Source organism: Rhipicephalus microplus, chromosome 3 (assembly GCF_043290135.1).
Source record: "Rhipicephalus microplus isolate Deutch F79 chromosome 3, USDA_Rmic, whole genome shotgun sequence".
NCBI lineage: Eukaryota > Metazoa > Arthropoda > Arachnida > Ixodida > Ixodidae > Rhipicephalus > Rhipicephalus microplus.
Genome location: NC_134702.1, coordinates 127645113 through 127717201, shown reverse-complemented (window position 1 = coordinate 127717201; position 72089 = coordinate 127645113). Strand labels below are relative to the sequence as shown.

At 44.9% G+C, this 72089-nt stretch overlaps 1 protein-coding gene across 1 annotated transcript; it reads left to right on the top strand.

Annotated features, from left to right (window-relative positions):
* The first annotated feature begins 13471 nt into the window (after positions 1 to 13471).
* Positions 13472 to 55401, top strand: LOC142802952 (membrane metallo-endopeptidase-like 1). Its single transcript, XM_075888035.1, has 5 exons — positions 13472 to 13746; positions 25255 to 25452; positions 29458 to 29690; positions 54155 to 54339; positions 55353 to 55401. The coding sequence occupies exons 1-5, from the start codon at positions 13524 to 13526 to the stop codon at positions 55399 to 55401; spliced, it is 888 nt and encodes a 295-aa protein (XP_075744150.1). The 5' UTR covers positions 13472 to 13523.
* The last annotated feature ends 16688 nt before the right edge of the window (positions 55402 to 72089 follow it).

Sequence of the window (72089 nt, the reverse complement as noted above, 5' to 3'; positions counted from 1 at the left end):
TAGGAGATTATGGCATCGGTACTAGAAACGCCAGAGGAGAGCTACTAGTAGAATTCGCAGAACGCAATAATTTACGGATTTTGAATACCTTCTACCGAAAACGAGAAAACCGCAAGTGGACACGGAGGAGCCCTAATGGCGAAAATAAGAACGAAATAGACTTTATAATGAGTGCACACTCTGGAATCGTGCAGGATGTGGAAGTTATTGGCAAGGTACGATGCAGTGACCATAGAATGGTACGGTCTCGAATTCGCCTAGACTTGAAGAAGGAACGACAGAAATTGATACGCAAGAAGCCAATCAATCAGCTAGCACTGAGAGGGAAAGTACAGGAATTCAGAGTGTCACTGCAGAACAGGTACTCGGCTCTCAGTGAGGAAACCAACCTTAGCGTAGATACAATGAATGATAATCTGACGAGTATCATTATGGAGTGTGCAGTGGAAGTTGGAGGCAGGGTAGTTAGACAGGACACTGGCAAGCTTTCACAGGAAACGAAGAACCTAATTAAGAAGCGTCAAATCATGAAAGTGTCAAGTACAACAGACAAAATAGATCTGGCAGAGCTTTCGAAGTTGATTAATAGACGTAAAGTATGCGATGTAAGAAGGTATAACATGGAGAGAATTGAACACGCTCTGAAAAACGGAGGAAGTGTCAAAGCATTGAAGAGGAAACTTGGGATAGGCAAAAGTCGGATGTATGCACTAAGGGACAAAGAAGGCAAAATACCTACCAATATGGATAGGATAGTTAAGATAGCGGAGGAGTTTTACAGGGATCTGTACAGTAGCCGAGACAACCACGACCTTAATACTATAAGAACTAGCAGTAACCCAGATTACACCCCACCAGTAATGATAGAAGAAGTCAGAAAAGCTTTGGAGAGCATGCAAAGAGGCAAAGCTGCTGGTGAGGATCAGGTAACATCAGATCTGCTGAAAGATGGAGGACATATTGTGTTAGAAAAACTAGCCACCCTGTTTACGAGGTGTCTCCTGACGGGAAGAGTACCAGAGTCTTGGAAGAACGCTAACATCATTTTAATGCATAAGAAAGGAGATGACAAGGACTTGAAGAATTACAGGCCGATCAGCTTGCTCTCTGTAGTATACAAGCTATTTACAAAGGTAATTGCTAACAGAGTAAAGAAAACATTAGAATTCAATCAACCAAAGGAACAAGCAGGATTTCGAACAGGCTACTCAACAATTGACCACATTCATACTATCAATCAGGTAATAGAGAAATGCTCAGAGTATAACCAACCACTATACATAGCCTTCATAGATTACGAGAAGGCGTTTGATTCAGTAGAAATATCAGTCGTCATGCAAACACTGCGGAATTAGGGCGTAGATGAAGTATATATAAACATTCTGGAAGAAATCTACAGGGGATCAACTGCTACCATAGTGCCTCATAGAGAAAGCAACAGAATACCAATCAAGAAGGGTGTAAGGCAGGGGGACACAATTTCCCCAATGCTGTTTACCGCGTGCTTACAGGAGGTTTTCAGAAGCCTAGAATGGGAACAGTTAGGGATAAGAGTCAATGGAGAATACCTTAGTAACCTGCGCTTCGCCGATGACATTGCATTGCTGAGTAACTCGGGGGACGAATTGCAACTCATGATTACGGAGTTAGACAAGGAGAGCAGAAAAGTGGGTCTTAAAATTAATCTGCAGAAAACGAAAGTAATGTACAACAACCTCGGCAAAGAACAGCGCTTCGAGATATGTAATAGTGCACTTGAAGTGGTAAAAGACTATGTCTACTTAGGGCAGGTAATAACCGCAGAGCCGAACCACGAGATTGAAGTAACTAGAAGAATAAGAATGGGGTGGAGCACATTCGGCAAGCACTCTCAAATTATGACAGGTAGATTGCCACTATCCCTCAAGAGGAAGGTATATAACAGCTGTATCTTGCCGGTACTTAGCTACGGAGCAGAAACCTGGAGACTTACAAAGAGGGTTCAGCTTAAATTGAGGACGACGCAGCGAGCAATGGAAAGAAAAATGGTAGGTGTAACCTTAAGAGACAAGAAGAGAGCAGAGTGGATTAGGGAACAAACGGGGGTTAAGGATATCATAGCTGAAATCAAGAAGAAGAAATGGACATGGGCAGGGCATGTAGCGCGTAGACAGGATAACCGCTGGTCATTAAGGGTAACTGACTGGATTCCCAGAGAAGGCAAGCGGGTTAGGGGGAGACAGAAGGTTAGGTGGGCAGATGAGATTAAGAAGTTAGCGGGTATAAATTGGAAGCAGCAAGCACAGGACCGGGTTAACTGGCGGAACATGGGAGAGGCCTTTGTCCTGCAGTGGACGTAGTCAGGCTGCTGATGATGATTTTATTCACATTTTTTTTACTTTAAGTCAAGCATAAGACAATTTTTTTCTTATGACCAACGACTCAGACACCAGAATTTCCGCGAAATGAGGTATTTAACTCTACCTCTATAATATTCGAGTGAAAGGCAGATTTTCTAGGTAGTTAAGTGAATAGAGTGAAGTCGATTGTCCACGGCAGCCCCCAGCTCATCATACTCACTCACGCAACTACAGCCCTGTCCACCACGGTGGTCAAGTGACTGAGGTACTCGGCTACGGACCTACCGGCCACGGGATCGAGTCTCGGATGCGGCAGCCGCATTTTCAATAGAGGCTAAAATGCTTGAGGCTCAAGTGCTTAGATTGAGGCGCAAGGCAAAGAGCTCAGAATATTGAAATTTCTGCCGACCTTTACTAAGGCGTCTCTCATAACTATGTGGTGGGTTTAGCAAGTTAAACCCCACCTCTTAATGATATTACCTACAACCTCCTTCCCACTCTCACCATGAAACAGACACCTTCCCTCTTTGTTTCCCACTGCATGGAGTATCAATGAAGTTGAAATTTACACCTCGACCCCAGCGCTGTCAGTCTCTCTCAATAAGAAATTGAGTTAAATACGAAACAGTTGAAAATAAACGCATTCTTGAGGGAGCCCTGTAAAAGTCTTCAAATACTGAGAATCTATTACTCTAAAAATAGAATTTCCTCACAACGCCCTCAGTTTTATTACTTCTGACCTACAGTATAAAATGTACAAATGTGGAATGCGGAGAACGCGACTTCTTGTATTAAGTATTATCCCAGAGCGTACATTTTCAAGTCATGTAGAAAGTGACGAAATGTTTTTTTTTGTGCTCTGGTGTGTTTCTGGTACTGTCAACCTTGCATAGCTGCAGGACACTTCCCAGTAAATTACAAAGTCTCTTATGGGCGCCCTATTTTTTTTCTGTTCAATAATAGGTGGACCACAGCAATAAACTAAAGCAGTGGCGATCTCATAACCGAGACGTAGAGGAATACTACCCATTCGTGACGATGTATGGTGCGAAGCCTCCTTTCGACAAGCAACTCGCCCTGAAGATTCAGCGATACGAGAACCGACGTAAGACGAGTTCATTATTATTATTTATTTATTATCAATCAGCTTTCGCATTATACCATGAATTATGTGTGGGTTTCTTCGAGGAAGCTATTACAAAATATAATTCTATACGGTGGCAGCAAATGACATATCTAATCAAGAAGAACCTTGTGCTACCCACCATTCTACGGCATCATACTTCTGGCGCCTACATTATACACTAAATCAAATAGGAAGACAAAAAAATTTCGCGCTACGAAGAGTATATATCACATATTTTTATTCAATGAAAAAAGAGCTTATTTCTACTCAACCTAGTAGTGCACGCATTGGGTAATCTCTGGGCTACGAATGTCCAATGAACAAATATGAATAGAATGAAAATGTCCAGACAGTATCTGTCCGTGCGATAGGTCGTAGACACTGTAATGAAATTATTCTTTATCAGGGCTAATGTTCGTCAGAGCTTGTTTTGCGTGTCTTGCGAGGAGAAACGGACTTTGAGATGACGCGGTAACAATACACACCACGTTTATGACAGAGCACGAAAGAAAAACATAGGCAGAAAGGTCCATAGAATGCATCAGCGAGAACTAAGTTTGATTAAAAAATGACCAATTAGGGTCCAAGTAAGAGCGTTCGAAAACCTGAGGGCCAGATCGGCGGTACGACAGATGCCGATGAGGTGCAGGGCAGGAGGCGGTGGAAAGGCGCTATGGAATGCGCACACTTGCCGATGTGCGACGCTCTGGTGACGCCGGCGCTTGATGACGCGGGTGCGACTACAGAGCAATCAACCCGCATCGAAGACGAGATGCTCCATGCGGGGAATGGCCAGCTCGCCCAGCGAACTGCGTGCGTGAAGAAGCGATGCTTGGCGCAACTGTGACCATTAGCCAGGCCACGTCCGTTGCTGTGTCGAACGTCTGACTACGGAGAGGCCTCAACGAGATACGCGATGCCCTCGGCAAGGAAGAGAACAGCAGGCCAGGCCGCGGCCCGAGATGAAGTACTCGTGTTGGCCACGCTACCCCAGCTGGTGGTTGGACGGCAGTAGCGTGGACAGCCGCGTTCCCTGGCCGGAACATGGATCGCATGCGTCCGACGCTTCGGCCCGCTGTCTTCCGTCTGCCGCTGCTTCGGCTCGTCCCCAGCAACGAAGCTTACCGCCACGTAATGGTCACACGTGGCCCAATTGTGGCACACCACTTCTATGGGCTCCCACAGGTCGTCAGCTGATTGGCTGACCTCACGCTCACAGTTGGCTCGAAATCACACGCGCCTTGCCCCGCACTTCCGTCGTTGTCGTCGTTTCCTTCACTCATCACAGATCACAGACACTCAACTCTTGCGTTCCGACACCACGGCATATTTAGTGATATTTTATTTTTCTATGTATTCGCCTCATACTAGATTGTCTTGATCTTTCTGGCCCTGCATATCCTGCACTCCGCATTTGTTTACGATTTGGATATATCTGTATAAATGCGGCGATATGCAACGCATTCATACTTTATGGCATGTCAACTAAATTATTGTTTGTAACGTGTTGCCCTACTAATCCTATTTTCATTTTTTTAAATAAAGAAAGAGGCCTTCGTGAAAATTAGAAAGGAGCAATTGTTTATAAAGCGCGTTTGAAAGGATGCGTCCACCACGATTGAAAAATTACTGAAGGGAGGTAACTGCATGCTACCTGCAGCGTTTCTTCTGATGTCGATGAGGTTGTTCGACAATATTCGGAACAGTATTTATAGAAATAAACAAAACTAATTCAACTATGCGAAATGAGTGGTGGAAATGGGCGAATGCAAGTCAGTTCTTCGAATAGTAAAGTGCCATTGTGAAATTCCTCAATTAGTGGCAGAGCCTTCCTCCCGCATGACCTCTTATCCTCCTACTCTGATGAGAGAGAACCAGTGTCGTCATTGACGGCCTTTTCGAAGCAAATGATACAGTAGCATTTAACTGGTGGTTTGTAGAAAAGAGAGCCGGCTATGCAGGTGTGGCACTTATGAAACTATTTTTATCCGACCAAGAATTTTCCCTATTGTAGAAAATGACGGGCAGTATTATATCAACTTGAACTGCTTTATCATATAACAACTTCATCATATGATAAGCAAGAGGTGCACATTATTTGCGAGTAGTTTTTTAGAATGAAAGCTGCCATGTGTCCGAGGGGTTCACGGGCACACGTTTGCCTAAGCCGCTGAACTAGATGTTTTTTTTAAATGCAACATATCCACGGGGTGAATGTTGGAAAGTGGGGTGAAGCATCTGTCGTCCATTCGTTCTGCTTCCGTCCATCCATGCCTCCGTCCGAGTGACAGTCCGTGCGTTCATCCGCCCGTCCGTGCACGCAACTGTTCGTGCATCTGCACGTCCATCCGTGCGTCCATCCATGCATCGATCCGTCCGTGCAGCCATCCGTGCGTCCATCCATGCTTCTGTCTGTTTGTCCGTTCGTATATCTAGTCAACACTCAAAATACCACTATCTTGCACCTGTTTATCACATATTTCGCATATAGAAGCACCGCTATCCAGCGGAAATTCCAAGGACTAAACGAAAAGTGGCTCACGCACACTTTCTTACGGTTTGCGCGTCGTGTCTACTTCTCACATTTAACCACCTCGAGTTCATGATATATACTTGTTCACTGTATACATGGCACTGCGGCTCAAAGCTCGCTAAACCTTTCTAAAACCAAGGAGGTTACGCCCAGCGAGTATAACGTAGCAACAATTTTTTGACAGATAGTGTTCAATGTACATGCCAATTGCTGCTAATGGGAAATGAGAGACAGGAGAATTCGGCTTTTAGTTATTGCGCACGCTGTGAATTTTTTATTGTTCATCAACGCACAGGAGAAATCTCCCATCGCCACCACCTTGCAAGTCAAAGCGTAAGACATGTTACGTACTATGACGAGGGATGAGTAGGTAGCGCTTTAAGGAGCTTCGCCCCTAAAATTTGCACGTAATAGGTAACTGATTCGAAGATGCCTCCGTCAACTTATTTGTGCTACAGACATAACTCATGCTATGGATAAAATAGCGGATCACTCGAAGCTCAGCTCTGTGGAGTGCGGTGTATCCGGTGTAGCTTCTATTTGCGTTGGTTGCTGTGCTAAAGTGGTTTCGGAAGTTATCGCTCACTACGGTACCGTCGATTGGCTTTAAATTTTCTTCGTCGTTTCATTTGCCTAACCAAGATTTTTAGTTTTTCTTCTTGCCTATGTCGTATTAAAGTTAAGGTGTTTGAGGAAGATGAATTGTTTCTGGGGTTTTAATTGCGAAAGAAGAATTCGTTAGGAGGCCTGCCGAAGTGTGAATGGCAGAATTATTTTGACTGCTTCAAGTTCTTTAATGTGCACCCGAGTATACGTTCACGGGTCTTTTTGTGTTTCGCCGCCATCGAAATACGATCGCTGTGGCTGGGAATCTATGGACAGTTTTCCGCCTTGGCAAGCGGTCGCTGCCATGTTTGAACACGTGATCTGAGAGGCTTCTTCTTTTCACTTCCTCACCGTCACCAATAGAGGACCGATCAGCCGTCGCCGCCACTTCCACATCGAAGGCCAGCAATGCGGGCCGAGCGGTTATTGGGTTGTGTGTTGACACGGCCGGCAGTGTGGTGAGAGCCGGTGTTTCACATAGTCTCACATCGTCGCCCGGCAGCAGACCGGGCTGAACAAACTGCTAACGAATAGGCGCTTAGCCGTGTCCCCGATACGAAAGACAGAAATAAGTATCTTCTCGTTCCTCTTGATCTTATAATAAAGAGCCACTTATATAACCAGACATATATTCTTGCTACACTCGCCCGCGCCCGCACATTATGCGCCTTAAGTTTCTCAACGAAAGCGGCAGGATAATGTCTGCCACACGCCAAATCGCGGCCCTGCCACCGAGGAGAACCCCATGGTGCTTCTATGCGGTGGCGCCATCTAGCTTTGCTTAAAAACTAGCGGCGGAAAAGCGTCTATATCGCGCCTTCGAAAACAGCAGCACAACACCGTACGTATGATGGTGCAGTGGTGGTTTGTTTCATCATCTTCCACATGCATGCATACTATGCATAAACCATTGATAACACGCCACAAAGAAATTCACGTAGCTGCCCCATGCCGCCAGGTGCCTTACTACACAAAGGAGTGGAGTGGTTGTAACGCAGCACATAGTTATCAATGAAGGCGTAACAGCCTGCTCGACCAAAATTCCAAAAAGCGACCACAAAATGAGACAGCACTGTCTCTTCGACGCCAGCTGACCCGAAAGTCGTGTGTTTGATGCCAGCCGTTCCGGTCGCATTTCGATAAATGCAAAAATGGTAGAGGCCCGTGTACGGTGCGATCTAAGAGCACGTCAAAGAACACCAGATTGTTGAACTTGGCGGCGTCATTCATTACAGTGTCTGGCAATTATATTAAGGTGTCAGGAAGTGAAACCACATATATTGCAATCGACGCCAGCAGCATATATTAGCGCAGTCCACTATTCAAAGTCTTCTCTCCGCTTTGAAGTGATTATTGAGGGAGTACCCTTCAAACTATGGAAAGTTTTTCTGAACCCCAGTCAAGAATTACTGGTGCAATGACTGCTCGACTATTTGCGCTGAAATTAAAAACAGAAAGAGTTCTCGTGCGTGCTTTTACTGCGATACACTGTGGCCAGTTCCCTCTGCATGGGAAGCTCAGTTGTGTCTCAACGCGCCGCCAGGTTCTGGCTTGCCACCTATTCAGCGCTGGTCTCTTACAGCAGGTGATGTGACAGGCCCGACTGGGTGTGAATGAAATAGGGTGGGTGTTGGAAATGTGCCATCGGCACACAAGGATAGGTCTCATTTATGTGGGGGGACGCGAAGAATGGTATGGTTGTTGTTATGTCTGAATGGTGGGCTGACGTCAAGGTGTATGGGTGACGTTAGCATGAGCAGCTGGTACGCCAATGTCGAAGGACTGCAGCCTTGCAACGACTTCAATGTATACGGGCGTCTGAATGGTCTAGGAAATATGCTGCGTTAACAACAGCGTGAGCAATCGAATGTCGAGCCCGCATTCAGTTCAATTCAGAGCGACACACGCGAGCGAGAAGGGTAACTGCTTCACGCGGCCCCACTGCGGTGGTCTAGTGGTAAGGCACTCGGATGATGACCCGCAGGTCGCGGGTTTGAATCCCGGCTGTGGCGGCTGCATTTCTGATAGAGGTGGAAATGTTGTAGGCCCGTGTGCTCAGATTTGGGTGCGCATTAAAGATCCCCATGTGGTCGAAATTGGCGGACCCCTCCCCTACGGGGTCTCTCATACTCATATGGTGGTTTTGGAACGTAAAACCCCACATATCAATCAATCAATCAATCAATCAATCAACTGCTTCACGCGCTCAAAGATCAAGCTGCCCCCTTTGATCCTGAACCACTGTGTGGTATTGTAATATAAGCTTAGGTCACAGTGAGATCAGAACTTAGGACACGCAATTATGTACAATGCACCCTGGTTTCCTCATATTTACCGAGGACGCATTGAAAGGGTCCATTTTGACTACCACAGTTTTTTATGTAATTTGCTTCTTTATGCAAACATTTCATTGGGGTTTACTGTATGCTGTATCAAGGTGTATTTCGGCGACATGCTTCCGGGAATAATATGGGCTACCCAGGGAAAAATGGGTGCATCAACGTGAAAAAGTGATAAACTGGCCATACGCTACTACACATTCTGCGATGTGTGATATATCAACGTAAAATTAAAAGAGAAGCACTTCAGCGAAGACAAGCTGATTAACAGTTATACTGATATCTACGACGCTGGCATCGACCAGTGTCTTCGTAATGGCACAGAACCTCTCTCATATAGCGTTTGGCTCACTCCAAAGAAATAAAAAAAAAACTAGCGAGAAGGTCCAATCATCCTCCGACTTTCTTTGCTTTACTTTTTTTGAACACCAGGTGCTGGTGACTTACCTATCAAGAATGTCTATCACATGGATAACAGGCTTGTCGGTCGGGACCGGAAACCGCTGGGCGTGCGGCGAGAGTGCAAGGGAGTCACCGCGAAACAGACGACTATATATTGTTGATGTGGGTGAAAAAGACGCCCTTTGGCACAATGATTTTTTAGAGGGTTGTGTAGGGCTCTCGAGTCTAAAGCTGGTGGCATAAATGTGTCCAAGGGCCCACGGATGTGGCAAGTCTTACGTGAAACGAGTGAGCACCCACGTAAGCTGAAGAAGGCCAAGCATAGCTGCAACCAGTCAGCCATTCGAGAGAATCGGTATAAGAACATTTCGAGCAACTTACTTGGAATAAACTTAAAAACCACTTTAGAGGACACCCAACATGTGGGTAAACGACTTAATTACACGGCCACTTATGGTGTTAAAGTCACAGTTTTTGAACAGAAAACATTGTATCATCTCTCTGAAAGCCACATGAGAAAAAACACTTGCACATATTTCCTTGTTCTTTATCTCGTGTTTCTTTTCTAGTACAAGCCATCGAGGCAACTACCGCCACACCATTTGATGACTTGATGTATACTCCTTTTGAAAAACTCGGCGAATCCACAGAACCATACGTTACTGCAAGTAGGTGAATGTTTTTATTTCAGTTTCAAAAACTGTCAAGTGTTGTTAGTTCAAGAGTTTTTCGTTGACAATTCAAAATTAAAATAACTGCTTATATCCTATATTTTGTTGTTATTTTTATTATCATCTTCTCTGATGAGTTATGTTTTATCTGTATTCTTTGTATATTTTTCACAGTATAGGGTCTTCCAAATTTTTAGCCCATTAAGCTTTCTCTTTTCCTAAACAAATTGTGTTGTGCTACTAGCATTTTCATATGGTACCCAACTTCCTACACACTTTTGAGAATCAGCCGTCACATGTTTAGCATATAAGGGTTCTATGCAGAATCACCTGTCCTTAGCGAAACTGGGGGTGTGTCCGAGCTCTGACAATACGCGTTTTGGGATGAGCCCCCAGTGTGAAAAAATCCAATCCACTCCTCAGCGCGCTGCGTTTCATTGTTTAGAATGGAACGCGCCATCACTTCAAGGACGGTTGACAAAGTTGGGCGGTGTTTCCAAGCGAGTGGCACCTTCTTACGCTTGTTTAATGTGCCAGTGAGTGAAAAAGTGAACCCATGTAAGGAAATGGTCAGAAGCCTTTTTAGGTAATATTTTAAAGAGAGGAGCTGCGTAAATTCACTTTAAAGCTTTAATTGCTGCTCTAAGTCTGCTTTAGAATATTAAGTAGCGTGGCTTCTGAGATTCGTTCTGGTCGAGCTCCTGACAACATCGTGACCCCAGCTAAACCTGAGGTTACGTGCTAATCATCGATAAGCTTGTACATTCTAGCGTGCTGTTCAGCTGGTGTGCGTCTTCTTTGCCATCATCGTTCGCTAGCACCCAAGCCGGTGTGGCTGGTAATTAGCTATTTGCTGGATGGTATACTCGGCAAGTTAGGCCATTACATGCTATGAACAAGGTTATTAGGCCAAGTCATGGTAAGGCAGGTTATTATGCCACAACTTGATAAGACCAGGGTAGTGAAATCATGAAAACCTCTAACTACGCTAACTCAAGCATGCTAGTTGACGCGCAAACTAATGCAATGTAATTAACGTGACATTATTCATTCACACGTTAAATAAAACAGCGCTTATTAGATGTTTTTAATTTGATGACAATTGTCGTGCTAATAAGAATTACGTGAATCAGACCTAAGCCAGTGCTCACTTTGCCTATTACACCTGATATGTTAACTGCCGTTTAATTGAAACTTTATCAAATAAAACAAGACTGGTCAGTGTTATGCTCATTCAGCCCTAGGTAAGTATTGTAAACAAAATGAGCACAGAGATGATCTGGCTTTTACTTCAAAGCAGACCAAGCAGATGAGTAGATGAGTTAATTAAAAAGCTGGATGGTCCAAGATTATCCCAAGCTTCGTCTATGACAGTGCGCGATGACTAAATTATTTTATAAGCAAAGATCTGCTGCTTAGCCTCCACCGCATAAAACGCGCGACAGTCACACATGCACCATGACAGTCACAAGTTCAACTGCGGCCTTCTCAGAATCAACTAGTTTGTAGCCGAGTTCACGCGTCAATCAGTATGATTGACAGACGCCAGCAGCGACGATCATGTCCACCCACCACTTAGGATCTTGTCGCTAAGCAGTGCTTATGCCGCCATGCTAGCAGGCATCACGATTCGTCTATCATATTCATTGCGCAGACTATGCGCCCACTCTCGCAGATGTAAAAGTTACATCATCATGTGGCTACTTAGTATTAAATACAATTTCACCGCGCTCACAGCGTATCTACGCACACACGCATTCCTGTCATAATCCAAGTGCCCCTGTGGAAAACCGGCCCCTATATTATTTGCAGTATTTAACAGATGAGAGACCAGCAGAAAAAGATTGCTCATGTGCGCACCTACTACTTTCGAGATGGGAATTATTCATGCTGCAGGTGATATGAAATAACCTGTCCCAAATCGGACAAACGCCAACATACACGCCTGCAGGAGGCACGTGCTCAGTTTGCAAAAAGAAAAAAAAATGCCGCCCATATTTTTTCACAGGAGGAACTAGATTGAAGGTGTCGCATATTAATGGTGGTATTCACAACTTTCACGACTATTCATCCAACATCATTGAGATGATCGCCCCGACAGAGACAATACCGGAAAGTACACTTTTGGAGAAATCTGCAATACTTCGCGCTGTGGTGCCCCGTGAATTTATGTTTAAATGCGAAGCATTTCTTAGCGAACTTCGGCGACTATGAGCTATCTATCTATCTATCTAACCGCCTACGACTTTTAGCTCTCTCGGCCGTTTCAATAATGATATCAATACCAAACTTCGTATGGTAAAACATGACTGTATGAAGAACATATTTCACTAGTCATAACATGAAAATCAAGACATATATTATGTCATGAATGTCATGATTTACATTTTATGGTCCTGCAGCTCTTGCGGTGGTTTAATTCACATGACATGCTGCAAAACTGGTATGGTATGACATGATTGCATGGCGAACATAAGCGACAGACCCTAACACAACAATCGTGACATGCGTGTAATGTAACATGACTAAATGCCACGCTCATGACGCGCTCGCGGCCGTTTCGCTAGCGTCACATGTACCAAATTTCGTAGTAATGTACGTGAATGGATGACCAAGGTATGTAAATAATGCAATCATTACAATCATCAGGTGCGTATCATATAACAAGACTACATGCCGCGCTCATAATGCGCTGGCGGCCGTTTCACCCGCTTCACTTACACCAAATTTGGTATTACGGGATGTAAATGGATAACGAAGGTATGATACTGGTGCAAACATGATAAACATGAGATGCGTGTCATGTAATACCATGACTACATGCCACGCTAATGATGCGCTGACGGCTGTTTCGCTAGCTTCGAATGTGCCAAACTTGCTATTACGTGACGCGAGCTTCAATGCAGCACAAACGCGTTAAGAATGAGCAGTCTTCGGGTGGTACCAAGGCAGTACAAGCGCGCAGAAGCGTTTCAAACACGTCGCATTGAAGGCGGTTTTAAGTCTGATTCAAGTCAAGGAGCGTTTATGAATACGAAGGTTAGGGGTGGCACAGAAGTAAACGCTCATGGTATTTTTTTGATAACCACCGCAAATGCCCAACAAATAGAGGAGGCGCTGACCCGACATGCGTTTCCGTTGACGTGCGTGTTCTTGTAGTAATTTTTGTCAGCGCTGCTATCGCACGCTCTGCACTTTCTTGCATACCACTTCCTCTCCTTTACTCTCCCTTCAGTGACTTTAGGTCCTCCTTTTCCCTAATAAAAGAATTTCTGATCCTCGTCTTGTTACCATAGCCGCCATAGAGCGAGTTCGGAGTGAACTCATCTGCCTGAGAAGCTGGGGCCATCCTGCATAGCGCTCTAGTACTCTAAATTCAATATATTCATGTGTTATGTCTGCAGTGACGCTAACAGCTCGAAATCGACGTTTCTTGTTTCACCAGATGAGTGGATTACCTTTTTTTACGAGTACACCAACGGCACCTATACGAAATTTGATTCTGTTATGAGCCGTCCATACGCAATCACCATCATCGTGAAGCTCTTCAAATCGATGAGTGTAGGCCTGACAGGGCTGCGATACCTTGTCGCCTGGACCTTCTACAGGCAGCTAGTGGAAGTCACTGATCAGTACTATTTCCTACGTGGCAAGGCAGCCAGTGACGTTTGCTACCAGCATGTAAAAGAAGTCATGAATCTGGCAATTCTAACCCACTACTTTCGAACTGGTATGTATATGTACATCACTGCGCATAACTTATCCTGCTCAGATTGCCCTTGTATTGCTGCCGCACGTGCGCTGGCTGACAGAATGACTGCGAGGAGAGGGCCGAGCCAAAAGATCAATACTAACAATTTAATACTTACAAACATGATGCATTTCAAAAAGACCGGGGTCAGCCCACAAAAATATATGGATTTACTTTTTTGTGGATAATAGCATCCCTTGGTTTCCTTAAAGATTTCCTTCTTACCCTTTGTTATGAGATTTGGGGATTTCACCCGGAGAATGCTTCTTTCACAAAAGGCTCCTTGCGCAGGATTAGAAAGCGTCGACAATAGTTCCGGTGAGAAGGAGCTTCAGTACCCTAGTTGCTGTAGATCCGCGGCCGATATTGCAATGGGGCCACTAGACAGAGAAAATCTACAAGAACCACTGTTATGAGTGGTCCGCGAACTTCCTCAAACACAGGTGAAAAAAATATGGTTGCTAGTGATTGTTGCGCACCCTTCAAAACTAAGGTAAATATTCAAGGACAGAGGTAGAAGGAAACAGTCGTAGCTATGCCTAACCTGTACAATACAGACATGTTGAGCGTTTACGTGCGGATTTTTGTTGACCATACGGTGCCTGTTGTACTAGGTACAACAACACTTAATTTTTTTTGATTGATTTGTGTGGTTTAACTGTGGGGTTTAACCAACTCAACATTACTTTACTGTGGTGGTCATTGCTGAAGGCATTCAACCAAGCTTATAATGCAATCCCAGCGACAATAAAATTGGTCCTGTAAATACGGATAGTCGAAGGAGTGCTCTGATTACTTGTTTTTTGTGTCTTCATCACCTTACAAAGTTAGCATCGCCTTGCCCACGAGTACTATGTTACAACCCGTACTGGGTGTGACCGTCGATGATTAAAAACAAGTTGTAAAGCTGTGCAAAATTTGATTCGGGCCAGTTTGTTAAAATGGAGTCGACGTGGACACTGTTAATCTTCTGTAGTTTTGCGAAGGCTGCCTTTTTTATGCACTTTATTTGTGTCTGAATCCGTGGGTGTGCAATTCAGACGCCTACATGATATAGTGAGAATAGTAGAAATTGTGAAGAAATATTGCTTAAACGAGCGTAGGCAATATCTTGAGAGGTGACATATTGTGTAGAATAAGTGTCTATGCCTAAATGAAAGCAGTCGACAACAGCTAATTTGCATTGAATTTTTTCCTTAACAGCATACACATCATTGTGTTCCTGTAGTATGCCTCTTTTTTTAATTTCTACACCAAGTGTTATAAATGTCCTTGCTATTCAATGATGCTTCTTCGTGAGCACCCTATTGAAAATCCTGGGTTGGTGGATGCTGGAATCGCAGGTGGATATGGTGGAAAGAATAGTAGATATGGTGGAAATATTAGTGGATATGGTGGAAACTGTAGTGGGTATAAAAGCTGATGGTGGTGAGAGTGGAAACAAAGGTGGCAGATGGTGGTGGTGGTGGCGAGCCAATGGTGGTGACAATGGAAAATGCCGGCTCAGGGTAGCGAGGCAAAACGTGTTTAGTGGAAGACTTGGTGAGCAAGGTAGATGACGGTGGCATGATGAAAAGCACATGGCAGTATGTGAAATCACTTATTTGTAGTGTTTCATTCTTGTATGCGCAGAAGTATCAGTTTATGGTCAAAAGAAACCAACGTTGCTCATCACGCTTTCTAGCACGTTTATTTTTTTAATTTAGTGATGTCAACAACGTTTCAATTTTTGTGTAGCGTAGAATATGCGGATGTGAATATATGTTTACATATCGCGCACGTACTTACATCAGTTTGACATCCACGATGTATTTTTTGTTGTGATGTTTAGAAGACTAGAGTTGTCACTGTGAGCATGACAATCAATAATTTACATCGGCGAGCAGTTGTCGACTAATAAATGGGCTCCAGTTCGCAGTTGCCGCTTTCAATGTTAGAGCAGAACACAGCGGTCACTTTATGTCACCACGCAAAAAACGCAACTCCGGTAATTCTTCCACACTCTATTGTTTGAGCCATACCTTCAAGTTAACGAAGTGCGTGCGAACATGCATAAACTTTCACTTTCGACATGCGTCGCGATGAGCCCAGCGAACTTGACTTTCACCCTTCTGTTCTAACACCGTGATTTCCACCAAAGGTTAGTCATACCGACCGAGCCCGTACAAGTGTTATCGGCGCTTTTGAGTTTTAGAATACACAATTTGGACGAGTAAAATTGATAATACAGCACAGCGGCGGCATCATTTACCCTAAATGAAGCCTTTTTAGTGTGCACGGTGTCCGCGCAAGAAGCGACAAGCATCGATGCGACGCGCTTGCAGCACTTCCACCAAAGGTACGCCTCTCCTCACCGACAGCCGCCGGTCGCACTCGCGGCGCTTCGCTGGCTCTTATGCGATAACATAGACACGTCAATTTGTATGCTTACTGAACCAATATGATAGCATAATGTTTCTGGTGCACTGCAGTCGTTTTCGACTGGCCTTTATGTAGCTGTTCCTAGCGACAGAGCAACAGCGGTGCGCTGGCGCGACTGCGGTGTGCGTTGCGCGAAAAAACATCGAAATCAATTGTGTGTGCGTATCTATTGATTGAGCATAGAAGCGTCATAAAGTCTGAACTGATATAGCCCTTTGGAAGTAGCGAGAAACAAATAATACACTTGGCAGTAACCGCCGATAAACTCTACCTGCTCCTCAGTCCACGGAGTTGTTTTTTTCTCTTGCGATTGTAAATTGTAACAAAAACATTGCGCTGTTGCTATTATCGCAGTGGCAATCGTTACAGGCAGCCGTTCTTCGTGTTTATCAAGCGTGCAATTTTTAGTAGCAGGTGCTGATCCCGTCTCTCCCAAGTAAACGACAAACAGAACTGAAGGTAAACAGTGATTCTGTGAGTTGGCTACTTCTTTAACACTCACACCGGCATCTGGTGGCGTGGCAGAGTGGTTAGTGTACTCAGTTCATAATTCGGAGGTGCTTGGTTCGATCCCACGCTGGCGCACTTTTTTTTACGGGTGCTTGATACAGTTTTCTATACAATTACTGTTAATATTTCTTCAGCGGCAGCTCGTCACGGTGGTTCTGACACTGCTTCGTGCTCCAGCATTGCCGGCTGGAGCGCGCCATCCACCATCTGCTCCGCCATACGCCACCATACATCACGTGCCACCATTTCCACCGCCATAATCCACCAAAATAGCGGATGGTGGAATCCAGCATTCCTATGATGGACGTTTTTGAAATAGGTCAGGGCCACCTTTAAAAAGAAAACTTGTGAGTAACCACTGGTATACATAATCAAAGATAATTAGTCAAGTTTGTTGCCTCGAACATTCAATATTTCAATCATATATTTTAATTTCGACTGCATTAGTGTAAAGTGTATCTTGGCGTAACCGCTTGCATATTGTGTACCACAATTTCTTGAATTTTTAGCCAATTTCACTTAATTGCACTTCTGCGAAAGTGACCTCCCCATTCTCAGATATGTTATATAAAGTTTTAATTTTGTTTGTGTGTGAAGGTTATAAGTACACTTGTAAGCTGCTTCTTCTGAATTTCTTTGAATTCAGTGCTGTTTCCCTTTTTTTTGCTCTGCTCATGTCAAAGCTTAATGCGAAGAACGTAGGGACACTGGTCTTTACTTGAACTTTTGCCTTGAGCCCTTGACCCTGCAGTGAGCTCTGTAATGTGCCTATTGTAAATCATCATCATCAGCCTGACTACGCCCACTGCAGGAGAAAACCTTCTTCCATGATCCTCCAATCAACCCGATCTCGTGCTTTCTGCGGCCCCGTTATACCTGGAAACTGTTTATTTCATCTGCTTACCTAACTCTTCTTCTCCCCTTCATGCGTTTGCCTTCTCTGAGAATCCAGTATGTTTTTTTAATGTCCAGCGGTTATCCTGCCTATGTGCTAAGTGCCCGGTCCATGTTCTATTCTCCTCTTGATTTCATGAATGATATCCTAAACCTACAGCCTTCAGAGACTACCCTCTTCTTGTCTCTGAAGGCTACACCTAAAATTATCTTTAATATCGCTCACTGCACCATCCTCAATTTAAGATGAACCTTCTTTGTAAGGCTCCACGTTTCTACCCCGTAGGTAAGCACCGGCAAGATGGAGCTGTTATATACTTTTCTCTTGATGTATGGGTCAGAGCGCCATTCATGATTATATGATGCTCGCCAAGTTTTACTCACCCTATCTTTATCTTTCAAGTTATTTCGCTCTCATGGTTAGGTTCCGCGTCTGCTACCGATCTTAAGTAGGCATATTCCTTTACAACTTCCAGTGTCTTTCCACCTATCGCAAAGTGCTGTTTTCTGCCGATACTGTTGCACATTACTAACATTAACATTATTCTTATGCAATATTACTGTTGCACAATAATTTTCTCACCTACTCTTCTCTTTTCTGTGTTCTGTTCAGTAATTGTGAGCGGAAATTCCTCATCTGAAGAACTTATCAAGGCCATGTCGACAGTGCGTCGCAGGTTACAAAGATACTCTTCATTAACAATTATCCCTAACTGCCCGCAACCTAGGGTTCTGAAAACCTGCTTTAAACACGTGGTGAATAGCAATGAAGAGATTAGAGATTGTGTCTCCCTGTCTTACATTTTTTATTGGGATTTTGTCACTTTCCTTAAGGAGAACTATCGTTGCTGGGTATGCACTGTAGATTTCTTCCAGTATGTTTATGTAGGGTTCGTCGATGCCCTGATTATGTAGTGCCCACATTACTGCTGATTCCTCGAGTAATTCAAGCGCCTTTTTGTAAACTATGAAAGCTCAGTGATGGGGCTGGGTGTATTCTGCGCAATAATGTATTATCTGATTCATGCTGAATATCGTCTGTTGTGGAATTGCCTGTGCGAAATGCTGTTTGGTATTTTCCTTGATTTAACTCTAATATCTTCCTAATTGTATTAGCTAATATTTTTATAAATATTTTGTAGAGAGCGGAGTGTAAGCTAATCGACTTGTAATTTTTCAAGTCCTTGGCGTCTCCTTCCACGTGGATTAAAATAACGTTGGCATTTTTCTGAGATTCTGATACCCTTCTCGTCAAGAGACACTTCGTGTATAAGTCGACCAGTTTTTGTAACACCTTTCTCCGCCATCTTTTAGCAGGTTCGTTGTTAACTTATCGTCCCTAACGGCGTTGCCTATTTCATTGCTTATTTACCCTGTTGTTACTGGTAGAATGTCGAATTCATCTGGGCTATTACTGCTTCTTACGATAATATTCTGGTTGTTTCGGCATTTGTAAAGCTCTGTATAGAACTCCTCTACCACCTCAACTATCCTACTCATTTTGATTATGATATCACTTTCCTTGTTTATTATTGCATACGACCAATTTTTTCATATGCACAAACTTTGTTTCACAGCTTTTACGCTTCTACCACTTTTTACACCTCTCGCGATTCTCTCCGTGTTATACCTTCTGGTGCCTGCTGCTTTGCACCTATTGATTAACTTAGAAAGTTGCACTAGCCTCATAGGTTTGATTGCTTTGAGGCTCTCTTGGTTTGTCGTTCATAATAAAAGTTTTTGTCTCCTGGGAATGTTTTCCAGTGTCCTGTCTAGTGACAGTACCTCGGACTTCCATTGCACACGCTTTGATGATACCAGTAAGAATATTGTTCGTTGTGTCAACGCTAACATCGGTTACCTCGTTAAGAGCCTCGAATCTAATATGAAGCAAAACTCAGAATTCCTGTAGTTTTCCACTAAGCACTATTTCATTATTTGGCTTCTAGCGTATGACTTTATGTCTTTGCTTTTTTAAATTTTGGTGAACATGTGCGATTATCAATCTACAGTCACTGCATCGGATCTTGCCAACTACTTCTGCATGCTTTACAATGCCTTGGTGTACACACACTATGTAGTCTGTTTCATTTCTACTTTCGCCATCAGGACTTTGCCACGTTCACTTACTGTTAGCCCTTTTTGTGAAGAAGGTATTGAATATCCGTAAATATTACGTTCTCCGAACACTGCTATTAACTAACCTCTGGCATTTCCAGAGCCGATGCCATATTCTCCCGCTTCATTGTCTGCGACCTCTTTTTTCCTACCTTGGCATTAAAGTTGCTCATCAGAATAGTATGCTGCGTCTATGCTTTAAGAATGCCTCACTCCACGTCTTCATAGAAGCGATCAACCGAATGATCATCACGGCTCGATGTAGACGTTGTCTGTATTACTTTGAACTTGTACCTTCTGTTAAACTCAAATGTGATAATTGCCACCCTCTCACTGATTCTATAGCATTTCTCTGTGTGGTCTGCGATTATCTTGTGTATAAAAAACCCAGCCCCTACTTATTCTCTATAAACTCATCTATAGACGGTAGCTTATGACTTGTCTGGTATTCAGCCCTGTATAAGCCTCAGTTGTCTTTCCAAGTTCCCTGAGATTAATAAATCCTATTTAATACTCCGTAATTCTTGGAATAGCACAGCGAGACTAGCCTCAATAGAGAGCGCTCTTGTGCTGACAAAGCCAATTTCAGATTTCAATGGTCGCCTGTTTGTACCCAGACTCTTAGCACCCTCTGGTGCGTCACAGGTCTGACCACTGTATTTGACAGTTGCTTCGCAGCTTCTGCGGACTGAGGGCCAAGAGTTACTGCTGTAGTCATGTAGGTAGTGGCCAAGTACTTCACCAGGGTGCAATACCTTGCTCTGGTGAGGAAGTGAATTAACAGCAGGTGGTCGCCAGTGAGGACAAACCACAGACATCTTTTTATTCTTTTTAACGATTCCTTTATCACGCGTTTTAAGTAAAGATGCGATTGGGAATACTTCAGCATCTGCATTCAAATCGAAAATTGTCATTGTATGCTAAGCTGCAGCGCTATCTCTAAGTAGAGAGATTTGTTGCACTTCTTAGCACTGTACAATACCACTTGACCGCTTATCAGCTCTCAATTTCCCATGGCTCATAGCTCGCCTGGCCTATCCTTAACTGTTTGAAAGTCCATAATTTCATTATGCTGGCTGAATCCCCCAGATGACCATCTTTTTGAGGCGTTTATTGTCTCCTAACTTCTTCCTGTCGCACTAAATTTCGACATTGTTGGCTTCAAACTGTCCACAGTGTCGGAAGTTTGCTAATTTCGAGTGGACGCACTCAAAACTGGCGAGTTGCGCCCTTTGTCTTGAGAACTTATTGGCTATTTCTATGCGATTGTTGCGTTGAGCGTAACGTCGCGGGAGGTCGGCGTGAATGAAAAGTAAACGCAAATAGTATTTAATTGCTAGAAAATGGACTGGCGCTGCCTTTGAGGCTGTATCTTATTACGTTGGACTTTTGAAGTACAATTGAAAACTCTGGTGAATAAATATGGTGGTGGGCCTTAGTCGGGAGTCAGATATACTGAGTAGTATTTACGTATACGGCCAGCCTAATGACGTAAAGTAGTGTATAAGGCGAAAAAGTTTGCAAAGTAATGACGTGTTTGCGTCACTCACCGCACAGCATCAGCTTGAGTTAATAAACCCCGACGACTTTCGGTACCACACGTATACACAACAACAAGCCCCGCGACACGTTCAGCTTCTGCAGCTCTTCTTCTAAATTTAGTATTAATACTATTCCTTCTTTTGTCGACCACCTCTCCATACACCGGGGGCATGTTAACTTGGAAATGGTACGCGGTAATCAAACTTTTTCGGAGAATATTTCTTCAAAGAAAGTTTTTCTAATGTTTTGGCGATAACAGCAAAGTCAGTGCTTCTTGCACAGGAATGCTCGGCCTTCAGTTTAGGGAAGTGTTGTGTGGGCAACGAATGCTTGACACTTCAGTAGATATTCGCAAACGGCGGCTGCAGCATTTTGCATTTACACGACATTTTGAAGCAATTTAGGAGACAAGGGCCGGCTGTGCGTCTGCTTTTTCTGCCAACGCATTTTTGCCGTAGAGATCACGCGGTCGCAGTGGTGCTCAATTAAGGGGCGATTCCTTACAATGAATACCACCCACCTGTCATCACCGCGCTATCAGACCAATACTAACCATAATGAAATTATTCGTCACTCGTTTCTGTAAGGCAGGATAAGTGCGAATTGTGTTCAGTCACATTCATGATTTTAGTGGTGAGCAAATGGTGGACGCATGCTGGGTAACCTCATTTCTTCCCCGACATAAAAAGAGATCTTCCTGTATACCAGGCCACTTCACTCCCCGAACCAGAACTCCTCAAGATGATGTCATTCTCCTTCGTGTAGCCCTCAAGCGGTAAAACGGAAAAACTACGATGCAGCTGATGACTCAAACATCATACTTCATTTAGAACACACCCTTCTTTCTTTCTGCGATGACAAAGTCAGCACATTATGAACGAAATTTAAAGGATGCTGTCAGCACCGCATTGAAACCCTTGTCCTAGATAAAATGAAAATGATCGGTCGAGATAAATCATGAATACCCACAGCAATTATTACATTAAAACGCAAAATCAATTGTTATAGAAAATAAAAAATATGGTAGGCATGCTATACCTAATTTGGTTCTTGATCTGAAGCTTAAGCTACAAGAATCGAGAGAGCGCTATTTTACTGTTAAGCTCGGTCGTTTTTTTTACTGAAAATTTCGCAAAATTTGGCAGTTTTTGTCCCAGAAGGATTCTCGCAAAATAAACGAAGTTTCTTTGATTGGAAGTGTTCTTACCAATAAAACTAAAATAGCCAAGTCATTCAACGTATTTTTAAAGCGTTTTTACGAAGTCATGCTCTTCGATGATACAGTGGCTTTCCGAAAAATTTCAAGGATAACGAATATAACGCCGATAGTAGGTCTACTGAAGGCGTAACTGAGACTAAAGGCGTAGCAGAAATGTGGGTATTCGCAAAGTATTCTCCTGCGCTAGAAATCTACAGGACCAGATAACATTACAAACGCGTTCTCTAAAACATATGCAGTACAAGTCGCTCCTCCTTTAGCAATCTTTTTTAAGAAGTCTTTCAATACGGCCACGTTACCTGATGACTGGCGTGTTGCTAACGTGATTCCAGTTTCGAAAAAAAGGTTCTCCACTAGAAATAGGTAACTACCGTCCTATCTCCCTGACTTTGTGTTCGTGTAAGATGCTTGAACATATATTAGCAAAATACATAAATGATTTTTAGCACAAAATCAGGCAATAAGTGATGTACAGAATGGTTTCAGGCGTGGATATTCCAAAGTAATTCAAATATTCACAACAGTTCAAGAATTGACTAAGGTCGTTGACAAAGACGGTCAGATGAATTTAATACTTCTATACTTTTCCAAGGCGTGTGGCAAAGTGGTGAATTCAATGTTAATATTGAAAATATGGCCCCGTATATGCATGGTGCACTGCAAATCTCGTCGAAAGACGATTGTCTTGCGTCTGTAGAGATTGAACAAAACTTTCATTTGAGGTTCTGCGCAAAAAAATTGGTGAATAGTATTCCGGAGGGGCTGCGTTAGAGTCTCTCGAGCGTGCAGCAGAGGCGAACGAGCGCGTCGCGACACGTCACACGTGAGACATGAGCGCTATCTGGCAGCTATCTCGCAAAAGAAAGCGCGCGAGCCCTGCGCGCCCATCTCCGAGGTAATAAGGTGTAGAACACAAGGCCACGGATAGGTGCCACCGCTGTGTCGTCTTAGCAAAGCGTTGGAAACACTTGCCTTTTCGTGCATTCGTTGCCTCGTCAGTGCAACGTCATACACGCTACAGTCCTTATAATTATGTGTGCTTTTTCTAGTTAGAGACCCACATACAGAATATTGATGTGTTCTTATGGTGCCTCAGATATGCGCAATAATTGCTTTTTATTTGACAATCACACAAGTATGAGCGCTGAAGCTTGAGCAATATTGGTGGGCGCTGCGGATGAGCCGGCCATCTGGAGTACCGTAAGGGTACCGGTTTGGCCGGACATACAGACAAATGTAAAGACAGACAGACAGACAAACCAAAATTTTTATTTTTGCGTCGAATGTCCCCAAGAAAGCCTATCATCTTAAAATGAGAGTAATCGGATTACCCTCGCGCATTATTCACAGGGTCATTACATACAATATCAATAGAAAAGAGTACTAAACATAGACGGATCTCGTTCGAAATTTCCAGATGTGCACTCAGGAGTTCTGCAGGGTGTTTTCCTGGGCCCACTCTTTTTTTAACATCTATAATAATGACATTCAACACGTAGTGGGCCAATCTGTTCGTCTGAAATTGTTCGCAGAGGACGGCGTCATATTCACACCTGTAAATTCTGTACATAATCAAATAATCATGAACAGCACTTTAAATAAATTGGCATAATGGTGCAACAAATGGGAAATGGTAATTAACCTTCAGAAAACTGTGCACATGAGCATCACTAACAAATTGAACAAACTTTCTTATACCTACTGTATACAAGATAACCCCCTCGAAGAAGTTCAGGCGTGCAAATACTTGTGAATCCCGTTAAGTTCCAGTGTTAGCTGGTCAACCCATATAAATTACATATGTTCCATAGCCCACCAAAAAAATAAGCTTGCTGAAACTCAAGTTGAGCGAATCCTCCCTTTCTCTTAGGTTGATGACATACAAAACAATTATTAGACCCTCTTTAAAATACGGCAGTGCTGTTTGGGTTCCTTATACTCAAATCAACATAGAAAGACTGTGAAAAAGAACAAAGGTTAGCAGTGTAGTACATTTACAAACATTTCAGACGCCTTATTCACCATGAAATATGCTACAGATGGCCGAGTCAGAGCCGCTATCTGAAAGAAAAAAACAGACACGCTTGAATTTCTTATCTCTGGTTTAATTTATTAGGCTCAAAATAACCTCAGCCGATTGCTTGCCAATACACATCGGTCGAGCCTCACGTCAAAAACACAGCCATTGCATCAAACCTGAATTCGCAAAAAATAATTTATGTCAATATTCATTCTTCTCTCGAACAATCAAAGAGGCGAATTCATTACCATCTTTATTATCTTTGCTACGCAGAAAGTCTTGATATTTTTTTGTGTCTGCTACTGTGCACCCTCTCCTGCTTGGACTACTGTATGCAGTATTGTACAAAATAATAATGATATGAACAGATACAAACGCTGGGCGTTTTCTAAAAGTCCAAGGAAGACGCCTGCATGCGTTGCTCTTGAATGCTGCTGGCTTTAGACTCAGTTCAAGGTAGCAACTGTTAGCTGACAGATTCGGTACTCAATTTCTCATCATAGAGTAGCAGATGGCTTAGACCTCATAAATTGCGTGTTCGGCGAGGCATAAACTAGCAGACACTCCATCTCCTCCGAAGTCACTATAATATGCTTAATTAGAACGAAAACATAACATTCTATGGTGGATTGTTGTAAGAGTGGTGAACAATCCTTTGTTTGACTACTATTTATTTCGTGATTATTATTCCAAAATATGCAATGCACTATTGGTCGTCAAGGCTTGAGTAAGCATGTGCCCTGACATGTTTCTTTTTTAACAGTGGTTTCACCTCGCATGGTGTACCAGACGAAGCGCATGGTGTCCAGAATTCGCAACGCCTTCGTGAATGAGATGAACTCGTCAAGCTGGGTTAGCCGTGAGATTGCGGCCGACGCAATCAACTCGTTGAACGGTATCACGGCATACGTCGGAAGTGCAGGACGCCGATTGGAGGCAGAGTTCGTCGAAGCGATCTACAGTCAGTGTTCATCTTTATTTGTCCACTTGATCTGGAATGCACGGAACGTGTGTGGCGTTCATTAGCATTTTTATATACAAATGATTTTCGGCGTTGTGGAAATGTTAACTACGATGTATTGGCGTAGGAACAGCATCGCAGCAATTTTGAGCATATGGCTCAGAATATAAGTGTCTGTGTTCTGCCGAGCCATTTATACACGAACTCTTGAAGAATTATTTTATTATAGACGTGTTTCGCTGCATAGGGTTCATGATCTGCTCCGGCAGAGCCGCAGCGCTGTCATCAAAGAGGACCCGTTCACAGAAAACGTCTATGATATGCACTGCTAAATGCTGATTTCGCAATCGACTAACATTTCAATCTTGAATCATTGTCGGTACTCAACAAGGAGGGGGCGCGAAGCGTGCTGTCACAGTTCGGGGAAATAAGGCATTGGCCAGGGGCCTTTATTTCCGTTCTCCCCGTCTACAACAGCTCTCTTGCTCACTAAAACGCATGCTCACTTTTCCACGTCCTCTGCAGCGCTGCACAGCGCTCAAGTTTTCCGGCTGCCGGCGGGTAGTGCCCCTCTGGCCATCAGCTCTCCGTGACACTTAGTGCCAAAATTCGCGACTGCCTGAGTAAAGATAGACATTTGCTCACGAGCACACCATACACTGCACGAATAACGAAGAACAGCTGTTGATTTCACGCACAGTACAGCAACACAAGCCTAGATGCATGCAACTAAAATACACGACCAGGGGCTAAAATTAAATTTCACTGTGTTCCGGCGGCAAAGATGTGGTATGTGAAATGATTTAATACTTCGGCTTTCCTGCTCACCACCGCAGCATTTATAGACAAGAACTTACGGTAAAAGCAGAATTGCCGCGTAGTCCACGAACTGGGCCACGCAAAATTTATTTTACAGCATCCAAAGAACTGGAAGAACGTGTGTATCACGTGTACATGCTACCTGCTGTTGGTGAAACTGTTGTTTTACTGATTATTTGAAAAGCCTAAGAGGATTACTAATTAGGGTGGAAACGTACAAATACGAGTGCCAGAAGACATGTAGACCCTTCGCAAAATCCCGATGAAGAAGTTGCTCGCACATACCACAGGGTGACCAAAAAATACCACCGAAGCTCACGCCTGAGGCTTTTTATATAAACTTTTATTGTGACTCGAGCGAAAACGCACAAATATGTAGGTAAAAATTTTGCGAGGTGTATATACTCCACTTCCCAAAAATAAATCTCTTAAATCAAGAGCATTCCTTCGGAGAAACACAATGCTGCTTAAAACACGCTTGCAGTTCTTAAGCCTTCACCTAGCTAGAAAAGCTCTCTAATTAAACCATACAAGCAAACTCTTGCTTTTGTTTCTTCATGGCCAGTTATATCAGCGGGCAAGAAGAACCACACGTTAAAAATCCAGACCAAAACAAAAAGTGACTGCAAACACTGTTATTTATTGAAAATTTTTTCGTTACACATAGTTCAATAAGTGTGCAGACGCGTCAAAGTAGAGTGGCTATTGAGGAAGAACCTCACCGTACATCGCTTCCAAAGGAATGATACTTGGAGCGAAGCATGGTTTTAGCTTCGACTGAAAAGAGCGTTTAGCCGACGCGTTCCGCGGGAAACACTGCCCGCCAAAGAAGCAGGCGTCACGCAAGAACAGCGGTGCATGTGAAACCAACGACTCTATTTAGATGCCTGCCACGCGAGAACGAAAACAGCTGCCACACCGTTTCCCTCCTTCATTTTCGATTACTCTTAGTCTAAACTTAGCGTCACCTATGGCGCACGGTGCAACAACTTGACAATTTCCATGGCCTCTGAAATAGTAATGCATAATTTCAGATATCGAATAACTCTCGAATGACGCGGCCCTAGAAGCCACAAGTAAAAAACGCCGTATAACAGTGCCTGTCGAGAGCGCCACTGCGCGGCGCTTACTCAAAACTGAAAGCAGGACGACTCCGCTGGCAACACTTGCCATTCGTCAGGCATTTTAATAAAGGAGGCATTGGTGAAATGAACCCCCTCTTCCCGCCGCTCATCGCCGCGACCGCCGCCGTTCGCATGTGAAACAGGCTTAAACTTTGGCATCCGAACCACGTGCATCACTAAGCCTACATTCCTAAATTTCCATCCATAATCACTGCACACAGATTTATGCGCATATGGAGTATCTAACGTTTGCAAGCTCAGACCCTCCGGATTTTTCCTGAATATGAGCCTTTCAGAAGTTTCCCGCTTCGGCATGCATCATAGTGGCAGAATGATTTAGACAATGAAAACGTCACTAAGTAACCTTTTAAAGATTTTTCCCAGGAACATTGCCCCGCCACGGTGGTTTAGTGGCTAAGGTACTCGGCTGTCAACCCACAGGTTGTGGGATCGAATCCCGACGCAGGCGGCTGCATTTCCGATGGAGGCGGAAATGTTGTAGGCCTGTGAGCTCAGATTTGGGTGCACGTTAAAGAAACCCAGGTGGTCGATATTTTCGGAGCCCTCCATTACGGCGTCTCTCGCAGTCATGTGGTGGTTTAGGGACGTTAAACGCCACATATCATCATTTCGCAGGAACATTGGTGTGATATGTTGCATGAATTGAGCGTGGTGTGCCGCGTTATCATAAACATAGGGTCGTGAGTAAGATGACTACATGTTCTGAATTGATTGCACTTACAGCGAATGCCTGGAGGAAACAATTTTGTTTCAAACCAAAGCAGTAATATTACCTTTCAGAAGTGTTTGTTAAAAGAAATTTTGTTCAAAGTCTTATTTGTCATTTCAGGTTAATGACCCAAAAGATACTGAAGCCTCACGCGTGCCGCCACGGTGGTCCGGTGGCTAAGGTACCCGGTTGCTGACCCCCAGGTCGCGCGATCAAATCCCGGCTGTGGCGGCTGCATTTCCGGTAGAGGCGGAAGTGTTGTAGGCCCGTGTACTCAGATTTGGGTGCACGTTAAAGAACCCCAGGTGGTCGAAATTTCCGGAGCCCTCCACTACGGCGTCTCTCATAATCATATGGTGGTTTTGGGACGTTAAACCGCACAAATCAATCAATCAATCAAGTCTGACGCGTCAAACCACTTTATGACTCTGCGGTACGCTTTGATGTAGGGTTCCGAAAATTGCAACCATGCGGTTTTATTTAGCGTGCATTGACTTCACCCGGCACGCGAGCCTCTCACATTTCTGCTTCGTTGTGATGTCAGCGCTGCTTACGGGATCAAAACCGCAACATTAGGCTCTGCAGCCAAATACTTTGAGCACTAAATCCCCTTGTCGGATGTTTAGTTCACGTTGACTAATCATTGAACACTACAGTGAAGTGCTTATTAGGAAGAATTAGTTCAATAGACCCAAAAATTCTTGAATTTGGTATTCGCGCCGTGTGAAGTGTAAAAAATACACAAATAAGCGCTTTCAGAGCTACCGGTTTCTATTGCCAAGGCGCGAAAAGTATATTTTAGGCGTTTGGTGGATGAAAAACGTGTGTGTACTTCACTTCCGGATCTCTTACATACCTTTGTAGTGACCTCTCGTTACTCGATCTCGTCCGTGCCGTCTAATGGTAAATGAACCTTCAGCTTTCTGGTAGGTGACCTACGTTCTGCATGAATGTAAAAGCGTAAACTACCGTTAGGTTATATTGGTCCTCAACTACCATTCATATTTCGTGGCAGCGAGGAAACTTACCCAACGATGACATATTAGCGCCGCCACGCACTGAACCACTTCGAATACAGGCAAAATAATCGCTGTTCTCCAATAAGCAGCTGGTATATTCATCACCTAATGCTAGATCATGTCCCCAATAGCTCGACTGGCTAGATAGAGTCTACTACATATAATAGTTCCCTCTTATGCTGCGATACCTTTGATATCATGTTTCCCATTGTTATATTCTCTCTTGCGATACACTAATCCTCGATTTTATGCAATATGTGTGCCGTGGCTGGACGTGTCTTTTACTAAAATAATCGTTCATCGTTCGCCGCAGAACCGTACCCCGATGTTCCACTGGACAGATATTTCCCAACGTGGATAAGGGCCCTCTCTCACTCAGCTCACTATTTTTGGATCGACAAGGCAACTCCATTGTACAGAGAAGACGAGGCCAACGCTTATTACACACCGGGCGAAGAAACGCTTAGAATACCAACAGGCATTATGCGTAGTCCTGTTGTGTATCTTCATGGGCCACTATCCCTCAATTATGGTGGCCTTGGAATGGTAAGCACGCATATTTTTTGTGACACTAGTTTGAGGAAGCAGTATGTTTTACTCGGTCAATTTTGTTTCGCTGTATACCGAGTTCCAAGAGCAGCGTAGTGCGCAGAAGGCTGGAAAGCACAATAGCGCATACGGAATAATAATATTTGGCACTAAAATGCAGCTTTGAAAACTAAAGGGTAGGTTATTCGAATATTAATATTGGCAGTAGTTGTAATGTATTGGGAAGAACAAAAAGCAGACGAGAAGATAACCTCCCGTGGGTAGGGACAGAACCTGCAACCATGGAAAAAGTTGACAGTTCCCACGTACAGTGGGACTCAGTGATATGCAAAGCACAAGTGAGAAACGTTGATATTTCACGCTAAGATCAGCACAACTTTACGAGGTCGAGGTAAATGATGCCGTACGTGACTTACGTGTCATGGTTATTATGCTTCCATGTGTCGTTTAAAATTGTCAACTATTCACGCCACGTGATTCCAAATTTAGTATATGTGGAGCTAACGAAGCGGCTGCCAGCACACTATGAGCCTGGTATGTTGCCATGCTCTTACATGACACGCTTGTCAGGATTATCATGTTTGTACCAGCCATATCTTTCGTCATCCAACGAAGTTACGTAACACAAAATTTCGTATATGTTGAGCTAGCAAAATGGCCGCGAGCACATCACGAAGGGTCCATTATACTTCAATGTAGCGGTCACGTGCGCGCACCCTGCGCACAGAAATGCAACGTTAGCAAAACGCGAGCATTCTATATTCTGACGCCAAACGCGACCAGCGTCCGTCGAAGCAGCCCGACGGCAACCGGCGCAAAATGCGACATGCTGCATTTCGCGACGATGCGTTACCCAGTCAACACTGTGTCTCCCTCTTTTCGTGACAGAGGAACGCCGGATGCGCTGAACCGCGCATGCGTCAAAGCAACTTAACGCCATGCGTCAAAGCAACTTAACGTCAAAGTAACTGCGAATATATGGCAGGAGTGGTGCGTGGCGTGGCAACGCCGGCGTGACGCGACGAAATGAACACCGGCGAGCAAGCGCGCCGCGTCACGTTGGAATGTATTGGTGCTTAGACTGCGGCATGTAGTCATGTTGTTACATGACAGACATCTTAAATTATCATTTTTGCACCAGTTACATACCTTCGTCATCGATTGGCATCACGTAATATCAAATTTGGCATATGTGAAGCTAGCAAAATGCCCGGAAGCGCATAATGTGCGTAGCACATAGCGATGTTGTTACATGACACGCATGTCATGTTTATCATGTTTGCACCAATAGTCTACCTTCGCCCTCCATTCACGTCTCGTAAAACCAAATTTGGTATAAGTGAAGCTAGCGAAATGGCCGCCAGCGCATCATGACCGTGGCATGTAGTCATGTTGTTACATGACACGCATCTCATGATTATCATGTTTGCACCAGTCACATACCTTTGTCATCCATTCACGTACTGTAATACCGAATTCGGTATATGTGACGCTAGCGAAACAACCGCGAGCGCGTGGAGAGCATGGCATGTAGTCATGTTGTTACATGACAGACATGTCATGATTTTCAAGTTAAGGTGTGTCGCTTGTGTTCGCTATGCAATCATCTCATACTGTACCAATTTTGCAACACATTATGTGAACGAAACCAGCGCAAGAGTTCCGGGGCCATGAAATTAAAATCATGACATTCACGATACACGTGTCATGATTTTCATGTTATGACTTGTCAAATATATTCTTCATACAGTCATAGTGTGCCATACTAAGTTTGGTATCGATACTATTGTCGAAACAGCCAGGAGTAAAAGTCGTAGGCGGCTAGATGATAGATAGATAGATAGATAGATAGATAGATAGATAGATAGATAGATAGATAGATAGATAGATAGATACGATCAATGTCGCCGAAGTTCGCTGAGAAATGCTTCGCATTTAATAGTGCGTCGAATAATCCACCAACTGAGCTACCGCGGCGGCTATCCCCCCGTCCACATTGTATGGTATACATGAGCATTTAAAGGTGGAAGAACCAGTCAGCACCAACTATTGCCATTATGGCAAGTGTGAGAGACTCCTTTTCCACAAAACTGATTTATTTTATGCTGGTGCCCACCACGGTTCCTTTGATGTATTTTCGTCTCGGATATGACGTTGCAATGTATGTAAATACAGATTATACAGAAAATACGAGAAGGAAGTGTTCTAGAAAGAGGCGCTGAATCAGCGACCTCGTGCTCATCAGTGCGCGACGCTAACCACTAAGCCCATAGCGAACCTTCGCAAACCACTCAACGGTGAGCCGTATCTATGAGTAAGGGGCCGCTGGGAATCATCAGAGCTCAGCAACTTGAGCGCGTTTTCGTCATCAGTAGCGAGGTGTGACGACGGACGCACAGTTGGCGAGCTAGCTTCAAAGGTAGTCGTGCCGCGCCAGCACGCGCGTGGCTATGCGTGCCTACCTCCACAGTGATCATTGCATCATTTCCTATACAATGCACATATCCAACCCCCGTGCTGCAGAGCTGAAGGTCCATCTCACTAACTTGGATACATTCAGAAAACAACACGCTCAGACTGAAACAATGGGGCACCTCTATAACAATGGCTACAGTGCCTGCAAGCTGACCTTGATAAAGCAACCAAGAGGGTAAGCACTATACCCGCAATTTCAGATGTCAACAGGCACCTTCTACACCTGTTGGAAGCACCCAGAAGCCTCATAAAACGCTGGCGTTGGCAGAGACACAACTGCAAGCTTGAACTTCGCATCGCTCAACTCACGTTGCAAGCCAAACAACGCTACAGAGCTCGCAAGGAACAATTGGCAGAACTTTTGTAAGTCACTTAATCGAACACTAAGCACTGTGCGCATGTGGTCGATACTAAGAGCCCTTGTTGACCCTAAAAGTACCGAGTCCCACCTCATCAGTACCATCAAAATACTTCTTCACAAGCAGGTAGGGGACGACCACAGCATCTTACAGGCGCTTCAAAAAAGTACATCGCTGCAGTGCCTCAGCCAAATGTAAAAACTATATATAAAAAGTCAACGTTTCTGGATGCTGATATAACTTTGTACGAAGTTCGAGCTGCTCTTCTGAATATCAAGCACAACACAGCTCCAGGGAAAGAAAACATCCAATACTCTCTCGTACGAAACCACAACTGCGAAGATCTAGAGCACCTCACAGATTTTTACAACACTCATTGAAAATCCTGAACGTTACCCTAGGAATGGAGAGATGCCAAAATAACACTAATTCCGGAACATTCACATTCCGGAACACTAATTTCGGAACACTAATTCCGGAACTAATTCCGGTTTTCCGGACTTAACACTAAGTCCGGAAAACCCCGAGAGCTTGGAAACCCGGACCAATCTCGTGGACGTCTTGCCTCGGTAAATTAATGGAGCACGCCGTCCTTCAAAGACTGCAACCATATCTTGACGCCCAGAGGTTTTTCCGGACACATTGTTTGGGTATTAGCCTCATCTTTCCACGCAAGACGTACTTGTCCAACTAAAAGAGGAAGTAATGGACAGGCTCAGTTCTGCGCAAACTAGAGCTCTGCTTGCCTTGGACATCCGCGGTGCGTTTGAAAACGTCTCCAATGACCTAATACTGGTGAATCTCGCGTTGACACGTTGCGAACGGTGAGTTTACTACAGTGTAAAAGTGTTTCTCACAAACAGAACGGCAATCATGGAATTTGGCTCTCTTCGCAGTTACATCATCAAGCTCGCGGGGAAAGGCACACCACAAGGATTTGTGCTATCCCTTACACTCTTCAACACCACCATGTCTAAGTTACCACCTCTACTCGCCACCATTCCAAGTCTGCGGCATGCTTTATACGCGGACGACGTTACTATAAGGGTGATCATAGCCTCAGACGGACAAATACAAGTTGCCCTCCAAGAAGCAGTAAATATGGTTCAAGCATACGCACGAGCAGGTGGTATAACGTGCTCTGCAAATAAGTCGAAACTTCTACTCATTCGTCGTCCCCAGCGAAAGCCCGACAACAGCCCGCATATCACAGTCACTTTAGAGTTCCATGTAACTTCTTGCGCACAAAAACTCCGCGTCCTTGGTCTTCATATACAAGCTGATCTCATCTCAAGGCAACACAAACCATGAGAATACAATCAGATCACCAAGTTTCTCAAACCACGTATATGATCGGCTGCATCACCAACCAAAGGCATGGACTTCAGGAGCAAGACATTCTACGTATAGTTAATGCCTGCATAGTAAGTCGCATCACCTACAACGTTCCTTATTATACCCTAACACTTGCACAAGAGAGAAAACTGGACATTCTCCTTAGTATAGCCGTCAAAGCGGTGGTTGGACTACCTACGTACGCATCCGCCAACCGTCTCCTAGCCATGGGTGTACACAAAAACTTGAAGAAACTAACCAAAGCTCAACGTAATAGTCAGCTACGAAAACTCCGCAGCACGCAAGTGGGAGAGCAGCTACTCATCAGGCTAGGGTACCCTGCGACTCGATGTGGATACAGCATACCTGGAAAACAGCTACCCATTAACTTCTCAGCAAGAATTACAGTCGCGCCACTTTCACGCAATATACACCCTGAGCGCAACGCTCAGCGGCGGCGGGCAAGGGTGAAAAACCTCACGCGCCTCATAAATCAGTCTTTTCCAAACACTCTCTTATGCTGCGATGTCGCTAGACAACACTTCCGCAGTTTTACAGTTGGAGCAGTGGTGAACAATGATCACGACGTAGTAGCCTCAATCAGCGTACCTACTAAGAACATATCTGAGTGTGATGAGTTTGCCATCATCCTGGCGATGCCATAAACCTTCCTCACACCGATGTTATTCTAATCTTCACAGACTCAAAGGATACCTGCTGCACCTTTACATGGCGTATTGTCTCACAGCACATGCGCATCGAATTTTGAAAACCGCATTTCACACGCCACACAAGTTCCGACTTGTCAGGACTCTGGGAACGCCTCTCTCCCCGGTCATGACTGCGTTCCTGCAGCTACCCGATCACTCACTAACCGGGATCCGGAGGAAGAGCTGTCCAACCCAGATGAGGAGAACACAAACAGCGAACTTCTAGAATAACGAGACACTTTTGATTTCTATAGCCGAGAACGCATTTGGTACCCTCCACCACACCACACGTTCACACGAGAAGATGCAACTTCGGTGCGTCAACTGGAGGCGACCACATTTCCGAACCTCTATTTCCTCCACATCCTTCATCCCACTTCTTACCCTGACAAATGCCCTGGCTGTGGAGTGGTACCGACATTATTTCACGTAACGCTGGAATGTCAGCGTCCGCCTGCCAGGCGCTTTGCCAACTCCTCTCCTAATCCTACCCTACAAGGCTGGGAAAACATGCTGCGTGATGAAAGCTGGAGTAGCCAGCGGGCGCTGGTTCTGCGGGCGTGGGTCGTAGCAGCGGCTGTTGGAGCTCTGAACTATGAGCGCCACCCGACATTTTTCTATGATTAAACTAAAAAGTTTCTCTCTTTCCACATGGAGTGGTTAAAGCGCGTGCACGTGCTCTCTAGGTGGCTCACTCGCACGCACGCCTATCTCAAGATTCGGGTGCTTTGTACCTCCTGTGCTTTCACCGCAAGTTTGCTGAAAAGTTGCAAGGGTTAAAAATAGCATCACCGTCATTTGGCTCGCTGCCACCGCCGCTCTTACGAAAAAAGCGCGCTGCTCAAACACCAAGAGCCAAGAATGGTGACAGTTGTTCGCACTCGTCTTGTGTATACCTGTGCATTCACTTCGTGCGCCTTTCTGTTTAAAAAGCGTGCTTTAAGTGTCAAGCTGGGACAGTAGTTTGTCCGCGTTCGTCCTGCAGTGTGTATGCTTATTTCGTGCGTTCTTCCTGCTTCATGTGTGCGCCTCAAGTTTCGAGGTACTTGTCGTTCTTTGCGTGACATCGTAATTCATTGTTATAGCATTTTATTTCTTTGCCCTTCTGATGAAACAATGCCCTATGAACACTCAACTATCTGTGCGAGCAGACGTTTTCCTTTCGTGTTACGCCGATTCTTAAAAAATCATGAGACGTGATAAGCCAAGTTTTATTTTTTGCCTATTGGTGCACGTATAGCATGTGACCTTACTACAATCTGGCGGCTCACTAATTATTCCTCTTATGCTGTCTCAAGGCACCAAGTCTGCCAGATCCAGACCCTCGCTACGAATGAGGGAAGTAAATTCACGTTTAAGGGCTTGTTTTCGTGAGAAGCATAAATAATGAGAACAGATAATGGTAATAACAAAGGTAGAGGGGATAATATAGAAGTATTGGAAATAATTGGCATTGGATTGTGAACAAAGAAAAGTGGACGAAAAGAAAACATGCTCTGGGCAGGGACTGAACCTGCAACCTTCGAAGAACGTGTGGACTGTTCTACCGCCTGAGCTACTGTGTCGGCTATACCACCGTCGACATCATAGAGTGTAAACGTGCATATACACAAGGAATCATCAGTCAGCGCCGCCAGCAGTTATTCAACAGGAGCTGGCGCGTCGCAAGAAATGTTTTCGAGAGCGAGAGGAGGGACGCTTTGATTTTGGGGAGGGCACCTCCATAAAACGGAAAATTTTTGCTCTTTGCGCAATTGCTAAAGTAAAGGAGGGAGGGGCACAGGCCCCAGGCGCCTCCCCTCCCCCCCCTGGCTACGCCCCTTACCAGATGTTGTCTACAGTCGCCATAACGGCAACTGGTGGCGCTGACTACCTCTTTCAAGTTTATATGCATGTATTTAACCTGTAATGTGGACCTAGGGATAGCCACCATGGTAGCTCAGTTGGTAGAGCATCGGACGCGTTATTCTAAAGTCACAGGTTTGACCCATGCCCTGGCCAAGTCATCTTTTCGTGCAGTTTTGTTTACAACTTCTTCCAATATTTCAATATTCTCACGGGTGAGAGTCGTTTATTGTACAGGCGGGATGATAGATGGTTGCAGAAGTCAGGCCTGGCACAGAACGCATTCATTTCTTTTTTATCTACCCCACTTCAACGAAAGTCCCGTATCGTTTCCACCGTTGCAGACGATGCTCACTGGGCGAGTTAGTCAGGGTCGCGCGTGGTATGGCTTCAACCAGGCGACATGTACGACGTCAGTTTTCCTGGAGCGATGGCCAGAAAATGTGAGGCGTGGTATCACGTACGTAACGTCGCTAAGGCACGAAAAAACGACGAAGGTACCTGTATAGCGGGCCAGAAACTTTTGATACAAACCACTCTTGCGATATGGAGTGCACAGCCACACCATATCACCTTCGCTGTACGACACACGTCGATGTCGCTTATCGTAGCGAGCCTTTGAACGGTTTTGGGCTGCGAAAGACCGGAGACGCGCGATGCACCGTGCCTCCTGTGCGTGACAGAGTGTCTCTGCAAGGGATGAGTTTACTTGCTCTGAAAACGAGAGAATTGTGTCGATAGTTGTAGAGAAGGTAAACGGGATAAACCCGGTGGTCTCTTGCAGTGCAGTATTGTAGGCGTTGGTCATAAACGGTAAAACGTCGTCCCAGTTTTTATGCTTGGAATCAACGTACATAGCGAGCATGTAATGAGCGTCCTGTTGACACGATCAGTCGAACGGTTCATCTGTGGATGGTATGAAGTGGTGTTACGAAACTGGGAAGCAGACTGGTGAATCAACTCTTCCACGACGTCGGCTACGAACTGCCGGCCATGGTCGCTGATGATGACAGGAGGGGGCTTATGCTGGAGGATGCTGTAGCGTAGCAGGAAATCACAAACGTGATCGGCTGTTGCGACGGAGACTGCTGCGGTTTCAGCATACCGAGTAAGGTGGTCTACACAGACTGTTATCCAGCGGTTTGCAGTGATAGATCGTGAAAAAGGGCCCATCAAGTAAATACCGACGACCTCGAAGGGAAAAAATGGAGGCGGTAAGGGATGGAGAAATCCTGGCGGCGCACTTGCTGGACTCTTGTACCGTTGACAATGCTCACAGCTGGCCACGTATTTAGCTGTACCCTGATGCATGCGGGGCCAGTAGAAACGTTTCAGTGTACGGTGATATGTCTTGGCGAACCCCATATGCCCAGATGTTTGATCGTCGTGCATATCTTGCTGCACGTTGGGTCGCAATGATTTAGGGAACCCCAAAAGAAGGCCGGCGCCCTTCGCAGCGAAATTTCGCTTGTAAAGAATGACATCCTGCATGACGCATGGGCTGTGATGCAGCTTATCGACGGCAGATGAGAAAAAAGAGCCAGACTACGGTTTTGACGTTGTTCTGTACGGAACGCTTCCAAAGCTGAAAAACGTGAGTTAAGAGTGGCCAGAGAGTCGTCTAAATTGTCGGAGTCACATTCAGTCGTGGGAAGAGGAAGTCGCAATAGACATTCAGCGCCCATGTGACGGCAGCCACTTTTGAAGCCAGCATCAAAGTCATATTCTTGCAAACAGAGCGCCCATCCATCGTGCAAAACGACCAGTTAGATCTCGTGGACCAGTGAGCCAACAAAGTGAGTGGTAGTCTGTGACGATGGAAAATCGGCGGCCATAGATGCACAGGTGAAACTTGGTGCATGGCGAAGACTGCTGCCAGACATTCTTGCTCTGTAACAGTGTAATTGCGCTCAGCTTTACTCAAAGAACAGCTCGCGTAGGAAATGACATGTTCAGCGGTGCCGTGACGCTGAACTAATACTGCGTTGACACCAATTCCGCTTGCGTTGCTGTGAACCTCAGTTGGGGCTGATGCTTCAAAATGATGAAGAATAGGCCCAGAATTGAGTAGAAGCTTCAGCTGCGAAAACGATGACTCAAACTCTTTCGTCCACTTGAAGGGGTACGTCTTTGTTGAGCAGATGAGTAAGAAGCTCAGGAACATCGGCGAAGATAGGAACAAAGCGCTGGGAATACGAACACAGGCCCAGAAAGCTTCGGAGTTCTCGTAGCGAGCGTGGTTGAGGGAAAGTGCTGACCACGATGATTTTGTGGGGATCAGGCCGAACACCGCGTTTGTCTGCGAGATGGCCAAGAACTAGAGTTTCACGATCACGAAAATGGCACATTTTGGAATTCAAGGTGAGTGCTGCTTTCTCAAGGCACGTGAGAACGACATCAAGTCGACAATTGTGTTCTTCGAACGTGAGGCCAAAGATTACAACGTCATCAACATAGCAAAGATATACTTTTAATTTAAAACCACGGAGAAGTGCGTCCATAAAGCACTCAAAGGTAGCTGGAGCGTTACATAGACCAAGTGGCATGACGTTAAATTCAAAGAAACCACCTGGAGTTAAAAAAGCCGTTTTGTTCTTTATCGGCAGAGTGCATGAGAATTTGACAATATCCCGATCTTAAGTCCATGGAAGAAAGGTACGAAGCAGAGTGCAAATAATCGATAAAGGCATCGATGCGGGGAAGCGGATATACGTCTTTTTTGTGACTGAGTTGAGCTGCCGGTAATCTACACAGAATCTTCTTTTTTTTTACAAGTATAACTCGTGCTGCCCAGGGGTAGACAACTCTTGTAAACTTTCTTAGACAGCTTTTCTTCCACCTACTCAGCAAGAACTTTACGCTCCCGCGGAACAACTCTGTATGGTCTCCGACGAATGGGATGGGCGGAACCAGTATCAATCGTATGACGAGTGCGTGAAGGTGGGGCAGAAATTTTGCGGCTATTGAGTGCAAAATCGAAAACGGATGCATGGTTGGAGAGGACTCGAACTAACGCTTGTCCCTTCTCTGGCGATTGTGACTTATTCATCATATTCATTAGTATGTAATGACCAGGTCAAACCACATCAGACGCACTTTCCTTTTTCCTGTCGTTGCTATTGACTGCAATGTTAACGTTGCTCCTGACGTTGAATTCAAACACAGCCATCCTTATTTCACCAGCCAGTAAAATCGGCTCGATAGAGGAGTTCACCACCCATACCAAGGCTTTGCCAGTACTTGCAGAAATCACGCAATGCGGCACAACCACGTCCTTCTTCGCGCAGCTCAGCTGAATTGGGTGAACTATAACGCCAACGTTATCTGCTGTGATACCACAAACATCAACAGGCACTTGGAGCCATTGACTGGGCCGGTAAACCTATGTCATCAACAGCTGCGATAGTCTGTTGGCATCACGTGCGCTCTTCACAAAAACCACTAACGTAGTCCACGAAATGGGCCACGCAAAGTTTATTTTACAGCAGCCAAAGAACTGGAACAACAAGTGTATCACGTGTACCTGCTATCTGCTGTTGGTGAAACTGTTGGTTTACTGAATGATTGAAAAACTTAGTAGGCTTACTAAAATTTCTGCTCATGACGGAAACAGTTGCTCCTGTGGCGACTATGGCAGACGTGGGGACACTATCTGTAAGAATACTGACCCTATTTTGTAGCATGGAAACTGGCCAAAGCATATCTGTACGCAGTGAAAAATGTCCGGCGACATCACCTCCATCGGTCGCGGCGTCTAGTTTCCCGGCGGAGGAGGAGAAGTGAGATGCCGACGACCTGGTGATGGTGACCGCGATGCTGGCGGGAGGAGGCTGGTGGTGTCACATTCCACACAGAAGCCGGCGAATCGCTACGGAAGGTCTGTTGGAAGTCGGTTCGGTAGTAGCCTTTGGGATGTAAGCGATAGTCTCTCCGAGAACTTGCGTGCCGTGAAGATGCCGAGGGTTGTTGATACTGCGGCAGAGGTAACTGATGCCTCTCTGAACAGAAGCGGGCTATATGTCCACGATTGCCGCAGTAAAAGCACACAGGTGCCTAATGCTCCACTCGCTGTTGAAGATGGTCAACGGGATAATCTTGCCACGCTGCCTTATTGGGGGGTGACCTTTGCATGGAGTCGTGTTGCGGATCAGACCTATAGGCATGACGACGCAACTGTACCGGCGTCCTTGAGTCGACGAAGCCCGCCGCGTTGATGGACGCAGGCGGGGGACCGCATGGCTTATAAGAACCGTGGCCATGTGCTGTCGATGGCGCCGCAGCGTTCCACCGATCAAGTTCCTCGCGCACCATTTCTCGTATTGTTGACGCCAGATCGCTGGGTGAAGGGACTACGTCGATGTTTGCGACCGTTGGGACGTTGGGGAGTCTACCAAACTTTGCTGAAACGCGCCGAGCTTTAAGGGCCTCAAATGTTCGGCAAGGTCGGATGATATCATTGGCCAACTGCACGTCATGCTTTCCTACAAGGTAGTGATAGATATCCTCCGTAATGCCCAAAGGAGATGCCCGACCTTATCCTCATCAGTCATTTGTGGGTCCACACTCTTGCAAACTTGAGAACTTGTTCAATATACATCGTACATTTCTTCACAGCGACTTGAGCACGTTGGCTCAGGGTCTGCTCAGCACGCTTGTTTATTATGATCGGATGTCCAAGACACTTTTTGATTTCGTTCATGAAATTAGCCCACGTAGTCAAATTCTCCTCTTGATTCTCGCACTACATCAACGCGGTTCCCTCAAGAAAAAGTGGTACGTAGTTGCGCTGGCCGGTAGTGTCCCAGTGGTTATACAGACTCACCCGCCGATAGTGCTTGAGCCATTCATCGACGTCCTCTCAAGGTTTCCCACAGAACGGGCGCGGGTTCCTGTAATGGTGTCCATAGGTGTTAGGCGCAGCTGGTTGCATTTTGCTGTCAGGATTCATGATGACTGGTAGCGGTGGAAGTCCTGTGAGTCTGCGGCTCCGGCGAAGCTTCAGGGGTGTGTCTTCCGCCGTACTTGTCCGGTGCTCCAAAACGTTACCGAGCATCCTCCACCAATTATGTTACGGTTGAGAGATGTTTATTGTACAGGCGGGATGATGGTTGCAGCAGTCAGGCCTGGCACAAAACACACTCACTTCTTTTCCCTCTAGCCCACTTCAAAGAAAGTCCCGTATCAATATTATTCCCTATAATTTCCCTAGCATAATTGTCTGTTAGTTCTTGTTATTATGATGTCTCACAAACAAAACGAGCTCTTAAATGTACACCTCCTTCTTTCATGCGGAACAGTGTAGCACAAATAGAAGACGCATAGTTTGAGCACTTCCATGCAAGTAGAGGAGTAGTTGAGAGAATCACTTGATTTGATCATTACCTATGAGGGAAATGAGTTGGAATTCCCAGTTGCGCACTCTTACATCGCAGTCTAAACGGTATTTTTGCATCATTTTGTTACCATCAACATAGCTACTTGTTGCACGTATGCAATAGTATCGCAAGTGTCGCTAGCATTCAAAAACATTGCGATATGCGATGAAGCGACTAGCAATTGGTGGTCACAGGATCGATAGTTTAAGCATTTAAAACGCAGACATGGTTAACGACTGTTGAAATATTTACGTTTTTATGCTTGTAGAACACACGAAGCTTCATTGAAATGGAAATTATGCAAATGGAATAAGAACATATTCAACGATCCTACTGCACTTGGGTGCTCGTCCATCTTTATACATCAGTGACGCTGGCTGGATAGAATATTCATTCTGAGTGCATCCAGGACAAATATACAATAGTGAATCAAATGACATAACTTGAACGACATCTCATGACATAAATAGCACGATGTCAAAGAAACAATGGAGGTAGATTTAGCTAAAATAGCGAATCCCTTCTCCCTCTTTAATACATATTACACCATATGCGCGCAATACGTGTTACGTTTTTGCACAAATAAAGCAAGGCCTTCTTTGTAAGCAGTGCGTTGGTATTGCTGAACGATTCTGATTGACGCCAATTTTCTTAGCGCTAGGTCACACGGGTGGAGAACTTAGCGCAATGTAGTGCTGGCTAGCTTCTCACTGGTGTATTCTAATGTGGGGTGATTTCGGGTAACGGTGCCGAGTTCTTTCAGGCGCTGAAGGCATTGCGTGAACTGAACTATGTGTAATGGAATATGATGCTTTAAACTGTGTTCTCGTAGTTATTGATAACTACGACGGGCCCGTTTCCACCAGTCGTGATTAAGGTTGGCTGGAAATATTGCGATTGAGTAGTAGGCTTGTTTAAACGAGAGTTTGCGCGGAACGGTGTTACCAGTACGCAGCTCAGTGTCCACTAGTGCGTGACTTGCACCCACATATTTAGATTAGCTGTCCGTTAATGTATATTGCACACGTATGATCGGCGCTCGCCAATATGACATGCAGTGATGCTGTGCTGCCTATATGCTCCGATTGCTATGTAGGAAACGTTACATGTTCATTACTATGACTCTGCCACTAGCACTATAATCATTGCGGCTATGCGCAGTAAAGCGCGAAAATGTTTACTTAAGGTGAACGTCAGTGTGCATTGCATGCGCTTCTGCCAAATAAAATTGGCATGCATTTGAAAGCAAATTATTAGCTACCATACAGGCGTGATGGTGTAGTCGGCGTTCACGGTAAACCCGTGTCATAATTACTACCATTAACTCGTACGCTTTTGTTTACTTCACCACAATTTCGTATAGGTCAACTATATTGAAACAATGTGACTTCAAATTACGCGCGCTAGCAAATACTTGTGCCTTCTAGATGATTTGCGATGCACGAGCCTGCGGGACCCAGCTGCGCGCGAACCGGGTTGAAAAAAAAAAGAAGAACGTAGAAGAAGAGGCAGAAGGCGATCCTCGAGACAATCTAGCTGTGCTATAATTCTCGGGCACAAGTTCGCCCAGCCTACGTTAGCTTATTAAAAGAGTTTATTGAAAAGTGTGTTACAAATCTGGTGGAAGTGCTGGGTGTGATGCCAATCCCCTCTCGAGTGACGGAGCACAGTCCAGAACCACAGCGATTTCGACCCAACGAGCTGACGCCTATTCATCAGCGCTGCAGTCGACGCCTACGTGGTGAGGGTCCTGAATTTTCACCTTTATCGACTTCGCTTGGAACATCAACGGCTGTGAACGGGTACGCAACCGACATGACATCTCAGGTCACTCCAGCCAATATTGTCGTAAACCAGCCAATGCTACCAAAGCCTTTCCACGGTGAAAGCTACGAGGACTCAGAGGACTGGCTTGAGCACTTTGAACGCGTCGCAAAGGCTAACGGATATGGGGAAGAGCGCAAACTTGGAAGTGTTTACTTCGCACTGGAAGATAGCGCACGAACGTGGTATGAAAACCACGAAGCCACCTTCCGGTCATGGAATGATTTTCGACGGGAGCTGCTTGCTGCTTTCCCGAACACAGACCGTAAAGAGAGAGCTGAAGCTGCGCTCCAGACAAGAAATCAGCGCAATAACGAAACTGTCGCCATGTATCTGGAAGACATGTCTCGCTTATTCCACCGAGCGGATCCAAATATGAGCGAAGACAGGAAGCTGCGCCATCTGATGCGAGGCGTGAAGCAAGAACTCTTTGCCGGACTAATTCGAAGCCCGCCGCGCACCGTCGCCGAGTTTCGTTCCGAGGCGACTACAATGGAAAGGACGCTACAACAGCGAGCAAGGTTATACAACCGGGATGCGATCGTCACTTCCTTGGACATGTTGCCACCAGCCTTCGGTAACGGCATGGAAGCACTACGCGAGCTGGTGCGGTCTGTTGTGCGAGAAGAGCTGCAGAGGCAGCGTCTTCACCAGAACGCTCCAATGCTTTCGTCTCTGGCCGATGTGATCCGTGAAGAGGTCAGGCAGGTGGTACGCGAACCTTCGAGCAACGCACAGCCAGGGCCGCCACTACAACAGAAGACGAGAATGACGTATGCTGATGTGCTACTACGAGGACCTCCAGGACGTGCGGAAGTCGCGGCGGCTACACCTATGCAGTACCCGATGCCGCCGAGCACCCTGCAGCCAACGCCAGAGAGGAGACTAAGGAAGAGCGATGTCTGGCGCACTCCCGACAGGATACCGCTGTGTTACCACTGTGGGGAGCCTGGTCATCTCTACCGAACGTGCCACTACCACCAGGCAGGACTCCGTGGTTTTCCTGTTAATGCACCTCGACCACGAAATGGTGAACGTCCCTTCGAAATTGAAGAATACCTGTCAGGTCGTCAAACCTCAAGTGGCTTCCAACGACACCAACCTCGGGCAACGACAACGGGGAGGTATAGATCGCCTAGCCCCCGACCTTCAGCAAGCTCCCCAAGGTCTCGTTCCCCAAGCCCGCGTCGGGAAAACTAGAGTCAGCGACCTGTGGAGGCAAGGCCGCTGTCGACGCTAATGCAGAAAAACCTCCATTACTGACTCTGAACGACGACCGATTCAGAAACCGGTGCTTCGATAGTGACGTTGCTTCCGATTTACGTGTGTTCGTTGACGGCTACGAAGTCATCGGACTGGTAGATACCGGCGCAGATTATTCAGTGATGAGTAGCGGACTTTCTAAAATACTAAAAAAAGTGATGACTCCTTGGAAGGGACCACAAGTTCGCACAACAGGAGGGCACCTCATCGACCCTACTGGAATATGCACAGCAAGAATCGGAATACAGGGTTTCACGTACGTCGCCAGTTTTATTGTGCTGCCGGAATGCTCAAGAGACTTGATTATCGGCATAGATTTCTTACGAGCTAACGGCGCTGTAATTAACTTGCGAGAATCTTCCGTCTCATTCTCGACTAGGCACGCGATTGGTACCTTTGAAACGGAAGAAAACGTATATGACCTTTGTATTGCAGATGATGGCGTCATGGTTCCGCCAAGGTCGAGCATATCTGTCGCAGTAAACAACAAAGCATTCAGTGAATTTGAAGGATTTGCTGACAACAACACTGCCTTACTACTCCAAAAAGGGATCTGCGTGGCACGAGGCCTTGTTAAGTTACGTGACGGATGTGCAAATGTTCTACTCACAAACTTTGGAAATGAGGTGCAGCACGTTGCAAAAGGAACCGTCGTCGCCAGTCTGAATGATTTCGTCCAGGTTACAGAGCTGCGAACTTTTGAAACCAATGATTCTGATTTCGAAGACGTGGAGTCTGTCCTTGCAGCCATCGACATCGAGCCAGGCCTACTACCAAGCGAAAAAGAGCAAATAGAGGGTCTTTTAAGGGAATTCGCCGAATGTTTCTCGTTGTCATCTAAGGTTCGACGCACTCCTGTCGCTAAACATCGCATCATTGTCGACTAGTCAGTGAGGCCAATACACCAGCATCCCTACCGAGTGTCACCAAAAGAAAGAGAAGCTATTGGTAATCAGGTTAAAGAAATGCTCAAAGACGATGTTGTCCAGCCTTCATCAAGTCCATGGGCGTCACCTGTTGTTCTTGTGAGGAAAAAAGACCAAACCTTACGTTTCTGCGTTGATTATCGGAAGCTGAATGCCGTCACCAAACGGGATGTTTATCCTCTGCCAAGAATTGACGACACTCTAGATAGGCTGCGAAATGCCAGGTATTTTTCCTCATTGGATCTTAAAAGTGGGTATTGGCAGATAGAAGTGGACGAAAGAGATCGCGAAAAGACAGCGTTTGTGACACCGGACGGTTTATACGAGTTCAAGGTACTCCCTTTTGGCCTTTGTTCAGCACCCGCCACATTTCAACGGATGATGGACACAGTGCTTTGTGGTCTTAAATGGCAGTCATGTCTGGTTTATCTCGACGATGTTGTAGTTTTCTCTGCTACCTTTGAGCAACATTTGGAAAGGCTCCGGGCCGTGCTCACTGCGATCAAATCAGTGGACTTGACGATAAAACCGCAGAAATGTCATTTCGGCTTCCGTGAGCTCCTTTTTCTCGGCCATGTCATCAGTGCAGAAGGCGTCCGCCCAGACCCTGCAAAAACTGAGGCCGTAGCAAGATTTCCGAAGCCAACAGACAAAAAGGCTCTTAGGCGATTTTTAGGTCTCTGCGCCTATTATCGACGGTTCGTTAAAAATTTTTCACAAATTGCTGAACCACTGACACGGCTCACAAAAGAGGAAATGCCTTTCGTATGGCTTGCCGAACAAGAGGATGCCTTCAATGAACTACGAAAGTGCCTTCAAAGCCATCCTGTTCTGGCGCATTTTGACGAGGAAGCGGAAACCGATATCCACACGGATGCAAGCAATTTAGGTCTTGGGGCCGTGCTCATCCAATGGCAAAACGGACAAGAACGAGTCATTGCGTATGCCAGTCGCACTCTTTCGAAAGCTGAGGTGAACTACTCAGCGACCGAGAAAGAATGCCTTGCCGTGGTATGGGCTATCAGCAAGTTTCGACCATATTTATATGGTAGGCCTTTTCGAGTTATAAGCGACCATCATTCGCTATGCTGGCTGGCTAATCTCAAGGACCCGTGTGGACGGCTCTCACGATGGAGCTTGCGATTACAGGAGTATGATATCACGCTTGTGTACAAGTCAGGTCGCAAGCACAGTGATGCGGACTGCTTGTCACGTGCTCCGATTCAACCTGCTGCTTCTGCGTCCACCGAGGATGGTGAAGATTTTATTTTCTTGGGAGCTGTGACACCATCAGAGATGGCACATCAGCAGCGATCCGACCCTGAGATACTCTTCTTGATCAAGTACCTACTAGGACAGTCTGTCGATGTTCCACGACCTTTTGTCCGCGCCTTGTCAGCGTTTGTCCTACGAAACAACATCCTGTATAAAAGGAACTTTGACAACAATACAGCGACATTCCTGCTTGTCGTCCCTTCACCTCTGCGACCAGAGATTTTGGAGGCTTGCCATGACGATCCATCAGCTGGACACTTAGGAGTAAGCAGAACGTTAGCACGCATCCGCACTAAATACTACTGGCCGAAGTTGCTTAGCTCTGTACGACACTATGTCAGAACCTGCCGGGACTGCCAAAGACGTAAAACGCCACCGCTAAAACCAGCAGGTCTCCTTCAACCGATAGAACCACCAGAAGCCCCATTCACACAAGTGGGAATGGACTTACTGGGCCCATTTCCTACGTCGTCGTCGGGAAAACGGTGGATAATAGTTGCGACCGACTATTTAACCAGATATGCCGAGACAGCGACTCTAGTTAAAGGATCAGCCGTTGAAGTAGCCGAATTCTTCGTCTCCAACATAGTACTGCGGCACGGAGCTCCAAAAGCGTTGATCACGGACCGAGGGACTGCATTTACGGCCGACCTGATGAAATGTATCATGAAATTGACGCACACCAGTCATAGAAAAACGACGGCATATCATCCTCAAGCAAATGGTCTAACGGAACGACTGAACAGAACGCTGGCTGATATGTTGTCAATGTACGTTGATATAGAACACCGTACTTGGGATAAAATATTACCCTATGCAACATTCGCCTATAACACTGCGATGCAAGAGACAACACGGATGACGCCATTCCAACTTGTTTTTGGCCGGACGGTAACGACACCTTTAGATGCAATGTTACCTATTGACGAGACGCCCGAGAATTACTATGACGTTCACGACTACATACAAAGAGCAGAAGAAGCTAGACAGCTGGCACGATATCGCATTCTCCAACAGCAGAAAACCGACACGCATCGATACAATCTGCGAAGAAGAGACGTCCAGTACGCACCAGGAGACAGAGTATGGGTGTGGATTCCTGTACGAATACGTGGGCTGTCAGAAAAACTGCTTCGCCGCTATTTCGGTCCGTACAGAGTGCTCCGCCGCGTCGGCTCGCTCAACTACGCAGTTATGCCAGAGGGACAGGATATTTCATCCCGACGGCGGCATCGCACGGAAACTGTGCATGTCGTCAGGATGAAACCATATCACGACAGGCAATGAAACGCTGAAGATACAACGTTCTTTGACGTTAACGACATCCCCGACGAGGGTTTGTGAATGACTGCCATGCAACCAGTTTGACACAAGCATCGGGACGATGCACTCTGGAAAGGGGGGCAATGACACAATGTGACTTCAAATTACGCGCGCTAGCAAATACTTGTGCTTTCTAGATGATTTGCGATGCACGAGCCTGCGGGACCCAGCTGCGCGCGAACCGGGTTGAAAAAAAAAGAAGAACGTAGAAGAAGAGGCAGAAGGCGATCCTCGAGACAATCTAGCTGTGCTATAATTCTCGGGCACAAGTTCGCCCAGCCTACGTTAGCTTATTAAAAGAGTTTATTGAAAAGTGCGTTACAATATGTAGGGTGTAACGTCCTAAAACCACCATGTGAGTATAAGAGACACCGCAGTGAAAGGCTCCGCAAATTAGACCACCTGGGGTTCTTCGACGTGCCCCTAAATATCTTGATATAAGTTATATTGTGGCCGAAACCTATTTGTTTGCTGACTGATCCACGCATCGTGAACAGATTACATTTCATGTGCTGCTATTGATGTGCGCTGACACTTTCTTGTTAATATTGCAGGTGATTGGCCACGAGTTCATGCACGCATTTGATCTTAACGACATTAAGATTAGTTATTGGACGGAAGACTTCAAAAAGCACTACACTGAAAGAGCACTCTGTGTGCGAAGGTCGCATAAATCTGTTGTGAGTAGATGACTCTTCTGATGTTTGGCATTATGATTGTTATTCGTAGGCTGAACTATCTCAATTGTACAATCGTAAGCAATATGAGTTTGAACACTCGAATACACTTCGAATAGCCTCGAACTATCGGCTTATTTGCATCAACTGCTGTCGGAAAAAAAGCGGAAAGGGTTCCGTGCTTCCGCGAGCTGTTGGCCCACTCCCTCTTTGCATCGCTGCTGCAAAGAGGGAGCTTGTCGTTGATCACTAGCCGAGATATGAGTTCACATCATAGCACCCTGCCTGACGCAGTGACTCCTCATAGTATGTAGCAGCTGAGATATCGCCTGTGACGTACCCTGACACTACGCATACGCCATGCTTGTAATATATCTAGGTGATGCTCACTGGAAATTTTAATACGCCAGGTCAATTTTTATTTTGTTCTCGTGGAAATTCTTTTGTTTTGCATTATCATTCATCGTAGCCGTTGTCACGCAATCGGCAGCGGTTTTGCGGAAACATTACCGAAATGAAAGTGCCGACAATATGTGGAAGAGTGCCCTTCTTTCCCCTCATCTTTCGTCCGTGCCATCCACGTATCACTCTATCTAGGTTTGTAGGCTATTAGCCATGCCGTCGCGTGTTCCAAGCCGTATTGCTCACGATAGTACTTACTGGTCGTCACGACTTAGAGCCTTGGTAGCAGCGTTAGAACTTGTAGTTCACGAGAATAAAGATGCCTGTTTAAAGGTCAGGTGAACATGTTTAGACCTCAGCACATTCGTGATGGTCAAAACAATGCAGTGAGCACGCGAATATAAATCCATGAGCATTACCTTACATTCGAGAGCAGACCATTTTCTTGTGAGCAGCTGGGACGGCTGCCGCTCCTCCAATAGACGATGTCAATCAATCATGTAGTCGTCCCTGCTTGTCCTAGGATTTCTACCTGAGCAGCGCGCGCAACCAAGAAATACCACAAATTTTGTACCAGGAAACGCAAATGCTGACGTGCCGTTGCCACTGTGAATTACCCAAGGTAATTAGTTTGCGGCCTCAACACTTAAACAGCATGGCGGTTTCAGCCAAAGGCGTGGCCATTACGTGAGCACAGAAGAACTTCGCTTAGCGAAGGAGTCACCTGTGCGTCACCTAGCAACATGTCGAAGCAAGCAAAGCATATGACAAGAAAAAAGAAGGATCAGAAGACATTGAATGCAAAGTATTTCTTTCTGAACTTTGGCGACGTTGAACGTGTCTATCTATCTATCTATCTATCTATCTATCTATCTATCTATCTATCTATCTATCTATCTATCTATCTATCTATCTATTCATCTATCTATCTATCTATCTATCTATCTATCTATCTATCTATCTATCTATCTATCTATCTATCTATCTATCTAGCCACCTACAAATTTAAGTCGCCTGGCCATTTCGATAGTGTTATCAATACCAAACTTGGTATGGCATAACATGACTGTATGAAGAACGTATTTGACTAGTCATGGCATGAAATCATGATATGTATGTCACGAATGTCATAATTTACATGTTATCGTCCTGAAGCTCTTGTGGTGGTTGCGCTCACATGGTATGTTGCAAACTAGTGTGGTATGACATGATTGCAAGGCGAACACAAGCGACAGACTCTAACATAAAAAAATGGCAGCATATCCACGGAGTGAACGATGGAGAGTGGGGCGAAACATTCGTCCGTCCATGCGTCCGTCTGTGTGACCGTCCATGCGTCTGTTCGTGCGCCCGTCCGTGCGTTCGTTCATGCATCCGCCTCTGCGTCCGTTCATTCGTCCATTTATGCATCTGTGTGTGTGTCCGTTCGTCCATCAATTCAACACTCCAAGTCCCATCATCTCGCATCTTTTTATTATATATTCCCCATATAGAAGCACCGCCATCCAGTGGACATTCCAAGGACTAAACGAGAGGTGGCACACGCACACTTTCTTACGGCTAGCTTTTCGGGTCTACTTCCCACCTTCAACCACCTTGAGTTCATGGTACATACTAGTTCACTGTATTCATGGCACTGCGGCCCAATGCTCGCTAAACCTTTCTAAAACCAAGGAGGTTACTCCCAGCGAGTATAACGCAGCAACCTTTTCCTGTCAGATAGTGCTCAATGTACATGCCAGTGGCTGCTAATGTGAAATGAGAGACAGGAGGATTCAGCTTAGTTCTTACGGCTTGCGCTTCGTATCTGCTTCACCCCTTCAACCACCTCGAATTCATTCATGGTATATACTAGTTCATGGTATTCATGACCCTGCGGCTTAACGCTCGCTAAACCTTTCTAAAACTAAGGAGGTTACACCCAGCGAGTATAATGTAGCAACCCTTTCTTGTCCGATATTGCTCAATGTACATGCCAATGGCTGCTAATGGGGATCGCCGCGTGCGCGTTGACTAAAAACCGAAAGCTCCTTTCTCTCATTCCCCATTAGCAGCCATTGGCATGTACATTGAGCACTATTTTTTATTGTTAAACAACGCACAGAAGAAATGTCTCACCGGCACCACCTTGGAGGACAAATGTTATACCTATTTCGGGTATGTGCCACTGGTGGTTACGTACTACGAGGGACGCACAAGCCACGCCATAAGGAGCTTCGCCCCTAATAGTGACAATCGTGTCATGTAACAACATGACTACATTGCCACGCTCATGATGCGCTCGCGGCCGTTTCGCTAGCGTCCCATATACCAAATTTGGTATTAAAGTACGTGAATGGATGACGAAGGTATGTGACATGTGCAAACATGATAATCATTAAATGCGTGTCATGTAACACCATCACTACATGCCACGCTCACGAAGCGCTGGCGGCCGTGTCGCTAGCTTCCCCTAAAATAAATTTGGTATTACGCGACGTGAAAGAATGACGAAGGTATGATAATGGTGTAAACATGATAAACATGAGATGCGTGTCATAAAACAACACGACTACAAGCTACGCTTATCATGCGCTTACGGCTGTTTCGCTAGCTTCACGTGTACCAAACTGTGTATTACGTGACGCGAGCGGAAGACATAGGTAAATGACACATCCAAACATGATAATCTTGACATGCGTGTAATGTAACAATATGGCTACATGCTTCAATGATGATGCGCTCGTGGCCGTTTCGCTAGCTTCACATATGCCAAACTTGGTATTACGTGACGCCATTGGGTGACAAAGAACTGTGACTGGTGAGAACATGATAATAATGAGATGCGTGTCATGTGAGAACTTCACTACATGGCACAGTCAAGGTGCCAATTCATTTCGACGGGACGCGGTGCGCGTGCTCGCGGGCGTTCATTTTATTAGGTCAGGCCGGCATAACCACGCCAGGCGCCGGTCCTGCCATATACTCGCAGGTGCGCGCCGCGCTGCGTTGCTTTGACGCATGCGCATTTCAGCGCGTCCAGTGTTCCGCGGACACGAAAGGAGGGAGTCGGAATGTCGTCTGGGTAACGCATTGGCCCAAAATGCAGCATGTCGCATTTCGCACCGGTTGCCATCGGGCTACGCCGACGGATGCTGGTCGCACCTGGTTTTACACTGTAGAGAGCTCGAGCTCGGGTTTTGTTACGTATCGTCGCTGTGCCCAGCGTGCACGCACTTTGACGCTACATTGGAGTATATTGGGCTCTTCACTATGAGCTCGCAGCCATTTTGCCACCTCCACTGATAATAAATTTGGTGTTACGTAATGTCATTATATGACGAAATATACGTCTAGTGCAAACATGATATTCCTGACACGCTTGTCATGTAAGAACATGACAACATATCACGCTTATATCAGGCTCGCGGCCTTTTCGCTAGCTCGACGTATACTAAAGTTGGTATCACTTGTTTGGAAACGATGACGAAAATGAACGACACATCCAAACATGATAATCATGACACGGAAGTCATGTACGACATCATTTACTTCCACCTCGTAACGTTGTTCAAATTTTAGTGTGACATATATCAAAATTACTAAATTCATGCTTCGCATATCATCGATTCCCACTGTACGTGGGATCTGCGAATTTTTTCTCGCAGTAGGGTAGACAGGCGGGCTAGCTGGTACAAATTCATAATGGAATATTTGGAAGCGCAAACCAACGGGACACAAGAAAAGAGACAAACAAGCACTTGTTTGTCTCTTCTCTTGTGTCCCGTTGGTTTGCACTTCCAATTATTCCAGTATCAATTTTTTCTTGTTTCATACACACGACGAACTTTGCGCAGTTTACAGCGATGAGTGTGCTGAAAGGCAACGAACTTGCATGGTTTTTTTCTCCCAAATATAAATATATGTTACTGTAAAACACCGCTATAAACTACTGCCATACAGCCATGTTAACTTGTTTGGGATTGCGGATGAAATGGTTCGCATGTACAGTGGGTAACGTGGTGCGAGTTTAAATGTTCGATTTTGCCTGATAAGTGTTTGATCTGATAGTAGTGCTGCTGTCGTTCACGGCCTCTTTGTCTTTGTCATATTACGCATTCGAATGCTTTCAATCCGCTTTTGGGAGTTAACCTCTGGTGATTCATTACACGAACAGCTTTTCATAAATAACAATGCTGAGTGTAAACTGTATATGGAAGGGTCTGAGTACCACCACATTGGACTGCTCTTCTTAGAGTTTTCAAGCTCTAAACACTACATAGACGCATTCGTACGCATGAAAACCCTTGGGTTGGAGCATACGATGTGTCATGGTCTTAAAAATTTACATTGCGGTACACAAAAACGAGAAAACACACCTGTGTCACGTGTATAATTTGTCTCTAGAAGCGCTCACCTGTCTTACGGATAATCGTCTACAGCATTAAAATCTAAAATGTCATCTAATTATTCCAACGCAACGAGCGCGGCTACATCTGGGCAGTTATATACAACCGAGCTCATCTGAATAAATGTAAAATGCAGTCAGAAATTGAGAAATAATCCCGCATAAATCTGCCGATGCTCCCATAATAAGCAATTTTGACAGTTGTTTTCTTACAGTTTGTGTATTTTAATCCGAATTCAGGCTACCGATGGTAATTGGTAATTGTTGCCTGACCATTTTTTGCAGCTGACCACAACTCTGCAAAATGTTTTAGACGACACAATGGGCTCCGAAAATTTAGCTGACTTTGTTGGAACCAGGACAGCGTACGAGGCATTTGCTTCATTGCCCGAGAAATACAAGAGTGTCAAGCTGGTGGGTTTCAACATGACATCGGAGCAACTGTTCTTCGTCAACCACTGTGTGAAGTGGTGCGCTGAGCATGGCGTCTTAGGCGAACGCTATGCACCATTCCGTTCTCGCTGCATCGTACCTCTGAGGAACATGCCTGAGTTTTCGAAGGCATTTGGGTGCAGTGAACACACACGCATGAATCCGCCACATAAATGCTCCTTTTGGTAGGCTGCAGTATATCTCTGTTCTGCTGTTATTCACATATTAGCCAATAACTTCCTGAGGCAGAACAAACAAACTTGACAACAACGTTACGAAAAGATATTCTTCATCTTTATTTGACTTCTTTAATACCGATGATTGAGAGACGTGCGCTTATCTGAGTGACTCGTATTGTTTTCACACAAAACAAAAAAACTAAGCCACAATTTTGTCAGAAAAAACAGGGTGAATAATAATTTTTGTAACTGCAACAAGTAAATTGAACTGAATTAAACTTTACGAAACTGTAACATTTTCGCAGTACGAATGAAAGTTAGGCCTTTGATTATTTACTTTGATACTTTTGTTATTTCAAGTAAAACAGCTCTAGGGAATTTCCGTCATGCTTTTACAATTTCCGATTCCAGTGGTCTTGCATAACAGTTAATAACAAAATGGCCCAACATCCGCGAGCGTCAAGAAAATTTGTGAACCACATGAAGAGCCGTCATACGGAGCACCATACCATGTCATCGGGATAAAACTTGTACAGTGTACCATCTCCGGTATTTTTCATGTTTTGTTTGCCCTGAAAACACAGTCCGGTGTAATGTAGGTGCTTGTGAACACAAAAAATTGATGTCGCCTTATTCAGTTGAATACTGATAGCGCAGCACAATATAACAGCACTCCACTACTCGAAAGTGTCACTCCTCAGGAGTTTCCGCTCCTTTACAATTGCCGTTTGCTCGCATCGTGTTTGACTACATCTAAGACTTCTCTGCAAGCTGGAAAATTTATTTAACAAGACGCCAGCCGTAAAGAAGCGCATTTATTACGCGGCTCATCAGCTGGCCTAGAATGCCTTCTAGGGTGTCTCTTGTGCCAGGGTCACAGCACGCAGAGACCTGCTGCGACACTCGCCGGACAACTTGTAAATCACCTTTGACTGTGCGCATACGGGTATGCACATAAAATATACAGTTGTATGCGTATAAATAAGCACAATGGCGTTACAGGTGTTTGGCATCCCTCTAGGCAGTCCGTGTTGGCTAGCAAATTTCACTCTCTTGGAGTGCACCTGGAGCTGCGTGGAACGATACTTGGTTTAAAGTTTGTGTTACGGCAGCATGTATTGTGCTGGTGACAAGTATGGGCAGTATAGCGAAAAGTATGGGCAGTATAGCGAAAAAAATTATGATGGCTGTACCTTGGAGCTACTACCGAATTTCTTTTTTGAGAAAGATTTCGAAAAAGTATTTGTATTTCAGAAGTGAAGTACATTTACGTTGCCTGGAATATGTTGCCATGCTGAGCTGGACACGGCGTTTCGTGTTTTTTTTTTTGCTAAAACATTGTCACACGCCCTCGCAAAGGAGAGATGAACAGTGTTCTCTGCTAAAAAAAGCAAAAATGGTGCACTATTCGATCAAACAAAGTATTACAACATGCTCCCTGCACGCACAATATGACCCGTGAGGTCAGGTACCTGACGCCACCTTCGACGTCCTTGTATCAATCTCGATAGTTTTCTCGCATCTACACATGAATGAATCTTTCAAGCTTTGCAGGCTTGTATAGAAAAGTGGATAGGAGCCGAACGCGCTTATGACTTCTGCGTTAATATGTGATGGGTGTACGTAATGCTTAATATTTTAAGCCACGATGGCTTCGGTAAATTGGCTCGCTGTTCCTTAAAATTTTTCACAACCAGCCATGCTACGTGCCCACGACGTAATGAACATCTGAGGATCGTTAGCAAGACACACAGGTTAGTTTACGAGTACGCTCTTGTAAGTTAACGAGAAGCAGGGAAGGATGTTAAAGTAGGAGAGGAAAACGCCAGCGGCAGTCGATAAAACAAACGCCACACCTGCGGGATCAAACGAAGGGACAAGAGAGCACAAAATAGTTAAGAGCGTAGTGGCCTGCAAATTATCTTGATTAGTGCTATTATGTCACCTCAAAGTCATACTTGAGCATGCGTTAAGGGATAACTGTTGCTATTTGTCCAACGTAATAAAGAACAAATAGTCATCTCAGCAGCCGAGCTTGTTGCATGCTTCGATAACAAAAACTGTGCAGTATTGTCGCCATACAAGAGTCGAACCCTAGCTTGGAGCGACCATCACACGTTTCTTTAGGACGTCTTGCGTTGCTCATGCTCTTGGCCGTGAAGTAAGTGATGCTACGCTGAAAAAAATTCGCAATATTGGTGGATGATAAAGTGCGTCGGCCATTTGTGACCGAACATTTCGCCTTGACTTAATAAGGGTGTCTTCAAAGGGAGGTCAGCAGATCATGTGAACACCGAAAAACATGGAGCAAATGTTTTCACCTGTAAAATGCAGATGGCTGCCTGAAACTAACTTGTAATTATCTAGCCGGTGCATCAGATACCGGTGTCCCAGTATTTCAACAAGAGCGCACTCTGTGTACCATACCTGAATAATGTATGGGTCATCCGTGCAAGTACAACGCCACCTGTACTTAAAAAGAGAAGCCCGCATATTCTGTGTCTACCTCATGGGCCAACCGTTAAAATAGTGTTTTGTTGTCACGTGTAACTGCAAGACCATGTACGCTAAATGTGTCTTGTGAAATAATAATATGCGCATTGACTCCACAAGTAGCCCTCATTCAGCAAGCAGCAGTTTCTTCTCACCAAACTAAAGCAATTCCCGTTGAAGACGCCAGCTAGATTGATACATGACAAATCTGTCATAAGCCGCAGCAATAATTTTGATAACGTTTTCCAGCAGCAGGCACCCAAAGGTTCTTATTTTTACTTCGTGCCTAATCAATGATACAATAAAGGAAGCTATTAACGAAGCATTATAGAAAATCAAGACAAGCCGCTTCTAAGATATACCACTGATAAAATGTTACTTGGCCATAACACTAAGTTGCAAGCCACAGTAGAGCTTACACCCAAACACCTATTTCTCCATCGTCTTTTTAAGCGCCTCTTTACAATATGTTCCACTATATGCTTTGAATGTCATCGAAAACCACGCAACACAATCCCCTGCGGCAAAACCAACGACCTGGTGCGTCTGGTAGGCCACAGTAGGAGTGTGGTAGAGCTAGAGCCTCGATACCTTGACTAGGTCACGAGATGGCAGAGGTGACGAGGCTGCAGAATTTGTTGACACGGTTTTGTGCGTAACGTCTGTAAGTTTTCAAATCACGTGGCTTGTACCTGTGAAACTAGACAGTAGCTAAGAAAGGCGGACGCGTCAAGTTGGGGAACAGAGAAAAACTAGGTAATCCGCTCGAAATCGTTCTTCGCGGTGTCGTTTTTCGGAACGGTGTTTTTGTGTTTTTATTGCCATACCAATTGCATGAACACTCTCGGCTGGATTTTGTCGCCGGCTACGGCGTCGACGGCCCGTTTTCATCGTATATGTTTGCGTATCAATATATATAAAACGCAAAAAAGCAAAAAGCCCGAAAAGTACTCTGGTGTGCGGAATTGAACTTGCGTCTTGAATCGTGAATGCAAGGCGTGTAACGCTGAGACACTGACCACTTTTTTTCTTCATAGCAGTGTCAATACATTTTTATACATATGCCACACATGACCCACCAGCGTGCGAAGGCTGGCTGTATTTACCTATACACTTTTAGCGCTTTGAATATGTCTAATATACTAAGCATTTCATCGCTTGCTGCTCTGTGTTCCAGCACTTCTCTTAGCTTTGTTGCCTCATCAACAAAATGGTGTTAGCCGATGGCGCTTGGAGGCCAGCATTTCGTACATCCATACATGAGCTCAATATGATATGAACACCTAAAAGCATGAAGAGGTCATACTGGAGACAATGTCCTTGAACAGACTAAAAACGAATACATTAGGTGTCAAGTGGTAGCTCCTTTTTCAAAGTTATCTGAAGGATATCCCAATAAAACACAGCGTATCAACAGTCAATGAAAACATGTTGTACATCTGTTGCTTTGTTGCACAAAATACAGTTCACTCCACGTGGCACAAACATACCTCGTTCTTTAAGCCAAGTTTTCACATGTAGTGTACCCGTGTGCAGTTCGAAGAAAAACATTTTAAACCCAAGTGAAACTAACATCTTTTTGACGCGTTTCATGACATCGCTTCTCGATATCGCCCCATAAATTGTTCTGTAGAGCAGAGTTGGAAAAACTGTGTCTACCAAATCTTTTTGTAGGCGCTCCTTGGGCAGGCTGGTTAAGTATTCCATAACAATTTCCTAGATCTAGGGAATTTCGTTTGTATTTAGGAAAAAGAGAGATTTGTCAGCATCTAGGACAGAATTATTGAGCAAGAACTTCCTGTTAAAACTAAACTTTTGGCGTGTTTGCCAGCACGTTGTGATTTCTGCAAATGTGAGGCAAGGTTTTCAAGTGTATCCGTCCTTGGAAATTGTAATGATACCTTGGTACGTGAAAATATGGAAGCATTCTACAATCAGAAGAAGAGAGATATGCATGTTAGTATTACTTCCGTTGCTGTGCGTGGTGAAGAATTTCATTCCTCAGAATCTTTTTTCGCTTAGTGGCTTTTTTGTCATAATTCTTTTGTTGTCAATCTTATCGCGTGGTTTTTTACTAGCATGCGAGGCAATGTGCGTACGTAAGGTTGCTACGCTCACAGATTTCGCTAATTTTCCGAGAATGAAGTTAGTTGCGAGTGACGCCTTTTCTGTTCTGTCCTCAGTTTTGTTCCCCGATGGTATGCATTTTTGCATATTTCAGTAAGTACAGTGATAATTTCTAATAACAAAACCCTTGCAACACCGAATTTTTTCTGTTCACTTGTCCATCTAGTTACAGCAAGGGTAAGTTGTATACAGAAAAAAACACAAGAAATAAAAGCATCAAATTATGCACCAGAATAAAAATATCAAATACCAGGATAAGCGAAACGAAAAATTTCCAGCCTAACTGCTCGTATCTCTAAATCCCACCAAAAGAGAATGCTCGTTCTCTCGAAGGTGCAACGCCAACATCCTACCACGTGTGTCAGTTTACCTTGCAATCTCCTCCCCCTCGACTATCTCCCTGACCCTTTGACCTGGACTAAGCGCAAGAAACACACTGTCTTCAAAAATGGGTCTAACCCATCAACCCACGCAAGGATTTCGAGACACTTTTAATGCTGTTTATAGACTGCAATTGTGCTCGCAGAGTGTATCACTATGTAAGGTTCCTGTCTGAGCCACTGACCCTTCTGCAGGTCACAGAACAAAAGGAGGATTTCAGGGCTCAATTATCTTTCGTAGACACAGCCTGAGCACTCACAAAAAATATTTTCATTGCGTTTTTTCTGTTGCAATAAGTAGGTATAGACACACTCATCGTGGATGGAACACTCAGTAACCTAGAAAAAGGTTTTACAGTGCTCAGTCATGATTTCGGTTTCAGAGGGCGCTAAACAAGTGAGGTGGGACGTAACGAGGTTTTCATGCGAACATAGTTGGCTACATGAACACAAAACCACATGGACGTGGTCACCGCACAGACAACTTTATTCAATGAAGGCCTACTGGGTGCAGCGGTAACTGCCTCGAAGATGTAAATATGCATGACCCATAAATATTCGCATCCAAAGCAAGGACATCTAACTTTCTGCTACCATGCAAGTCTGCACCCTCTTCATTTGAAGAAGTTAGATATGTGAGGTTTAACGTCCCAAAACCACCATATGAATATGAGAGACGCCGTAGTGGAGGGCTCCGGAAATTTTGACCACCTGGGGTTCTTTAACGTGCACCCAAATCTGAGCACACGGGCCTAAAACATTTCCGCTTCCATCGGAAATGCAGCCGCCGCAGCCGGGATTCAAACCCGCTACCTGCGGGTCAGTAGCCGAGTACCTTAGCCACTAGACCACCGCGGCGGGGAATTTGAAGAAGTCTGCTAGGAGAGCACTTAACACGGTTGTGGAAGCCAACACAAATTATGACGCAGAAGGCAGTGGGTTGTTTAGACAGAAACCAAAGGGGTGTTCTGCAAGTAATGGTGTGACAAGCGCTGTAAAGCGTACTTTAGGTGTGTTCCAGCATAGATCACTTGTTGATATTTTGTAGACAACAATCGTGCCCACGCATATTTATGCCACAAGTTAACTCGCCTGCAAAGGCTGCTCCGAGCAAATTCAATTGGAGGGAGCAAAGATGCAAAGATGCATCACCATCTTCCAGCTGAAAGTTATTAGAAAGCAGTGCAGAGGTATATACAGTTCTTCAATGAGAACAGAGAATCAGCCCATGAAAAATATAGGAGACGTTAATAATAATTTTTAAGTAGAGTGCAGCAAATACGATAAAAATGTTCAGAAATTAAGGTGGACAAACACACAACTTTCCACCAACAAACACTGAAACTACAACCATGGTATAATGTATTCGATGCTCTTATCAATTAGCTAAAGCGGCAGCTGTCCTCTTGTCGACATTATCGAGTGTTTCCATGCGCGTAAACCTGGGAGTGTCAGTGGGCGCGGTTCGTAGCACGTGATCTTTCTACGTGTTAGTAGCTGACTATAAGCCCTCCTACACTACCTAAAGTCATTAAATCTGCAGGAACAAGACCCTCGCTATGCATGAACAAAAGGAAATTTTAGGGGCTCGTTTTTCTTTCGTAAAGGGATTGTGTTCCCCATGTGTTTAAAACATGTTAAACATTTCTGCCTGTGATCAGAGCCGCAGCCTTTTTAGTTCATTCAAGAGATGGATCTGCACAGGCAAGAAAATACAGTGCCTGTACTTCAACACTTTCTCCCTACCTCCTTAAGTGAGCGAGAGACACTGTACATACAATGCACACAGTTGCCTTATTACTTTCTTGGGCTTTCGATGTGGCCAGCCACTCCTCTTCACGCCTACGATGCATCACATTCGTTAGCAAACTCACAGCTACCAACAACAACACATCTTGAGTGAAACCCGCAATCTTAAAATGGGATGATTACTCGGAGAATGCATCATCCACCTTGTGTGAGGTATATTGATTGTCACAGAGCGTTCTGCAAAGGCAAGTGCCTGTTCCGCCTTTTAGCCACTTTTGAATACCGCGACACCAAAGCAGCAATGGTGCTGAAGCACAAGGTTGACACCACTAATAGGAGTGTTATTCTCTGAGAAAGCACCTTAAGTTCAAGAATTTAATCGTGCCTTATTCAAGAAGCAGCTGCGATATTTCAAGATGTTGGAGCGCATAATAAAAAAGCTTGAAAGTGGGCACGACATTCTTCTTCCAGCCTATTGATTTTGCCTAGTGAAGCACCAAAAAATTATCCACAAAGCAGGAGGATCTTATAGACTAGCAGTCATCAACCTTTAGTATTATTTTTTCTTTCAGCAAAGGCCAAGTGAAAGCCAATTGAAATCAATGCAATGATTAACCAAATATAAAGAGCCCGCCAGCGCAAAGAATATACTGCTCTGCGTCAAGGGTGCTATCGAATTTCTTTGATCAGTATCCTTCCCTGGAAAGTGTTAAATGTCACTGGCAGGTGTTTGGAAGTGTTTCTCACGCTGTTACTTGAGTCTACCTTTCCTGGCTAGGTCATAAAGGTGTATTTGTAACGGCAGGGTATTAGTATTGAATCGAGCACTGTATGAATTTTTGGAGACCTGCACTTGACCAGTATTTAAAGGAACAATATTAACAGATTGCTAGGTTTCAGTGCTCTACAATCTCCTGCTATGTGGATAATTTTTTACTGTTCCAATTGGCATAATCTGTGGGCTGCAAGTAGGTAGGTAGTCAAGCTCAATATGAAGATTTTGCAGCGCAAGCACCAGCATCTTGTGGCAACACATGATATTCCCGAATGTTTCACAATCAAATCCCCGCACTTAACATTGCTTTTTAAAAAATGGTGCACAAGTTGGCAGTATAAGTCTGCTTCATGGAAGCCACTGCAGCCTTTCTCAATGGGGAACACAAAAAGGGCCAAGGGGGCGGCCATGCACATGGCCTTGCAGAGTACTCTGTGTGGATCAGTCTAACACAAGGTGGAAGAAGCAATTTCCAGGTAAGTGTCCAGACTTCATAGTGCAGGTTAAACCCAAAGCGAGTGGCCTCTAGCTGAGGATTTGCTTAAGCATGCGAAGTATCCTAGGCGTAAAAAAGAGCTACAGACCATCTGAAGGGCTGAAAGAAAAGAGGATGGCTGTCGCACTTAGCATGCATGGTGTTTCTCACAAACTCTACTAGAAAACAGGGAGAAAGTGCTGGAGTTGAAGTAGTCTTTATGGCCCCCGAAACTTTCTAACCTACGCAGATTTATCGATCAGATTAAAGGAAGGAAACACTGCCGCACTCATCACAGGCATAAATATGTAACCAGTGCTAAAGTCATGATGTACACAATCACTGACATGCAGTGGGAGCTACATGGGTCAGATAAAACGCTGCCTTGAGTATAGACTCCATGAAACCTTTATAGCGGACAAACAACAGTGAAAAGGCATTAAGGAATTTATGCTACTATTGACAAGAACGGTGCCGCGCGTAACGAAGAAAGTCGAAGCTGTCGCAAGTGTGCAGACTATGACTCGATATAGCAGTAATTTTTTATTCGTTCACCAACCGAGCTATAAAAACTGCAGGCAGTTTACCCAGGGATGACTACTTCGCCATCATTTGTTAATACCTGCATCGGACCATGTAATGCAGCTTTGACATTTCGTTTTGTTTTGAACGCAGTACAAACACACCCATTCACAAACCTTTTTGCGGACGTGTCCGCTACTAAACACAAGACTTTAGCAAGAACTAAGACAGCGCATGTCACGAAATCGAGTCCCGGTCGCGGCGGCCGCATTTTCGGCGGAGGCGCAAGTACTGAGGTGCGTGTACGTAGAATTAGGTGCACATCAAAGCACCCCAGGTGGTCGAATTTTCAGAGCACTCCTCTACGGCGTCTCTCATATTCATGTGGTGGTTTTGGGACGTTAAGCCCCTGCTATTACTAATATCAAAGCACAGAAGTGCACAAGGGGCAATGCGTTAGGTGACAGCCCATGCTAAGGTGGCGCCATCTCGCGGCTGTCGAAACCAACTGCGGAAGCCGCGGCTCCTCCTTGAACACACTACCCCATATTCTAGCACACTATAGTTGCGCTGTACAAGTCATAGCGTTCTCCTGCTGATATTTTACTGCGTACAGTAATTCGGTTTTTTTTTAAAACTTTTGTCTCAATTTTTTAGGCTGCCTTACCTGTATTTTTCTACTGTTAAAAAACCACATTAAAGACGACTTTCAAACTTGTGCAATTTCGATTTCAACTTACAATTATCGTCAGCATTATCACAGTAGCATGGAATATATTATTTTCGTGTGTTCTAGCTCTGCATTCTCGGTCTGCATTCTCGGTAGTAATGTTGCAATATGACACGCATGTCTTGATTATCACGCTTGGATGTGTCATTTATCCATGTCGTCGATTCGCGTCGCGTAATACCAAGTTTGGTACATGTGAGGCTTGCGAAACGGCCGCGCGTGCATCATGAGCGTAGCATATAGTCATTTTGTTACATGATACGGCATGTCATAATTATCATGTTTGCACCAGCCTTATACTTTCCTGATCCTTCTCGTACCGTGATACCAAATTTGGTATATAGGATGCTAGCGAAACGTACGTAAGCGCATCTTGAGCATGGCATGTAGTCTAGTTGTTACGTGACACGCATATCATTATGTTCAACTTAGGGTCTGTCGCTAGTGTTTGCCATGCAATCATGTCATACCACACCAGTTTTGCGACATGCCATGTGAACGAAACCACCGCAAGAGCGGCAGGGCCATAAAATGTAGATCATGACATTCAATACATACTTCTCATGATTTTCATGTCATGACTACTCATATATGTTCTTCATACAGTGTTGTTGTGCCATATGAAATTTGGTATTGACACCATTATTGAAACAGAAAGGAGAGCGAAAGGTTGTAGGCGGCTACATAGATAGACAGATAGATAGATAGACAGATAGATAGATAGATAAATAGATAGATAGATAGATAGATAGATAGATAGATAGATAGATAGATAGATAGATAGATAGATAGATAGATAGATAGATAGATAGATAGATAGATAGATAGATAGATAGATAGATAGATAGATAGATAGATACGCCTAAAATTACCGAAGTTCTCTAAGAAATGCTTCGCATTTAAAAAAAATTTCTCAGATTGGGTTCATTACTAGCTACAGACACAAGTTTGCGTCTTGTTAGGTGTGTGTGCAAACGCGGAAAAACACAGAAAAAAATTATTTGTACTTTGTTTCTACTATAGCTATTTATCCTGATAGGACATGTGCCCATCCAGCGAAGTCTTCTTTTACGACACTCATTCTAATTACCATCACTATGCCTCAATATGATGCGGTGGACAGTGTGGTAAAGCGCCAAATTCTGAAGTAAACAGGAAACTTGAACCTTGTTGACAATGCGTTATACAATAAGGTCGGAGTTGATTATACAACGTCTAATTCATTTTTACATGGTACACTGAAGGTCACTGTGCATTTCTCATTTATAGCCAATGTTGAATAACCTTTGCTATGCATACGCCGAATGCAGAGGCAAAGTATGAAATGCTTTTGAAAGATACACGCTAAGCTTTGTTACCTACATTGTGGGTGCCATCATGAAATTATTACACTACACGGCATGTAATCTATCAGCACATGCAATGCTATATATAGATGATATTTAGAACCAGAGAACCTGGTGTGATTGTTAGGCATAAGATGTTTGCTCATATGGCCACAAACTCTGGGAAGTGCAGGCAACAGCTGTCGATTAGTTCCATTCGCTCGTCAAGAAAGATCTCAAACGAACTTGTCCTGTACTACATCTAATAAAAAATGGCAGCATATCCACGGAGTGAATCATGGAGACTGATGTGAAGCATCTGTCCGTCCATTCGTTCTTGCTTCCGTCCGTCGACCCGTGCGTCTGTGTGGCCGCCCGTGCGTCCATCCACCAGTCCGTGGGTGCGTCTGTTCGTGAGTCCGCACGTCCATCTGTGTGTCCGTCCCTGCATTCGTGCATGCATCCGCTCCTTCGTCCGACCATGCGTCCATTCATTCGTGCAGCCATCCGTGCGTTCGTCCATGCATCTATCTGCGTGTCCGTTCGTATACCTTCGCTTGCGTTTTGTGTCTACTTCCTACCTTTAACCACCTCGAGTTCATGGTATATACTAGTTCCCTGTATTCATGGCACTGCGACCCAACGCTCGCTAAACCTTTCTAAAACCAAGGTGGTTACGCCCAGCGAGTATAACGTAGCAACCCTTTCCTGTCAGATGGTGCTCAATGTACAAGCCAATGGCTGCTAAGGGGGAATAAGAGACCGGAGAATTCGGCTTTTAGTTAACGCGCACGCTGCGAATTGTTTATTGTTCAACAATGCACAGAAGAAATCTCTCACCGGCACCACCTTAGAGGTCAAAATATAAGACTGGTTACACACTACGACTACTACTACGACTACGAGGGACAAACAAGTGCCGCTATAAGGAGCTTCGCCCCTAAAGATGAAGCTGATAAGTGTAAACCAGATACTTGTGCCATGTTTAAAAGTAGGTAGTGCGTCCGTTTTAAGGGTGCTTCAAGTTTACTAACTTTGTAGTACTTTTTCTATATTATATATGATTCCGTGGAGTGAATTTACGATGTAGAATTACGTGCACGAAGCCTTGGAGGACCCTGACGTAAAACTATTTTTTTTTGGTATGAAAAAGAGCTGTGCATACTTGTACGTTCGTTTCATGCGTCTTTCCATCTGTTTGAGCAGCGTGCTTTATGTGTTGAGCTGCGTGAGTTGTTCATCCGTGCTCGTCCTGTGTATGATCCTTCCTGCGTGCTTTCTGCTTGAGGTGCACACTGTTTAACATGTTTGTCATTCTTCGCATGGAATTACCATTTGTTGAAGTAGAAGTCATTCCATCGCACTTGTGGCGAAACAATGCACGCATAATAAACGCTCAACTACCTCGATGAAGACGCGCTTGACTTCCGTGTTATACCGATTCCTAAAAAGAGTGATTAGCCATCGTTTTTTTTTGTTCTTTTCTTGTGTTTTAGCCACGCAATCTTGAAAAAAAAAAAACCTCAGAACCGCGAAAAATCTGTTTCAAAAAGCTGTAGTTGGTCTGCTGGGATAAAATAAAATTACAAAATAAAATGAAAACAAAGCCACTGCCCACTAAATGTCCTCCGTATATAAAACAAGCGCAATGCCCATCGCACGTGGTGTGGAGGTGCACGCGAGAATTTTGGCCCCACAACATGGGTGCCACCTTAGCTTGCCTCCACTCAAGCTGCGAATCCTACGAAGCCGGGTTTTAACCGACAATTTCGGATCATGTGCTCCGGTGGCGCTGAGACACGACCACCCCGTAGGGCATGTATCACTCGTTTTTGGACCTATATGAACCGTAACGATCCTGGATTGTGAATGGAGGAGGAATGGAAAAAAAGGAAAGACAGGGACGTCAACCAGACGCTCGTCCGTTTCAATACCCGCCACTGGTTCAAAGTTTTAACTAGGGTTAGCGGCTTTGTATATTTCAACGGTGCTCGCAATATATAATCTTTGCGGAACGGAAGGCACTTCAAAGCGAGCGCGTGCAGAGGGACTACATGCTACGCTCATTACGGGCTCGCGGCCATTTCGCTCTCTCTACATATACGAAATTTGGTATCACGTGACATGAGTAGACGACGAAGGTAAATGACAAGTTCATAATGGATAAGCATGATATGCCTGTCATTTAAAGCATGACAATGTGCTACGTTCATAGTGGGCTCACGGCCGTTTTGCTGGTTCTACATATAGGAAATTTCGTATCACGTGACATGAAAAGACGACGAAGGTAAATAACACGTTCAAAAGGGGTAAGCATGATATGCGTGTCATGTAAAACATAACAATATCCTACGATCATAGTGGGCTCGCGGCTGTTTCGCAAGCTTGACATAAACCAAGTTTGGTATTAGGTGACAAGAATGAACGACGAACACAAATGCCAGGCGCAAACACAATCATGGCAGGAAAGTGATGCACAGCATGATTCAAGTAGACCTCGTAACATTGTGCTGATTTTAAAGTGACATACAACTTTCATCATTCGTGCTTCGCATATCATCGATTCTTACTATATGTGGAATCTGCCAATGTTTTCTTTATTGTGAAGCATTTTTAGCGAGCTTTGGCGATATTGAGCGTATCTATCTATCTATCTATCTATCTATCTATCTATCTATCTATCTATCTATCTATCTATCTATCTATATATCTATCTATCTATCTATCTATCGAGCCGCCTACGACTTCTAGCTCTCCTGGCCCTTTAAATAATGATATTGATACCAAGCTTGGTATGGCATAACGTGACTGTATGAAGAACACATTTGACTAGTGATAACATGAAAATTATGACATGTACTTCATGAATGTCATGATTTACATTTCATGGTCCTGCAGCTCTGGTGGTGGTTTCGCTCGCAGGGCATGTTGCAAAATTGGTATGGTATGGCATGATTCCATGGCGAACACTAGCGACAGACCCTAGCATAAAAATTGTGACATGCAGGTCATGTAACAACATGACTGCATGCCACGCTCATGATGCGTTTGCGGTCGTTTCACTTGCGTCAAATATACCAAATTCGGTAGTACAGTACGCGAGTTTATGACGAAAGTATGTGACGTGTGTTAACAAGATAATTATGAGATGCGTGTCATGTAACAAAATGACTACATGCCACGCTCATGATGTTCTCGTGGCCGTTTCGCTAGCTTCACTTGTACCAAATTTGGTATTACGGGATGTGAATGGATGACGAAATATGATACTGGTTCAAACATGATAAACATCAGATGCGTGTCATGTAAATACAAGACTGCGTGCTAAGCTCATGATGCGCTCGCGACTGTATCGCTAGATTCACATGTACCAAACTCGGTATTACGCGACACGAATGGACGACATAGGTAAATGGCACATCCAAAAAGGATAATCAGGTCATGCGCGTCATTAACAAAATAACTAAATGACACACTCGTGATGCGCTTGTAGCCGTTTCGCTAGCTCCACATATGCAAATTTGGTATTACGTTACAATAGATGACGAAGGTATGTGATGGTGCGAGCATGACACTCATGAGACGCGTGTCATGTGAGAACATGATTATACATGGCACAATCAAGGCGACAATACATTTCGACGTGAGGCGGTGCGCGTGCTCGTCAGCGTTCATTTCGTTGCGTCACACCAGCGTTCCCACGCCAGATGCCGGTCCTGCCACATACTCCCAGGCGCGCGCCGCGTTGCGTTGCTTTGATGCATGCGCGTTACAGCGTGTCCGGCGTCGCTCCATCACGAAAAGGGGGAGATGCAGTGTTGTCTGAGAAAAGCATCAGCGTCTAAGCAGCATGTCGCATTTCGCGCCGGTTGCCGTCGAGCTACGCCGGCGGACGCTGGTCGTGCCAGGCGTCAGACTATAAGTGCTCGCGTTTTGGTGATGTGGCGTCACTGTGCCCAGCGTGCGCGCGCATAAACGCTACATAGGAGAATACTGGGCCCTTCATGATGCGGTCACGCCCGTTTTGCTAGCTTCACTTGTGCCAAATTCGGTGTTACGTGGCATCAGTGGATGACAAAATATATGACTGGTGCAAACATCCTAATCCTGACACTCGTGTTATATAAAAACATGAAAACATACCACGCTAATAGCGTACTCGTGGCTGTCTCGCTAGCTCCACATATACTAAATGTGGTATCACGTGATGTGAATAGATGACGAAGGAAAAACGACACATCCAAGTATATTATTAATGACACAGAATTCATGTAGGCACTCGTAACGTTGTGCTGATTTTAAAGAGACATATCAACATTTCTCACTTGTTCTTAGCATATCATCAATTCCCACTGTACGTGGGATATGCCAATTCTAAATGCGAAGCAATTCTTAGTGAACTTCGGCGACTTTGAATCTATCTATCTATCTATCTATCTATCTATCTATCTATCTATCTATCTATCTATCTATCTATCTATCTATCTATCTATCTATCTATCTATCTATCTATCTATCTATCTATCTATCTATCTATCTATCTATCTAGTCGCCTACGACTTCTAGCTCTCCTGGCCGTTTCCATATAGGTATCGATACCAAACTTGGTATAGCATAACATGACTGTATGAAGAACATATTTCATTAGCCATAGCATTAAAATCACACATTGTATGTCATGAATGCCCAGATTTACATTTTACGGTCTTGCAGCTCTTGCGGTGCTTTCATTCACATAGCATGTTGCGAAACTGGTATGGTATGGCATGATTCCATGGCCGCCACAAGCGACCAACCCTAGCATGAAATTCATGACATATGTGTCATGTAACAACATGACTACATGCCACGCTCTTGATGCGCTGGCGGCCGTTTAGCTAGCGTCACATATACCAAGTTTGGTATTGCGGTAGGTGATTGGATGAAGAAGGTATGTGACTGGTGCAAACATGATAATTATCAGATGTGTGTCATGTAACAACATGACTACATGTCACGCATATGATGTGCTGGCGGCCTTTTCGCTAGCGTCACATATACCAAATTCGGTATTACGGCACTTGAGTTGATGACAATGGTATTTGACTGGTGCCAACATGGTAATCGTGAGGTGCGTGTCATGTGACAACATGACTAAATGCCACGCTCATGATGCACTGGCGGCCATTTCTATAGCTTCACTAATGCCAAATTAAGGTACGCGAATTATGTATTAAGGTACGTGAATGAATGACGAAGGTATGATACTGGTGCAAACATGATAAACATGAGATGCCTGTAATGTAACAACATGAACACATGCTGCGCTCTTGATGCGCTCGCGGCCGTTTTGCTAGTTTCACATGTGCCAAACTCGGTATTATACGACGCGAGCGGATGACATAGGAACATGACACATCCAAACATGATAATCACGACATGTGTGTCATGTCACAACATGACTACAAGCCACACAGATGATGCGCTCGCAGCCATTTCGCTAGCTTCACATCTGTCAAACTTGGTATTACGTGACACCGATGAATGACAAAGGTAGGTGATGGTGCAAACATGATAATCATGAAATGCGTCTCGCAGTCAAGGCGCCAATACATTTCGACGTGACACGGTGCGCGTGCTCGCTGGCGTTCTTTTCGTCCCCTCACGCCGGCGTTGCCACGCCAGGCACCGGTCATGGCATATACTCGGAGGCGCGCCGCGCTGCGTTGCTTTGACGCATTCGCGTTTCAGCGCGTCCGGCGTTCCTTCGTCACGAAAAGAGGGAAACGCAGTGTTGTCTGTGTAACGCAAGGGCGCGAAAAGCAGCATGTCGCATTTCGTGCGGGCTGCCGCCAGGCTGCGCCGACGAACGCTGGCCGCGCCTAACGTCAGACTATAGAGTGCGCGCGTTTTGGTAACGTAGCGTCGCTGTGCCCAGCGTTCGCACGCATCAACGCTACATTGAAGTATATTCGGCCCTTCATGATGTGCTCAAGGTCGTTTTGATAGCTTTACACATACCAAATTAGGTGTTACGTGACGTCAATGGATGATGAATTATATGACTTGTGTAAACTTGACAATCTTGACACGCGTGCCATGTAAGAACATGACAACATATCACGCTCATAGAGGGCTCGCGGCTGTTTCGCTAGCTCCACATATACTAATTTTGGTATCGCGTGACGTGAACAGATGTTGAAGGTGAACGACATATCCAAACATGATAATCATGACACAGAGGTCATGTACGGCATCATTTACTTACACCTCGTAACTTCGTCGTAATTTAGTGTGAGATATATCAACATTTTTAATTTGTGCTTTGCATATAATAGATCCCCACTGTACTTGGGATCTGCCATTTCTTTTCCTGTGAAGCCGTATAAATGTAATACGCTATGTGACGAGCAGAAAACATTTCTCGGCGTGAACAGGACAATGCGAGAAATGTTAGTTTATGTCTTCAATGAGGATTGCAATACGCACTTTTTAAAGTATTGATGGCGTTCGTACCTAGCAGACGCCAACTTGTGACGCAGTTGAAAGAAGCGAAGACGACGACGCACGCCAGGCAAGTTATCGCACATTTTCATATTGTCTTCTTGCGACTGTCCATATTTCTTTATTGGCATAAATGCTCATGAACACGGAGCATGACAACGTCGCCATCACGTCCATGCAATGTGCACTTATCTCGCATCCGATTTTTGCGAGAACTTGCCCAACAATATCGAACTCATCAAACCATCCAGTGGCAAGCGATAAAGATGGATTCAGAGCCACAGTGCGAGCCAAGCGAAGCCACAATCACAATAAGAAAAACACATAGACGTATTGTGTACAAGACAAAGTGCTTTAGTAGATAAGTAGTACATGTGTTTCCTTGAAAGCAGTTAGTGATGCGCTGCCCTCTTACGGCTCGCCTGAAGCTGCGTAGCGCCGGTGCTTTAGGCCAAAGTAACTACTCTTATACGCAGCGAGCAATGGAAAGAAAAATGGTAGGTGTAACCTTAAGAGACAAGAAGAGAGCAGAGTGGATTAGGGAACAAAC

Coding starts and splice junctions, on each gene's coding strand:
- LOC142802952 (XM_075888035.1), top strand. CDS start 13,524: ATGAGCCGTCCATACGCAATCACCATCATCGTGAAGCTCTTCAAATCG. Junction 25,453..29,457: donor GTTCGTCGAAGCGATCTACA/GTCAGTGTTCAT, acceptor CGTTCGCCGCAG/AACCGTACCCCGATGTTCCA. Junction 29,691..54,154: donor ATTATGGTGGCCTTGGAATG/GTAAGCACGCAT, acceptor CATTTTTTGCAG/CTGACCACAACTCTGCAAAA.